The 72,089-nt window shown below is 52.6% G+C and overlaps 2 protein-coding genes; both read right to left on the reverse strand.

Annotated features, from left to right (window-relative positions):
- Positions 1-37,562: 37,562 nt before the first annotated feature.
- CHC_T00009516001 (Animal heme peroxidase homologue) lies at positions 37,563-39,230 on the reverse strand. The gene has a single exon (XM_005713962.1). The coding sequence runs from the start codon at positions 39,228-39,230 to the stop codon at positions 37,563-37,565; it is 1,668 nt and encodes a 555-aa protein (XP_005714019.1).
- Positions 39,231-40,148: 918 nt separating this feature from the next.
- CHC_T00009326001 (5-methyltetrahydropteroyltriglutamate--homocysteine methyltransferase) lies at positions 40,149-42,489 on the reverse strand. XM_005713963.1 is given in 2 exon segments: positions 40,149-40,269; positions 40,270-42,489. 1 exon segment carries the CDS (start codon positions 42,487-42,489, stop codon positions 40,270-40,272), a length of 2,220 nt encoding a protein of 739 aa, XP_005714020.1. The 3' UTR covers positions 40,149-40,269.
- Positions 42,490-72,089: the final 29,600 nt, after the last annotated feature.

Consider the following 72,089-nt stretch of genomic DNA (forward strand, 5'->3'; position numbering starts at 1 on the left):
GAAACAGGTCCATTTGTCCAGCTTCTCACTCTACAGAAATATGTCGGAACGTCTGAAGATCGTAAATATTTGCAAAGAATCAAGGGTATGAAATTAAAGAACTGCATAAACGCATTTGTTTGCACAAATGTTACTGGAGCTCGAAAGCTTGGATTGGCGATTATAGGATCTTCTAAGCAGCCGCGTTGCTTTGAAATTCGCCTCCACGCTGTTCCATATTTCCACCAGAAAAGTGCACGGGTCGATGGTGTAGCATAAACATCCTCAAACGGCTGAGGGTGTATGCGCAGTCCGCCGAGATCCCCGGATCGGCCGGGAGGTAGCACACTTAACCAGAAACAGAACCGGGCACGGGCCCAGTAGCGGTGTGGTGGAGCGGGTTGGGGTAGGACACGCGCACGCACGAGCGGATCTATGCTTCGACGTCCCGGGGCAAAACGGGTTCACGGTGCAGCACTGACGGGCGGCTCGTTCGAGTTTGCGGCGCGTCCCGATCAGTGCCGGTCCTGACTGCACGCGCGCTCTTCGGATTCTCACGGGTTAGAATAAGGTGGAGGTGAGAACGCCGGTGGAGGGTCGTTACCCAGCCTCTTTAGTCCCACCCGCCGTCGGTCCCTCCTACTATTTAGTGTAAAACTGACGTTATCATACTACAGTAGAGTAAGTACTGTTCTGTAGGCAGCTATTGTGGCCCGTTAGGGCCGTCCACAACTGGAGCCCTGACAGTCATCGGGGCTGACAGTACAAGTGGAGTACAAGTGTGGGTGCGCGCTGTGAGGTGTGCGCCCGCTGTAAGGTCCTTGCTTTACAGCGCGGGAAGAAATTCTAAATCTAACGTCCCGCGGTTATACAACAGATGGTGCGACTTTCCGGCGTTGGTTTTAGGAAAACTTCTGCCATTCATTAGAAGGAACGCATCGAGGCATATAGTCGTCTTGATGGACAGCTGCGGCTCTCACGGCAAGGATCTGCTTGATAGCAGGAAACAAGTCACCGTTTTTTATTGCCGGTGAATTGCACCTGTTTTCACCAGCTAATGCACATGGGTGTGATTGCAGAGTGGAAATCACATTATCGTCACAAACTTTTGCCGGGCATTATTATGCAATGGAGGCTCGTGAAGTGTGGAAGCGGATGGCTATTGTAAACAAACTATAAGCTGGCGTGAAGGGACTCAGTGAAGGTCATCATCCGCATATACTTGATGTGTCCTAACTCATTGGCCGTACTTGGGAAACTATTTTTTGGAGGACGATCGCACGTTGCTAAATGAAGGCCAGCATCCTACTTGCCGGTGTTCGAGAATATCTGGTCAATATGCCCGGAAATCTCAGTCGCAGTGTAATCCATATTGAAAAAGCAATTGTTCACGACGTTCTGCTGATGTTCTCTGGCATAAACATTGGTACTGGGTCTCTTTGCCGAGGGATTAAACATTTGAGAGGAGGGGTGTGGAGCAGTGGGTAAATGTTGAATCAGAAGAAGCTGTGGTGGAAGCGTCTGTCAATGACGCCATGGACGTTTTGGAGACGGCCCCGGCCGCCGTAAAGTACGCCTTGCAGTAAGCACGGTCATAAGTATAAGGGGCCGCCCTGCTGGCTGGGCCGGCTGCCGAGCGGAGTACCACCGCGCTGGGCACACGTGTACGATTGAACTGGATGGTAATTTGGAATTAGTGGGACTGGGGTCCGGGCTTCCCTCCGAAGGGCTCAGACCTTTGCACCTGCCGCATTCTAATGCCCGGGGGCAAGCTGGACTCCCTTCCGTTCCAAGCCTAAAGCTACGCTCCGGTCTCAGTCCCGTTTAGCTTTCCGGCTTTTAAACCGTGACCGACAGTCCGGATATATTACAACCGACGGGCTTCCCGTCACAGACCACATGTTCCTGGCTTCTTAATAGTTCATTATGATCGGAATAGGACTGTTCGTCGTAATTCTGCGACGCGTGCTCCCTCACCTCCAAGCCCACCTGTTTCCGAGTGGCCGGGAAGAGGGTAGTTTTTCCAAAATGTATTGCCAGGACTGTTTTGAAAACAAAACACAATTTTCTTAGCCGGCTTTCGCGGAACACGCAATAGTCCACTGTCACCAGGCCTGTATCCCATTTTGCGAAGGCTACTCTCATTGTGGAAGAATACCCGCAGGCAGGGGAGCACCGGTAGCCAACATCAAACTGGAGGTTCAGAAAAAAACTAATGCAGTACTTTTGGAACTGTCGTGCACTACAGCCACGTGTGGCGGCTGTAGGCAGAGCGACGCGCGTTCGGACGCGTAAGGAAATTCGGGAGACCACCCGGTGGATGACCGGAACCGGGATCCGGGCGCGGCTTGCGCGGTAGAAAAGTAGCAAGGTAGTCAGCAATAAAAGGGGGTGGAATTAAGAGAAAGACAGAGCTAGCAGGACGGACAGCACAGTAGTTAACGTAGGTCTCGCGCGGGGGGATCGACGCGCGCGGGGAAGGCAGTTGGGATTCCAAGGGTGTAGATGGCTCGGTCGGTATGGGCGAGCCAGTACCGAGTCGAGGCTACAACCTGGAATCCAGAAACCAAGGTAAAAGACCCAAGGCTTCGTGCCTCTTTACTTTGATTATCGGGTTGACTATATAGTCCCCCGTGGCCGTAATGGCGAAGCTAAATTATACTGTAAATTAGAATAACTAGGAAATAACGGGTGTAGCCCCGAGGGGACCAAGTACAGCCCCCATAGGCCTTATGGGTTGCGGAGGGATTACACGTGTCCACGGAGAGGTCCGGTAGAGCGGCAGGGGAGTCCACGTGTACCCGTGGTACACGTGGTGGCGGCGAGCGCGATTTTGGCGAGATTAGGACAGCTGTGTCGGTGCCGAGTACAGTGCACGACAGGAACTAGAAGTTCCAGTGTTTCTAGCAGTCATCACAGAATTTACGATATCTACACTCGAATTTATTCTGGCGCAAAGAAGGCGAATCGTAGAATTACTCGAAATGGTGCCGCATGACAAAATGAGTATGCGAAAGAACCCAGAACTACGTCAAGCGGAAGAGCTGTAGTTGTTGGTCAACTAAACCACTCCTCGCAAAAAGAGCTCCGTCATCTTGCGTTTCAGGAGGTGCGACCTTCAAGGGATTTGAAAGTATCGTTACTAGGGTGAAAGGTTTCATGTCGACAGAAGTGAGTCTCAATCCATTTTCATTGTGGGATGTGGTACTTGTAAAATGCTACAGCACAAGCCCATAGTGTCTTAACGGGACCAAAGGGAGTGGTCATCGCCAGATACATGAGGAATCGCCTTACGAGTGTTCCATACTATATGGGATGGAATCTGATTCTTCATCAAACGAAGGTATACTGGTGAGCAATTTTAAGGGCGCGGCAAACTGTAGAATATCTACAACTATCGTACTTGTTCAACCTAAACCAATGTGGGATCCCGTGGATGAAAATCAGGTGTAGAACTTCTGACTTTAATGGCGCTAAAATAGAAGGGAATGGTCTGGACTTTCAATCGACAGTCGATAATCCGGTATGTGTGCAGGTGTGGAAAGTCAAGATTGGTTGTACGGTTCATTTCGACAGAGAAGCAAGGCAACGAAGTGCCCAACTTCCAGTTGATACCAAGATGTTTTCTATAGGACGATGATGAAAACGCAAAACTGCAGAAGCATTGCTGAAGCAAACGAAGCTCTGGAATGTGTCAGATCGCCTGACCAGAATTCGGCCGATTGGGTACTCCAGTGACTTATAAAACTTTTCCATTACAGGGGTTTTAAAGCGGCCCATAAAAATCGCCCCACTGGATCTCGGGACACAAACATCATTGAAAGACAGAACAGAAGATGAAATCAGTTCTGTTGAGTACAATAGATTCAGCTGCACGGCTTGTAGACCCCGACAATATTTCAATGGAGGAATCGCTTGGATCGTAGACAGAGTAAATTCAGGGTACAGTGAACCCCTGATACAGTAGACTCTCTCTGTAAAATGAACTTCAGATTCCCGGAGTGGTGCCAAATATGCATGTTTCGGGAACAGTTGCAGATTTTTGTTCTGTAAAACGCACTGGTGCAATACAGTGAACGTTCCGGAGCAGTGAACAGCAATGTACGCCATTTGAATGTACGAAGCCTATTTTTGGGTGCCAAACAGCGAGCCATGGGTGTTTCAATTTGAATTCACGACTCATACTCATTTTATGGGTGAACAGGGCAAAAGAACTAATCTTCGTCTTTTTGGATCGCTTCTGACGTGAAACATTTGTTCCATCAAGTTCAAGTGAACGACATTCAACTAGCAATAACCTAATGATTCTTGTATGGGCACTGGATAATGAAGGAGAATTAAAGAGAACTCTGCCCTGGAACTTTCCCAAGCCTCGTGCAGCTTAGTTACGGAACTATGAGGGCGCGCTGGGAACTCATCCGGTGTATGAAGCACTTAGTATTCATCTAAAATGTCCGTAGACTGAAGTACAGTAGCTTTTCCACCATTGAACTGAACTTCAACCGCTGCAACAGAAGCAGCATTTGTCTCTATAACGGTCTTACTAGTGTACAGTCCATTTTTCGACTGCTAAAACGTTTTGTAGATCACTGTCGGTAAACTCATCTACCAATTTGAGCCGCGAAGTAAACGGACTCCTCAGTCATGAGCGTGCCTTTCATAGCTATCGAATAAGTTTCAAGAATAATCTCAACTTGCCTATCTTTCCAGCACATCTCTCCCACATCAGAATGCAGCCACTCGGCTCCTTTTCTGGGCTGCCAATGACAGCTGCACAGGTATAGCCTTCTCCGTGCTCAATGCGGAGCCATTAAAAGGGGGAGCAGCCGGACTGACAATTTCAAAACTTCTGTCCACCTCAAATGCGCAACACAATTTTTACGTTGCGCATCTGCGGTGGACAGAATATGTCTGTATTTAGACGTGCATTGGACAACACTGCCTTACGAACTATATTCCAAGCCCGCGCCATCATTAAAACAGCCCCGTATGGAGAGAATTTTTCGATTATTTAAAAGGAGGTCGTTCCTCTTCTGATATCCTTAGATATTGACGTACTCTATCAGATCGTCAATTGACAGGCGGCGGAAAGCGCATTTCAGTGGCCTCCCGATAGCGACATCCACAGGCTCCAACGCCGATGCCATATTAGGTAGTAGAAATATAACTTCGTAGTTTCCAAATTGGCTATATTTAAGAGCATGAGCTGAGAAATTATCTATGATAGAAGTTGTCCTGCGGCTCCTAAATTCCGATATCTTATTGACTCTGCTAAATGTACGGATCCATAAGTGAGCACTGTTCGATGCATTATTTCCAATTTGATAAAATATACGGGTATCTTTCATTCAGTAGAAACAACTCGGATACGATCGAGGGTGATGCGCCCTGCGTATGATTGAAGAGGGCACTTTTGCTCCATACACGAATACAGTAAGAACAGCGGTAAGCCTTTCGTTGACCCGTTCATACATCGACGGTTGATCACTTGTTCTTATTGCACGACCACGAAATGATGGGAATAAAACCACTGTTTTATCTGTATTGCAAATATCTTCAATGGAAACCTTGCACGTACCCCTCCCCAATTCGTCACATGAATTTCGAAGTGTTTGTGGACTGATATGCCCGACTAGACACGCTTTCTTGCTGCTTACGGATCTGTCTAGTTTCATAAAGTTACGTGCCCACCCGGAACTTTCATTAAAAGATTTTAGTGACTTGATATCTTTTTGTATATGATTTTTGCAACATTTGATAAAAGAGCTGTTTCCGTAAGTTTCATCTTGAATTGATGAAATATTGAAGAGGGAAGGTGTTGCGCTGCCCTCGGGATAATTCATTCCCTGAACATAAACTCTCCGAGCATATATATATTGTGCCCATGTTTGCACGTCCTCAGAGCACTTTCAATATCTGGGTACTTTCCGTTTTTCATTCGACATAATTTCTTGATCATTCTGCCAGACGTGTCCACTGACATTATCGTAGCAAACTGTTTACACCAAGGTGAGGCTGCAGCTTTAGAAACCTTATATTTGGCAGACATTTGTAGAGAATTCCATGTTTTCTTTGTTGATCGCAGGTTGCCAAATAAACTATATCTCTTTGTGCCAAGGAATCGCAGAGCCTGTTGCTTCTGAGCTAATCTCCGCTGAGTGCGTGTGGCCTGAGATTTCAGTGAGGTGTTAGACCCCGTTGTAAAGTGAATTCTTGATCGGTTAGCTGCACTACAACAGGAACTGGCTGATGGAAGATTTGAAGCAACGTTATAAGAAAAGGAGTGGTACATTCTCACGCGATACCTTCGACGGTTGGGACAGTTTAGTAATTAGTCTAGTGTAGTAGTGGGAATGCGGTTCCACGATTTGGTGTAGGAAGTAAGGATAGTGACGCTGAACATTCCTGACATTCAGGATTCTATCTCCCAAACGGTAATTAACATTCAAAACCGTCCGAAATTCGGATAATATGAATTACTAGAGAGGCATCAGTACGAGATCAGGGCAAATTATTTACTGATACAGGGGCACAAAAGTCTTAAATATTACGAAATAGGTCCTTTTAACGCCTGCCAATAGAAATCTACCCCAAATCATTGGATATAGTGACCTGCGCGATACACTGAGCTTCTGAACCAGAACCTTGTGCCCCGATTGATTCCCTGTACCGCCCATTTTTCTGTAGTGGTACTAGTGCGTACAACCCACTGCGCAAGTAGCAGCGATGTGACTCTTTGGTCTAGATCGAAACGTGCTCAGAAGAAACCGAAGAGGTCCTACACTTCCAGAACAGAGAGCCACTGAGTACCTTGACGTTATCTTCCTTAGACCCGTCTCACGGAGAGATATAACACCAGGCTGTCGTATTTCGGGATAGAACTACGCGTAGAAAGTTCAAAACACCTCGTGTAAGACAGGAATTGCGCCATCACTACCACAATAGCATTTCCTCCTCCACGCCTATGATAAGGTAGCGATTTAAATTATGGTACACACGCAATCGGGCATGGCAAGGCATGCAATCATAAAGGACAGACAAGCGACACTGAAACAAATCGCACTTATGGTGTCATCGATTGAATAACTTAGGCAAATGCCACGGTTTTCGCAGAGAAATTTTAGTTACCCACATTCAGGATTGTATAATCAAGAAATTCTAATGAAAATAAGAGACTCTAGATGTTGGATCGTCCTCGGAAAATAAGAAGTAAAAATTACTTGAACCGTAATTTTTTATATTTATGTCCTGAATTTGGAGCAGTTGATAGGTATATCTGTCTTTGCCGGAACTTGATGCCTCGACATCCTCTCACACATCAAGAGCCAGAAAAGCGTTTTACATCAAAATATGAAAGTGCCTGTCACGCATTCACCGACGACATAGCTGATATTTTGTATTTATAGTGAGGCACCTATATTTTGTCGTAACGAAATAGAATAAATGCAAGCCGATAACTATCATTCTCCAAACCGCTTAAAAGCTCTCAGCGGGTGGCTTCAATGACTGAGGTAGTGACGACTTGGAGCGGTTTCCTTCAATGCTTACGACGTGAAAGGATTGTCGTAATTATGTTTTGTGATCACGCGTAAGTGTGATTTAGTCGAGTGCATCAAGTTAGTATATCGTCCATGCCTTTTTGGTACTGATCGGAATTTTCTTCTTTTCTGCAAGGTTCAAGCGTTTCGAAGACGTCAGGGCGGTGCTCGATCGCTGGGCACGAATTGGTATCCAGGGAGTCCACCACGCCTATGTAGATATCGTGATGCATCGTTCTCTTGCAATGCGATGTGGTGCTGTGAGAGGGGCACCGCATTTTTCTTTTTTCAAATGCGGACAAAGAATGGCAGATCATTATGGATTGGACTTGGCATTCATCTCAAGACAAACTCTTCTGCTGCGCTAAAAGTTTGCGGGCAGAAACATTGGGTGCTGCAATTTTGCTAGCACAGAGCAAGCAGCAACTGTTATTTTTCGAAGATGTCCCAGAAATATTGATGTCTTTGCAAAATTTGGTAGTAATAAATATCAGTGTCAAATCTGTTAGGTATATGAATAAATATAGTCATAATGGTTGTGTAATTATATCAGTTCTCTCCAGATCAGAACCAAAATTTGGGAAATGAAGTATACCGTGAAGAAGCCAGTTATTTGGTAGAATTGCTAGGAATATGGAATGCAATCTGCCAATAGACAATAGACAACTGCTGCACCAGAATATGAAATATATGTCATGAACACTGTAGGTTTCTTACGTCATGTCTCTCGAGATGGGCACTGACACCCGTATGGTACTTCAGTTCCAATGTCAGGAAAAACTGGTCCAATAATGGAATGGCGTGCAGATTTACACAAATTTAAGTTTTTCCATTACCATAAGGGCTCCAATCCACGCGTTATCTGTTGTTTAACATGCCCCCATTATTTATTCATTACACTCGAATGAAGAAGTGTGTATGACAAGCCCCGCCTTGGAAGATCCCATTATTACACAGAATTACTTTTTCGCCCTGTAAGTAGGGTTGCTTATTCCGCGTTCGTGTACGTGCTGTGCCTCAAGCATGCCATCAAATATATCATATTGATCTACGTTGCTGGTGCCAGCGAACATGATTGGTATTACTGCACGTGTAGTCCTTCTGTTTCAGTATTTCATCGCAAGCCCAACGGGGACTAATCCAAATCGGTTACATGAAATGAGCGAAAGATTTGGACTCTTACAGGAAACTTAGGATGGACTGCTATGTCGCCTGATTTGTGCCTAAATATATGGCCTCGTTTCGTGTTTTGTGTACCCTTCGTACATGGCTCGTTACTTTAATTCAGGTATCAATGTCACCACGCACACGTGTACAGTACCACACGTAGAACTGCAGACCACCTCGTCGTCCTTTCCGCCGGCAAAGGCGTATTTTAAGCACAAGATAGTAAAGGCGGCGGGGTCACGCGACTTTCTTCATTACAGGTTATGAGCACCATCGTTTAAAACCCTACCACTGTACCGCAAACACCAGAGCTCAATTTCGGACCCCCTTATCCACCGCCCCAAGTCTCCAGCGTCGAGCTTTGCTCCGCGCTGTGGCAACATGCGCTGCCCCCACGTCGACCAGTGCTCCATGTTTCGCGCGTCTAGTCTGACCCAGCATCCCACAAAGCGGTAAAGCCCTGCTCCTGCAAACACCGAAACTAGTACATCTCGATCTCAGCGTCTTCAAGGCCGCTCTACTGCGGATATTGGGCTTGAGTTCTACAAAAACGCTCGCCTTACCCAGTACGACTTCGATATTCCAGGCGCTCCATTAGAACGCGCCATGGCCGATCTCACCCCATCGGCGTTGGTCCAACCATCGAACATTCAACCCACCAGCAACCTTAGCCAGTTCATCCCCGCTCCCGAATGGAAAATTTCCGATCAGCTTCCGAAATTGGGTTTCCGGAATGATCTCCAATGGGAAGCAGATCTCACCGACACGCGTGACCTCCCTGAAATCATCTCCACAACATTCTCTGTCGGCGAGAAGGAATCTGATAATGATGAACGCTCTAGGAAAGCGTTCGCCAGCTGTCGCCGCATGACTGCACCCAGTCTAGACACCACAATCAACGACCTCCTTCCCGCCTGCATCTGTTCAGATAGCCCATCTCGAATTTTTACCAACATCGACTCCTTGCTGCACGCCACATCCCAATCCGTCCAACATTACCACTCTGACACCCCACACACGCTCTACCGCTGGATGCACCCCAACATCAAACAACCATCCCAACTCCGGGGGCGGAAACAGTCGTGGCTACTAGGTTCATGGGCGTCCACGCAGCTGTGGGCCCAGACGATAGGGTAACGACTCCCGCCAGGACTGAGATTTCCACAGCAACTTCAATCGTTTTCGCAACTTGGGCAGTTGTTTGCCGCTTCCGCCGGCGACAGCAAACCAAATAACTAGTTTCTTGTACGCGCCTGCCGCCGTATCACCGCTGTCCGCGCCGCCCGCCCGCTCACTTCAAGAGCAGCCTGCAGGGCAAACCATCAACGTATCTGCCCTACATGCCCTGCCCGCGGCTACCGCCACCACGACGCAATAGGATACGCACAACGACAATGAAAGTGACACATACGAACTTGGCTCCTGCGCATACCCATCCCACATGAAGTATCTCATCGCCAACATGGCCCCTCTATCCACCACCTGCAAACGCAAACCGTAACTCCATTTCTCATCCGGTGCCGGGCATCTCCGCACCGCACAGATCCGAATGAACACGAGAACGGCCCTACACTGGCTAGAAACCATACATCCCGGTCCTATAGCAAATCTGTTCACCCTCAAGGATATTTCAAATCAAGTGGGATGCGTTGTGTTTAGTACGCGGAAAACATACTTAGTCCACAAAAATCACATAGCCCCTTGCGCCTTACACAACGGCACCTTACGTGTGAGCCATTATGGACTTGCTAAGCTATTCTCTGTTTTACACTCTTCCTGAACCCGAACCACCGCACATTCTCAGGGTTACACTACACGTACTCCAAGACATGCGTCTCGCAACACATCAGCCGCTCTAAAATCGACCTCAAATCCTGTCAAAGTCACACCACGCCCTATCACATCATACGAAATCACCAAGCCACCAAACCCAAGGGCGTATGCGAAATTATCAACACAACCCCCCACACCGACCAACGACTCCAAGTCAGCAGCCATTCATTTCTGGTATCTTATATTCAATCACATTCGACCCCGTACACTGCAACACATGGAACGCGAGCACCTGCTCCCGCTACCCGATATTATCCGTCAAAGAGCACCGCCGTTTTCCTACTGTGGGTATGCGAACGAGAAGACGCGCCCTAAACTGCATCGGTGCACGGCTCCTGTCTACGAGGTCGCAGTATCCCTCTTATCCGACTTCTGGAGGCCCGTAGGACCCAAGTCCATTCAAGGCCATTCCTATTTCATGATAATATTCAACACTGCATCCCGATACGCAACTATCTACAACATGCTTAACCGGCAACCGATTCTCAACCATGCTACTACTGCTGCCCAACTCATGACAACCCAACATGGCACACCAACACGACTCATGACGACCGACCGCGCACGACAGTATATAATCAAAGCTGTCTAAAAACTCTACGCTACCGACGGTATTCAGCTTCGACTATCAATGCCGCACTGTCCTCAGGAGAATGATATCGCCGAATGCATCAACCATATCCTCCTCACCGCTGCACATGTATCACACCATCACGGAAAGCTCTATGACGCGTACTCGGGTGACTTTGCGAGGGACGCAGTTTTCAAGTACAATGTAACTAAGCACCATAAAACTGGACAACTCTCTCACACGCTTTGGTTCGCCACGCCTCCCTCATCGACACAATTATTCCATGTCAGCCATTTACGGCACATTCCTATTTTCTCTCTCAAAAAAACGTTAGAGCTGCGCGCCATCCAACTTCGATATATTTGCAAGACTGGACAAATCCCATATCGGCCTCGTATCTACCGGTGCGGCACGCACAATACGAGTTGTCGACTTCTACACCTACACCCCAGCTCGCGGCCCGGTTGTTACCCAAAGCTACACATTCAAGTCCAACATTCTTCACTGAGACCCTGACCAGCTTACCCCAGCCACCCCCGCCCCAAGGTGGCTACTACAAGCTCAATGTTGCGCAGACGCCGTGAAAGGGGAAATATGGCATGCTTCCGAACTTAACAATTTCAATAAAGCACGTGCCATCCAATGGCTCCAAAACAATAAAATTCCCCGTTAAAACCGCCTCACCCCCCAATAATGACATACCGGTACGGACGGGCATCAGACGGCAACATTCTCGAAAGAAAAGCCAGATGCGCGGTACGCCGTGACTACAACAGAAGACGGTACCCATTTCAGTCCGGCCCACACAGCATCATTCATGACCAACAAGACGACGGTCAGATTATTACTGGCTCTCAAAGTGGCACACGGCTTAGGTTCCGAGCACTTCGTCATTAACGTTCCATACGTCCACGAAAACAGGCACAGCACCAAGTTTACATCAGACAGCACCCTCCATTCCACGGCAAATAAAACTATCCTTTTCACGGTGCCCAACTGGTCCAAACTTATATGGTATTCCATGTAGTGGATGCCACTACATCCACGGAGCTCCAAAGCATCTTCTAAAATATGGCTATTCACAAAGCTAACAAAAACCGTGCTTATTCATCTTCCTAGCACTCAATGCTAATTACTTCCTCATATTCACCACTCATCAGCGACTAATCAAGGACCTATACAACAACCTCACCACCAAATACAACATCAGGTCCCAAGATATACCCACACAGTACCTCGGATGGAAAGTCTCGCATTTCCAAAACGGAGCCGTTCAAATCAGTCAACTGAAATACATCCACAGTATTCTGACGAACACACGCATGGCCATTGCGGGCCCGCGACATAGCCCATACGTCAGAGACTAATCCTACCATGCCCCAGCACCGGAAGATAAGCTCACCCCCGACCTCATTTACCAGTACCAAACGCATCGTTGGCGAGCTACGATATGTGACAGACTGCACTCGCCCCGACATCATTTTAGCTGTCAACAGTGTGACAGACGCAACCCACAACCTCACAGGGTGGTTGCTGGCTTCATATGGAAACACTGGTTCAATAATTCAAGTCACCATGCATTACGGCCTCCTGTACGCAAAAGAAACCAACTGTAGTGCAATAATGGGCTCTACAGGGGCGTGGAAGGAAAGGAATAATTGGATCTGACAAATAGTCCGGGTTGGGGCCACACGTGTGACTATTTGCACGGTTTTAATATTTAATTGTTTTAGTTTATTTAGTTTTGAATAGTTACCATTAATTTAGCTGATAGTAGATTAGATTTAAGATCTAGCGCGGAGAGCTACTGTAGCAGCTCCGGCGGGGCGATATATACCCAAGCCCATTGACCACCAAGTCAGTAAAGGTAACCCGAGTTTCCAGAGTTGAATAACACCTTGGTCGAAGTCCTTTTTGTATAAGACATTCCGGTCTACTCTAGCTTACGTTATCCTTTACGCTCGGGTGTCCCGTTTTTCCTTATCCATTCACCTATTCTCTTCCTTTCTATTTCTATTTCCACCTGTATTTCCATTATCTTGTATTGGTACCATCGGTATTGGTTGCGACCGAACCGATGTTGGTGTCTTTGCCATCTGGCGACACGTTGGTGTAGCGTTGCTACTTTGTCCTAGTTCCGACGACTCTTGCGACGACGTCTCCCTCGAAGGGCTTATCGTGTGTATAAGTCAGTGTTGGTGCCATCGGCTACGGTTCCGAGCGAGTTGGTGTTGGTGCCTTTTCCATCGGGCGACACGTTGGTATAGCACTGTTACTGAGACCTCATCCCGTCGGGTTGCGTTGCGACGCCCCCGTCGAACGTCTCACAACCCAGTGGATCGGGGTAACCTACCTAGACGCCCCCCCACACCCGCTGAGCAACCGTCTTCAAAATTCTCTACCACACCGATCCTGGGCCGGACCCCTTTCTTTTCCCCCTAACACGGATCTGAGCTACCACGAGCAGCAAGCCTGTTTAAAAGGGGAAGGGACATTCGGACACTCTGGAGCGCTGTGGGACTGTGACACTCTGCGGGTGGGCTGTGCGCCTATGAGATCAGTTTTCGTCGGAGCGGGGCGGTTGCGTGGAGGGCTGACAAGTTCCTTGAATGACCTGTACCTATCCAGAGCATTGTCTCAAACTTCCTTATTCTGAGGATCGTCAAACAAGAGATGCATTATGTGGGGAATTATGGTCTTTCCTGCGGTGACAGGGTAGCCCAGAATGCGCATTACGTTGCGGAGACGAAAAAGAGTCGGCTGCAATTGAGTACTTCAGTACGAGTTCACGGTCCTCGTCAGATGCTCCAGTGATGATGTCTTTAGACTTTTCTACACTGTCGGCTTCCAGTGCTTCGATCAAATGTTCACATAAGTCTGTGATCTCAGGTTGTCCCTTTTTAGCTAGATTGGATATCTCGCGAAGAACCTTGGCTGCCATGGGGTGTTCCTTCGGGTTTTCAGTGGCTGGTGCCCACATAGCCGAAACAACTTCATTGTCTCTCAACCTAGCATCAGCCAGTGACCGATGCGAGCGTGTTTCAGGGGGAACCATGTTGATGCTGAGGGCTGCAAGATTCTGACTCTGGGATGCAACCCGCTTGTCGAGAGGGTTTTCAAAGAATACGACGTTTTTCAAAGAAAAATGGAGACACAGCCGTACTTCGAAGTGATGGTGATGTCCGGGGGTTTTGTGCTCCTCAACTTGTAGAACAAAAATGTGTGGTTGACAGGGAGGAGTAAGAAAGGAGGAGAGGGGCGAAGAGGGGAAAGCTGTGAGTCGTTGGGAGCTGATTCGCGCGCATGTGGAACGGTGGCCGGACGAGTCAGGGAACCCTCACTCGCACTGTAGGCGAGTGGCGGCGGCGGAGAGCGAAGTGCGCGTCAGCCCCGGCGACTGCCTGTAGGACAGGGTAGCAGTAGCCTCTGATAGGATACAGAGAGGTATATCTTCGTAACACGGAAGATGAGAGGGTTAAAGGTGCGTTTACGTATTGGTGATGATGTTGATGATGATAATATCTCTCTATTGTTCGAACTCGCAAGGAAGATAGGATAGTGCCCGGTCATCGGCGGAGGTCTCGCTGCGTTGAAGGCGGAGACAGTTTCGTTTCGGCGCAGCGTGTCGGTCCGCTTGACAAGTGACCGTGCGCCAGCAGCGGAGAGAGCGGAAGCGTCAAGGCATCTGGAGTCATGTCCTGATTGGCTGGACAGCAGCCATCGGGCCACAGTATGAGCATACATATGATGTCGTCCCATGTCGGGTGACGATAATCGTCGACCTATGCAACGCGCAAGCGTTGCCAGTATTACATCTTCGGCCGTAAACTTAGGACGTCGACCGAATTTTAGTGTAGAAGGTTGAGGTCTCGCATCAAAGCAGAAGTCCGTTGTCCGTCGTCTGACACGGTTGTGCTGATAAGCGACGGAGAAGCTTGTGCTGCGCAAGGATTCGATGGAGGAGCATCTGAATTGAAAGAAGGGCGGGGAGAACTGGGGGCACAATTTGGCCATCTTGACGGGAAAAGAGTGCTTGGATCGGGAAGCAGCGAGGTCCCGCAACGATCTGCGCGACTTGTGAACAAAAGACGTACTTGTTCTCCTGCCCTTTTTTGTACACGTATGAAAAATGTATTGCAGAAGGTACTTCACTATACAATCACATTTCAGGATATTTTGTCATGGAGTCTGACTGGATTTCACTTGCTGTGAGGAGTTTTCGTCACAACTTCAATTTGAGTTGCAGAAAACCATGGTGCGTAAAGTTTCTATTGTCTGTGAACGGTTTTCACTCAAACGTCGAGTCATTTATCGGCAGAAGCCGAATCAGAATAATATTTGCAATAAAGTTTTCGTTGCAGTGGTGGGTGCTCTGTTCAAAAATGAGGGGCATGTACGGGTACAGTATCTCTTCGTTTGGGGATATAATTTGCCGCGCACGTACAGTGCGTTGCAAAATAATAGTCGAAATACGTTTTTTACAAAAGTCATACAAAAATTGACTACACACCGTTTCGATTCTTCATAAATATCTAACACGTATGTGAAATCTCGGGGGCACACAACTGATCGAATATTGCTTCTCTATGGGCCTGGGCGTAAAATTTATGGCAAACACGCGTTTCAAAAATATAGCGTTTATTCCAACTATCTTAAATTTCTGACAACAAGGCTGTCAAGCGAGGCAACGTGCCTCTCGTTTGCGCATACTGCACCTGCCAAGTGGCCCCAAACGTTCTCAATTGGATTCAGATCCGGAGAGCGAGACGGCCACTGCAGTAAATTGATTTCCAAGTGATTCAATGTCGCAAAAGTAGAAAACAGTAAGTGTTAACGGGCAGGACCGGGCGAGAATGTTCGCGTCAATTTCCTGTGCTGGTTTCGTCCTTTTTGCTTCCTTCAACCAGCTATTCTGCCCGGGCTTCCGACTATTTATACTACTACTCCCGCGCGTCTCATCCTCTCGTTTTACTCTCCTCTTTGCGATTCATTTGTTGATAATTACGAGTTATTGCATTATCAGTAGAGTCGTTGAGAGAGGCACTGTAGGTTGACAGATGAGGTCAATTAAATTCTGTCCATACTTAATGCACCTTTTTCAACGATTCGGATGCACTTGGCTGACAGCAACCGTCACCGTCAGCTGATAATTTCCACACTCCCTCTACTTGTGACGTGACATATCCTGGGTGTGGCTTCTGTCAATCTATTGGTCCACGGGATGATTGATGTTTTGAATATTTCAACTTTTTGACAAGGGCATCGTTACCATTAGACTTCGTCAAGCAATCGGCTATGTTATGCTCAGATCGAATGAATCCGATCTGCTCCATTTCGTTTTGTTGATAGGCCATTTTAACTACTTCAAGGTCTATCATTAACCTTTTTCAGCTGTAGTTGACGCCTTTTTGATAACATCGAATAGAGACAAACTGTCAGTGAACATCATCATGGGTATTTTTATGTTCATCATTTTTTGTATATCGTATCTGATCATGAAGGCCATGTCAAAAGAGTCAGCAAACGCCATTGTTTCGTTGCCGAGAACTGATCTGAAAAATCGCTTAGCCTTGTGAGAGGACCAGTAGAGTGGTTGGCACAAGTCTCTCTTATCACATAAAAATATGATGTATCCGAGTTGAGATGAGCCATCCTAATTGTTCGCGTAGGACGCGTCTGAGTAAACTCGTATGACTAATTGATCATTATAGAGTTTAGGATACCTTAATGGCAAGTACGGTTCTTTCTTCAATCGTTTTATGGTGCGATTAATGTATCGGATTTGAAGTTTCGGATCCGTCTTATATTGTGACTCAGTAACTTGGGCCGCTTGAGCAATGCTGAAACTTATATCTGGCCTCGTTTACGTGATCCAAGCTAATTTTGCTCTTAGTGACCGATATTTCTTGTACGTGGCTGTTGTAGTATAATCACCCCCAACGACGAGGGGGGTGAGTACTGACAGTTCGGAAAGACCCCGATCGGCGGGAAGACAGAAGCACGGCCCACCCACGGTACCGAGCACGGGCTCGAGGTAGCGGTGGTAGAGCGGGATCGGGGAGGACGCGCGCACGCGCGAGCGGTTCTACGCCTCGACGCCCCGGAGCGATACTGGGTGACGATCCAGTACCGACGGGCGGAGGTGGAGCCGGCTCGTGGGCGTGCTACGCGCGTCCTCAACCCGCGCGCGGTGCTACTCCTAGGTAAAACGGACGGAAGTACCTAAAAGTAAGCGGGCGGACCAAGGTGGAGGATCCTTGACAAGTCCGTGCTTGTCGTCCTCCACCGCCGGCGGTCCGCTCATATTTAATGTACATTGTAGTCTATCATAACTCTACAGTAGTGCCGGTCTACCGACACTGTAACGCTGTCAGCCGGCGGGGCTGACAGTCCACGTGTAGTACGCGTCCCGTACACGTGGACGACACGTGTGTGCGCGCATGGCTGTAAGGCTCGTTGCCTTACTGTCCCTGATCCAATTCTAATCTAATTTCCGTTTGGGGTTATACCACAGCTGTGTTAATGAGTTTCTCTATCTTTTGAATGTACGAAGTCTGATGGATTCTGTATTCGGTGTCATGTTTTTTGTGGCATAACGGCGGTTCGCGATTAGATTTGGATCAGATCAATACGAACCACACCAGCGCACACGTGTACCCCCACGTGTACGGAGGACGCGGGACCACACGCGTACATGTGTAGGAGGCGCGCACCACCGCGCGCACAGTACGCGTCTCACACGTGTGCTGTCAGCCCCGACGGCTGACAGCATTACAGCGTTGGACGACCCGCGCTACAGTAAGTTACTACAGCATACCGGTACTGTAGTATTATGATAGACGCATTGTATACATTAAATACGAGCGCGACCGGCGGCGGAGTAGGGGGACAAGCACGGACTTGTCCACGACCTACCGCCTAGGTCCGTCTTCCAGCTTGACTAACGAGCGCGATCCGCCTTCGCGCGCGTTAACCGGGACAAAGCGGGTAGGGGACAGCCGCGTACGCGAGCGAGCCTAGATCCGCCTCCGCCCGTCAGCGCTGGTACGTTACCCAGCGCTGCTCCGGGGCGTCGAGGCGTAGATCGGCCCGCGCGTACGCTCGTCCCCGACCGTCCCGCTCTACCACGCTACCAGGGCCCCCTTCCCTGTCCCGTTAGCTGTGTGTTCTCCCCGTCTTCTCGCCCCTCGTACGGGGTCTACGTCGAGCTAAGTATACACGCCTCTCCGTTGGGGGGTGTTATACTACAGTGGTCTCCCGACCTAGAAGGCCATGCGATTATCGCGAGAAGAATATCGTTCGGATCCTCGTCCGCGCGCGTCGAAAGGGAAGAAGGAACCGCGAACTCGATTCAGACGGGACCGGCGAATATGGAGTCAACCGCGCGCCGCGCCTCCGAGTCAGGCGCGCTGCGCGCCCCCTTCGGCGGCGCCGCCGCAGGTCCTACCGACCGCGAACCGTCGCCTGGGTTTTCAGAAGGACGCGCTCGCGCGATATATGACAGGATCGCGGAATACATCGAGGACGTCCAGACCTCGCTTCTAATTGACGTCTAGGACGCGGTATATTCGCGCTGTATGGAAGAGCTACGCTCGCTTCGCGAAGGAAGGTTTGACCGCGTCTCCCAATCTTTGGAGAACCTCCGAGCACTAGTCGACCAGCTACAGAGTCGGCTAGCGGTCGTCGAGGATTCGCGTCTCGATTCCCCTGTCGAGGACAGGGAAGGCCGCCCTGAGAGGTCGGCCTCATCAAGACCAACTGACGCACAAACCTTCCCGTCCGCGGAGCAAATACGCGCGTTTGCCCATATGGCCGCGGAACTCAACTCGACGCGGAGACGCGCTCGCGGGGTGGAACAGAACCCGACCAACAGGTCGCCCGGAGCCCCTACGAAAGGGCCCGGTGCCACTGTTCCCCCGATCGCGTCAGACGCGCCGGAGTTCCGACCGACTGGTGCGGGATCTAGTCGGTACGCGGATGGCCCAAGACCACCAATGGACGCGAATGTCGCGTCCGAATCCCAAGCCCTCCCGTATGTCGGCGGAGACATACGGGGGATGAGACGCGTACCGTACACGGACGACCAGGACCGTGGAGGAGCCGCCCGCGGATCAAGAGAACCGATTCTCTCTTTCGATCCTCGCTGGGGCGGCTACCAGCCGGTGGACCTCACCGCGCATCCCGGTCCGGTCGATATCCGAACGCTACCCCTCACCCCTTTCGCGACGTTGGGACCCGCCGCACCCGGGGTCGAGCCCGTCCATACCATGATACAGGAGTTCAGCGATGTCGCGAACTACTGCATGTATCGGTTGGACAATACGTCGAGGCTCGTTACCTCGGGAGACGCGGGACGGATCGCGAAGTACGTCCAGCGCTGCCGTGGGATTCGACCCACGATGCGTAGCTTCGACGGCACTGACGCGATTCAGTTACTACCGTTCCTGAAGGATATACGTATCACCTTCAACGCGCAACACCTAACCGAAGGTGTTGCCGTCCGCGTCTTCGCGCATTTTCTTGAACGCGACGCGGAAAGATTGTATACGAGTTATACCATGCGCAGACTACGCGCTGGCCAGCTTCACGAAGACATAAGCTGGCCTGGTCTCGTCAACCAGTTCATCAAACTCTACCTCACGGACGACGTGTTAGGTGAAGCGTATGATACCGTCGCGACCGCGCGACAGCATCCCCACGAGACGGAGAACGCGTACGCGGATCGATTGGAGTCCGCCGCGTTCTCGTGCACCGCGGTGTTCACGGAACAAGCACTCGCGCATTATTTCGTGCGCGGACTAGCCCCGGCGACCCGAGCCGCCGTGGCTGAGACGGTGCAACGACTGCCCGGATCGCAGAAGACAGACCTCTCAAGCATCCGCCGTATAGCGACGGCGGAAGGTACTACCTTCCGCGCGCGTCGCGGCCTACCCCTGCCGAATCCGAAACCGGCAGGGAGAGCGGGTCGACCATCGAGGTCGAACGCGACAAGTTCACCCGCGACAGCCCTCCATATTGAAGAAGATGAGTGGCAGGCCGACCCTGTCCTCATCGCGCGAGGCATGGAGCAAGGGGGAGGTCGACCTCCCACACCGGCGTCAACGGGGTCGACCGGAAGCTTCGCCACCGCGTTCGCGAATACTCCGCGCCTGCCTTGTGGTACGGACCACAAGGTGCAGGAGCTGGACATTTCGCGTCAAGGAGGGGATCGCATATCGGCAAGCGTCCCCAAGTTAACCGAAGAGGAGACGCGTCACGCGGCATCTTTCGCATCCACAGACGGTAGCGCGTACGTCTGTTGGCTATGCCGTACGTACGGACATGCCATGTACGCGTGTCCATTCCTGTCGCCCGAGCAATGGATGTTCACCGCGTACAGGAATTACAAGTACCAGATGGAGACGCGTCCTGGAATGCGCAACCTCCTTCAGCAATCGGCTCGCGAAGACCGCTTTCCGCGTCAAGGGTACCCGAGTCGAGCGGGTGCGGGCGCCCGCTTCGCTCCCCGGGGTGGCGGGTATCGTCGTAACGAACTCGACCAACGCGGGAGACGCGACTTCCGCCAGGCGGACAGGCGATATCCGCGTCATGACGGAAGGGGAGACCGGGACCGTTCCCGACTCCCGCCGGGGGTACAGAACACGATAATGTACCTCCAGGACTGGGCAGAGGATACGCATGCCCTGCCCAGGGGGGGGGGCGCGAAGGAGATCCGGCACCCGCGGCCCCGCAAATTTTGCAACGTCCGGACGTGGTGAATCAAGGCCTCGAAGTATCCGAATACTTCGACCAAGCCGCGAGACCGAGATGGACCACGCCCGCGCCCCCACTCGACGAGGGACGCGGAGGCGCGCCAGCTATCGGTAGCGACGCGCTTAGCTCTGATAGCTCCGGTAGCTCAAAAACGCGTAAAGACGGTTACGTTCGCGCGGTCGCGTGAGCCGTCTTTTCCATATCCCATCGACCCGTCACCGCGAGCCCGACAAGGGCACGGGGGATATTTACCGATAATATCCCCCGCGCCCTCACGCGAAGACGCCGAGACTCGCATGATTCCGGCGCAGGAAATAAGGGACGTCGTGGCTTCCGTATGCCCGACGCCCGAGAAGAAGCTGCCAGGGCCCCCCGTGAGCTGTAAGCTGCGGGAGGACCGCGAACCGCGCCAGGACGCGACTAGTCGTGCGGACGTCAACGAACAACAGACGTCCCGCGACCAAGGAAGAAGGACGCGTAAACGCGGAAAGAGCCGCCGCCGGCGACCCAAGCGAAATGACCTTGCGAATCGGACCGCGCCGAAGGTTGTCGACGGCGTCATCTGCTTGATGACGTCGAAGATATATAATGTCCTCGGCTCGATAGCCACGGAGGGCAACGCGTTCAAGCCCTACACTATCGCCGTTGATACGTGCTCGGGATACAATCTGGTGAGGAAGGCCGACCTTCCTCCCGACTGGACGCTTTACGTAATACGCGACGCGCCTCTGCCACGGCTGGCGGGCGCGAATAGCAACCTGCTCAAGCTTAGCGCGGTTGTCCGGCTGGCCTTCCGGCTCCGGAACACGACGTTCCGGGTTCCGTTCGTCGCGGACCAGCTCGCGGATCCCGTCCTCCTTGGGACCGCGTTCATTGACGCGCACGTGCGTCGTATCGATGTCGACGCGCAGAAGCTCGACCTCCGTCAAGGTGGCTCCATTGCCATTGTCGACGGGAGGGGGAGCCGTCTCCCCCGACCAGACGACAAGGCCGTCAGACGAGCCGAGCTGACGTACGCGAAGAAGCCCCGCAGGCGATCCGTATTGCCCGCTGGGTTACCATCCCCGCGATGTCACAAGCTCGCGTACGCGTAACGATCGCGGGGAAGGGGTTCGTCTTCTTGGAACCAAAGCCGTCGCTTCAGCACCGCCTCGGGGTGAGGTTGACCAACGGCGTAGCCGAGGTCCTACCGCACCAGACCTTCGAGGCCGTCGTCGCGAATTTTTCGCGTTGCACAAGACGGCTACCAAAGCACACCGTCGTTGGCTACGCGAAACGAAACCCCCTCGCGATCCTAACGCCGGAGCGCCGGGTCGCGGAGGAGATCGCGCAGGCGCTACACCTGACCGATTTGACCGATCAAGTCGGGGAGGTAGGAGTTGGCCGATCCAACTCCGATGACCAGACCACCGCGGGTGACGGTCAGGTTGACACGGACGAACGGTCACCTTTATACCACCCGGCGGCGGGGGTACTGTACCCCCACAGAATAAGGATCCCGAAAATCCACCGATGGATTGGGAAAAAGAGGTTGACCTGTCATACATCGAGGATGACAAGCTCCGTGGCCACGTACTCGAAATGCTCCGTAAGCACTCGAGTCTATCGAGCGGTGCGCTCGGAACTATCCGAGCGACGGAGCACCGCATTACCCTCGAACCGGGTACGAAGCCGATACGCTCGATGCCCTACCGTAAGGGGCCCGCGATGCGCGAAATGGTCGCGAAGGAGGTCACCAAGATGTTGAACGCAGGGGTTATCGAACCCGCGAGCACCAAGTGCGCGTCCCCGGTGGTGCTCGTACCGAAGAAAGACGGCTCTCTTCGGTTCTGCGTAGATTATCGGCGTCTCAACGCGAAGACTGCAGCGGATTCGTATCCGCTGCCACGGATGGACGACTGCATCGACTCGTTAGGAGATGCAGCCGTCTTCACCACGTTGGACTGCAATTCCGGTTATTGGCAGACCCCGGTTGCTCCGGAGGACCGGGATAAGACAACCTTTACGACGCACATGGGCACGTTTCGCCACCTGCGAATGCCGTCCGGACTAAAAGGGGCACCGGCCACCTTCCAACGCGCCCTGGATATTATTCTCTCACGCGTTCGCTGGCAAATATGCCTCGTCTATCTCGATGACGTTATAATGTTCTCGCGTACGCACGCGGAACATGAGAAGCATCTCAGCACTGTCTTGAGCTTGCTTGGTAGTGCCGGAATCTCCCTCAAGCTCAAGAAGTGTAGCTTCTTTCAGCCGAAGGTACACTACCTGGGGCACGTCATTTCCCCAGGTAAGTTAATCGTGGCGGACACGGCGGCCGATGCCTTCAAGACGTTCACGTTCCCGAGGACACTTACGCAAGTGCGCTCGTTCCTCGGGGCGTGTAACGTATACCGCCGATTCGTTAAGGGGTTTGCGAAGGTAGCGCGTCCTCTGACCGACATGACGCGCAAGGATGCGGATCCTGACTTCTACAACCCCACGGAGGCCCAATTGAACGCGTTCGAGAACCTCAAGAGGTGTATGATCGCTCCGCCGATCCTCGCGCTACCGCGGTACGGCCGTCCGTACATGATCGACACGGACGCGAGTGCCTACCAGTTTGGCTGCACGCTGCTCCAGGAACACGACCAGCCAAACGATTGGCGCCCCGCAGGCTATTGGTCCTACTGGCTGAACGACAGCGAGCGCAACTACAGCGCCACGGAACGCGAGTACTTCGCCGTAGTGTGGGCCGTCTGCAAACTACGGCCGTACGTAGAAGGAACGAAGTTCACCGTCCGAACGGATCATGACGCCTTGAGGTGGCTCATGTCCCTTACAGAGAGTTCCGGAAGACTCACCCGGTGGCGGCTACGTCTGGCTGAATACGACTTCACCATTCAGTACCGCCCCGGGCGCGTGCATCAGGTGCCCGATGCCCTGTCACGCCTCGTGACGCCTCGTGTCGGCGATGACCCTCGCCCCATCGTCGAGGTGGATGACGACATTCCCACCTTCGACGGGGGTACGACCGTTCGAGACGTATCTAACGAGCTCGCGGACCACGTTTGTACCGCAAGCTGTGACCATCAGGCCGTCCATGTCTTCGTGACGACACGGAACCCAGCCGGGTCAAGGACGAGGTCGCGCGCACGAACGCGCGACGAACCGCGAGGCGACGACGAATCCCCCGCTCTCCAAGGACCCACTTCGTTTTGGGAGGAGAACGACGAGTTCGACGCCGTCGACATCGAGCGCGCCGAAGACCCCGAAGGCGGCGCGCCCGACTCTCCGGTCGTGCCACCGCAGGACGACCTCCCGGCCCCTCTTACGATAGAAGAGATAGCCGAGGAGCAACGCGTGGATGACTTCTGCCAAACCGTCTTGGCACGACAGTCAGAGTCCCGGGACTCCGCGTTCTTCGAGGACCACCAAGGGGTGCTCAAACGGAGACACCCCTTTGATCCTGATATCGTCCAGGTGGTGGTACCTCGGACGCTCCGCGCTAGGCTCCTCCGCCTGTGCCACAACCCGGCCATCGCGGGACACCCGGGCCAGAATCGTATGTACTTCGCCCTTCGACGCGAGTACTACTGGCCCCATCTCGCTGCAGATGTCGCTGCCACGGTGCGAGGGTGTCGGACCTGCGCGATGAACTGGGTCAAGTTGCGGAAACACCTCAACCGTTTGAAGTTGTTCCCCGCCAAGCGGCCACTCGAGAGCCTTGCGATTGACATCTTGGGTCCGCTCCCGAAGACGAAGGCAGGGAAACGTTTCCTCCTCGTTATCACAGACCGCTTCACTAAGTTAGCACAAGTTGTCGCGCTTCGAACAGTGACCGCGTATACTGTCGCGACAGCATTCTGTGACGCGTGGGTCTTCAAATACGGTGTTACGCGTTCGCTGTTGTCGGACAACGGTCCTCAATTTAACGCGAAGTTCTTCCACAGCGTGTGTCGCGTACTGGGGATAACTAACTTATATACGTCCGCGTATCATCCCCAGACGAATGGACAGGTTGAACGTTACAACCGGATTATCGCGTCAATGCTTCGGAACTACGTCAACGAGCATCAGGATGATTGGGACGTGTACGTGGGACCGCTTACGTACGCGTACAACTCCCACGTACACCGAACCACGCGTACGACAACCTTTGAGCTCGTGCTCAGCAGACCCCCCCGGAGTTCTCTCTTCGAAGAGCCGACGGGGACGCGCCCCCTCCGGACAGGGGAACTCAACGCGCAGAGTTTCTCAAGACCTTGGACGAGATCATCCAAAAAGCTTACGAAAGCTTGCATCGTACGCAAGCCCGCTACAAACGCGACTTCGATAAACGCGTACGAAGAATTGACACGCGACTCAAGCCGGGGGACTACGTATACCTCAACCCCACCGATCGGGCGAAGACGTCGAACAAGCTCGCGTCACCTGCCGTTGGACCATACCGCGTACTGGCCAACGACAAACGAACCATCACGATCGACCGTGAAGGGGTGACGGAGCGCGTCTCGGCGGACCGCTGCCTGTACGCGCCCCCTCCGACGGACGCGCCACGAGCAAGTGCAACAACCCCAGGTGACTTTGCCGACAAGGACACCGAGGGCACGCAGTACGTGGTCGAGCGTCTGCTCAAGCATCGCGCAGTAGAAGACGGAACTACGGAGTTCCTCATCAAGTGGGCTGACTACGACGAGCCCACTTGGACTGCACGAACACATGTTCCCGAGGAGCTAGTGTCGCGATACGCGAAACGACTGAGAACGCGTACAGGCAGGGAACTCACCTCCGAAGTGAACGCGGTCGTTCACTCTTGAGGAGGGGGCCCCCAACCGCTTCGTCACCGCGTAATTAACACGTCGCGGTTAGGAACAGATGACGCGTACGAACGGACAAACGTACCCAACCGGGGCTGCCAACGAAAGCGCGAGAAGCCAAAACGAATTGACCATCAAGCTCATCGAACACGACCGACGTCGTCAACAAAGCGCGAAAAGCGAACACAGCACGGACTGTACAACGAAAATGGCAAGCCCTGGAACATCAAGTACAGGAGGGGAGCATGCGATCTCCCAAGATACGCGAGAGCGTCACGATAACACTCGCCGTTCGAGTGCTCGAATCGGAAAACAAGAGCGACGCCAATACGTATGGACAGCCCAAGCTCACTGCGCGACACACAAATACCAAGCAGCTCGAACCGCTGGTAAGGAAGCGTGTCGCGTACTTGCCAACGAGAAGTAGGAGGGCGACTTAACCCTCCTAACCAGGAAATGACGCGAACGGTCGCGACGAGCTCCACGCGTAGGGGGACTCATGATCCCGCGACCGCGCACGACCGAAGGGGTACCGATGAAAAAAGGGCGGGCCTACCAAAATTAGAAAGCCGCGCGGGCCGCCATACCCCTCCAGCCAATCCGTTACCACGTACCCAAAATTATTTTGGGGAACGTACCAAAAATATGGGGAAAATACAGTCCGAATGACACTGTATGCCAAACCGCCGCCGCCTCCGGAAATAATCAAAAAAGAGGGGTGACGTACAGTGGGGCAAGACGCACGTGCGCACGTGCGCATACGACCGACAGGACAAGTGTCGACAGGAACGACACGCAATCGGACAACGAAGGTCAGCGCGCGGAGCAAGCTGCCCTCCGCGGGGGTAAGAGCCACCCAGCACTGAGAGGGCACCGGAGCGGACCCTGACTCCTCCCCCAGGCGAATACGCCGACACAGTCGCGCTCGTGCCGCCCAAGGGGCCTACGACGAAGCTGTCGCAATTTACCATCCACCGGGCGCGCGACCGACTCCGGGTCCCGAAACGCCGGCCGGAATTTCTTCCTCGGAGTCGGAGGGCTCGCGGGCGTCCGCCTCACGCCACGAACACCTCCCCGCACAGTACGGGAACGAATCTTGAGGGCGAAAAAGCGACCGCGACCATGACACCAGCGCGCCAGGGACGCGACTCCTCGCGACGCGCACACAACCCAACCCCCCCCTCTATACTTCTATCTAACGTTTGTTTACCGCGAGCGCATGCACAGAGATCAAGAACATCGCGCGCCGCGCCCAGGTGCTGCGCGGACCAAGGATGCAACGCCGCGGCTCACCGCGAGACGGAGTATGACACCTGCGCGACACTCGAGTCGTGTCGAACGGCGACGCCGTAGAGCGCGCGGATTGACGGAACCGTACCGGAGGGCGGTACGGAAAGGCCCCTCGACGTTCTCACAAACCAAGCAGGCGATGAACCGGCGGATGTCGAACCCGCCGGTAAAAAGATCTTCCGCAAGCTGGCGACGCCTGGGCTCGACTTGATCCCGCGCAACGGTGTGAATTACGCGCTCACAGGACGCAGAGCGTGCACGACGACTATGAAGCACTTCTGTGAGCTCGTCGGCGCGCTCGACGCGATCTTGAGACAGACCTCTACCGGAAGGAAACTATGACGCAGGAAAAAAATCGGTGGGGCTATGCGCAGAGGTGGCCGCGCCGATGCCCCGCTCATCGACAAAGTCGGGCATGGGAATACGAGACGCATACACCGCGCTACGAGATGAGTCAGGGCCGAAAGGGGCGGAAGGGGACAAAACAAAGAGGAGGATAGGAGGTTCCGTGTAAGTCCGGACGGCAGCCGATGTGGCGATACGAGGTGCGGTCGGACAATGTACCGGCCGCCGGCGTGGATAGAAAAAAAATGGAGGGCAGATGCCACTTTTCTCGCGATGACATATCAGAGGAGTCCTACCTCCCCTCGCCGACAAGGAAGAAGGTCAAGAAGATGGAGGAGGGACGTTCGCCCTGCCTCCGACCCAACGAGACACCCGGACGCGCTCGTATGGGGCACGCGAGCGAGACGAGAAGCGAAGTGCACTACTGTCTTCCCTGAACTATCGAGCAATTGCGATGGCTACCATATCTTGTGACAGCCCGCTCGCGTGAAATTTCGAGGAGGCGGCAAAACCGCGGACACGCTGACAGACTCTTTAACGAACGAGAGGGTCCTTTACGACTAAACGTACGGAAGCGGGGTGGTCCGATCACCCAGGAGTCTCCGCGACGCCCTGCCACCATGCCTCGACGACGCGTACGGCAGTCGCGTAGGGAAGACCGCGCGGAAGGAGGAAAATCCCCACGTGGGACGGGGCGCATTTTCGGCAAACGTAAGGGGTCCTCTTCGCACCCTGACGTGTTTTTCGTTTCACACAACAGTTGTGTACTGAAAAACGGGGTGAGGGCCGCGGAGCGTACGTGACGTGAAGGGGACCCTCGATTTCCGACCTCACACCCCTCGCTCGCCCCATCGAACGGGGTGGGGTTCCAAGGCCGTAACGCGAAGGAGAAAAAAAAGGGGGGAGGAAGGAAGAGTCGGACGGTCCGTCGGTGAGCGACATCACGGACCGACGCCAAGTAAGGAAAAAGGATCTATCGATTTTACGGGAAAGCAAGAGTCGAGGAAGGAACCTCGAGGTATAGCAGGGCCGCACGACTAATGGCTCGTGCCATCAGTAGCCCCTGCCGGACCAGAAACGTGGGAAGGCTGGGGACAGTAGCTCGGGTGCCGAGGCACCTCCGACCCGAGCTCCTCCAACGACGGTATGGTGACCTCGCTGTGCCGCGGCCAAACGTGGGCCGACGCGTCATGAGTGAAGCCACCACCCTCGGCACGGAGGGTTTCGTATCCCGGTTGGGCATAAGGATCCCGAACGGCAGGGCGCGATGCGGACGCCCCAGTGTGACGGGGTGTCGCGAACCCTCGTTGTGCCGCGACACGGAGATCGTCTCGTTCGCGGCGGTATCGGTCGCGATCCGCCAGAGCACGCTCGAGAGCCTCCGACTGCCGACGGGACGATTCACGGAAATTGTCTAAGGCTCTTTGAGCTCGGCGGAGGTCCGTCGCGTGGACCTCCCGCTCCGCGTTGATCCGGCGTGCTTCGTCGCTGCGCGTAAGATACCAGCTGGCGAGGGTGCTCAACAACCCGCCAACCTTCCAAACCCGACGAGACGAGGTCCCGAGGGCACGAGCCAGGCCGGGAATGGCCAAGATGTCCCCCGGCGATAAGACGAGCTGTGGCGTCGCGGAAGGGGGAGTAGGGTCTTGACGCGCCAAACTCAGAGGGGGAACAGGCGGAACCCCCGACGCAAATTGAGGAGACACACCGGGTGCCTCCGGCGACTGGAAATTGATCATGCGCGACGGCGCGAAGGCCGGGACATCGCTGTCCACCTCTCGGTGTCGCTTACGTTGAGCCTCGCGACGGGCGGAGCCCACACCGGCCCCTCTCCCCGTGCCAATCGGTGAAGGTTGGGGAGAGGCCGGCTTCGCGACGAACGCGTCGGACCGCAGGTCGTACAGGAGGAAAGCGCTTCGCTCGCCCGTGGTGTAGTCGGTCCACGGGCGATGCGTACGCTCGGAGACTTGACACGCGCGGTGCATAAGGGTTAGCACAGAGGCGAGGTCCCACATCGCGTGTTTGGAGTTCACTTCCAGGCGGTGGAGTGGTACCACGGGGAGGTCGAAAGCAACCCTTCCAAGCAACGCGAGGACCCCAGTGGGCTGAACAAACACGCGACGGTTGATGTGGACCTCGGCCATAAACGCGTTACCCAGGGCCCACGCCCACTCACGTTCGAAGTTGTGTACAAGCTCGGCGTGGGCCGGGTGATCGGGGTCCGCACAAGCGTAACCAAAATTCTTTAAAGCATACGGAAGCAACGCGTGTACTCCGAAAGACGGAAGGGACTCCCGCACAGCTTCCGGTAGCTCGGGGAAGTCCCTCGGAGTGATACCTTGCTCGAAGGACGCCGATCTGAAGACGCGGCCGTCATCTTCCTCGCAGTGGCGGTAGGTCGCCCAATCGTGGGGCGACACCGCGACCGAGTACAGGCGCATGAGGGAGCCCGCCGATTTCTGGAGAGCCACGCGAGCCTTCGAATAGGCATAAGGACGGGGACTCAGGTAGAGCTCCTCAACCTCGGAAAGGATGAACCGTCGCGGGGCGCCCGGCAAACGACCAACCAGGTGCTCGGCCATGCGGTCGACATAGATGACTTCGCCGGAATTGTACGCGAACGTCCTGTCGCAAGGGATCGCGTCGGGGATCTGATATGGAACTCCCCCGCCCTTGCCCGTCAGCCTAGCAAGGACGAGGCCGGCCTCGTCCACGCGACCTGCCTCGTAAATGCGACGCACGCGCATGAGGTCAGGGCGCAAAACGTCACGCGATAACAACTCCGCGAGGGTGATCCGCGTTCTGGCGTAACGACGCCATGAGAACCTGAGCCGCTCCACGGGCAGCGGCATCGAGCGAGCCAGGGCGGTGCCAAACCACTGGGTGGTGTCGTCGGCCAACTCCGCCCCCGCTTCAACATTACCTCGGGTCTTCAGAGGCAGGAGGCCCGGCTGCCGGCAGCTCCCCCATGCCCCATACGACCCGGGGCGCGGCTGGTAAGGCGCGCTCATACGCGGCGCGTCGGACATGTGGTCAGGAGGAACCTCTCCGACCTTCCTGCGTACGACGTCGCCCCCTTGGGGCAGCGCAGCCCCCGACGAGGCGGGACGAAATTCCACACTCCCGGTGGACCCCAAGGGGCCGCGACTCTTCTGGAAGGGCGGCAGCGCGGGCGCCGCGGGAGGGACAAATCCCCCTGCGCAAGAAGGATGCGCGACGGAGTCCCCAGAAGAGCCCGGGGGAGGTACTGCACGCGGGGGCACGGAGGCCCCCGAGAACGGCGGAAGCGCGGGAAGCCCGACGGAAGGGCCCCCAGACGAAGGACGCGCCTCGGGAAGCGACGACATGAGGACGACGACGCGGTGAGCAGCGCGTGAGTGGCAACGACGGGGAACACCCGCGGCGGCGGGTGAGGAGAGGTGGATGAGGATGCAAAACCGGGGGGCACGGAGTACGGCGGGGACGTAAAGGGGGCAAGGTCGATTGGTGGACGGCGCCGAAGACAGCGCCGGATCAAGGGGGAACAGGGCTAAGGCTCTCTCACTCCTCAAGGGTGAACGCGGACGTTCACTCTTGAGGAGGGGGCCGTGTGGCATAACGACGGTTCGCGATTAGATTTAGATCAGATCAATACGAACCACACCGGCGCACACGTGTACCCCCACGTGTACGGAGGACGCGGGACCACACGCGTACACGTGTAGGAGGCGCGTACCACCGCGCGCACAGTACGCGTCTCACACGTGTGCTGTCAGCCCCGACGGCTGACAGCATTACAGCGCGGGACGACCCGCGCTACAGTAAGTTACTACAGCATACCAGTACTGTAGTATTATGATAGACGCATTGTGTACATTAAATACGAGCGCGACCGGCGGCGGCGAAGGGGGGACAAGCACGGACTTGTCCACGACCTACCGCCTAGGTCCGTCTTCCAGCTTAACTAACGAGCGCGATCCGTCTTCGCGCGCGTTAAACGGGACAAAGCGGGTAGGGGACAGCCGCGTACGCGAGCGAGCCTAGATCCGCCTCCGCCCGTCGGCGCTGGTACGTTACCCAGCGCCGCTCCGGGGCGTCGAGGCGTAGATCGGCCCGCGCGTACGCTCGTCCCCGACCGTCCCGCTCTACCACGCTACCAAGGCCCGCTTCCCTGTCCCGTTAGCTGTGTGTTCTCCCCGTCTTCTCGCCCCTCGTACGGGTCTACGTCGAGCTAAGTATACACCCCTCTCCGTTGGGGGGTGTTATACTACAGGGATGTTTTGAGTTTATCCCTATATCTTTGAACTACAAATCGGGCTTTCCATACTTCTTCGTTACTCCCGTCATCCTTTATGGCCAATAAAAATCTACCACCGAGAATCTTTGCGTTCTTGGGCACTTCTGACTTGCAGACAAGTTTCCAAGTTCCTTTTTCAATCAAACCTTTCAGCCCCTTTTTCTTTGCGGCTCTGAATCTTTCATCAGTCGATCTAAGGTCACCAGGTTTGATCAGTTGCGGTCTGTTTACGGACTTTAAAGGCTTCAAAATTGTGGTTAGGAACATGTCCCGTGGGAGCATGTCTGTAGGTTGAGAGTTTTCTCGAACACAAGGCTTCACTTGCATGTTCATTGTTTCATGCTATTGCCCGTCGTTGCTCTTGACATCTACTATTTTGTCCCTGATACCTGTGATGGTTGCTGGTCCAATCAATTCCTTAATCCCTTCTTGGTAAGCAACTATGTTGGTTTGGTCAAGGTTGTAGTCCTGGGCGGCATCAATGTAGTTATTGATGTGTTCCGTCAGGTCCTCACGCAGTTTTCCAGTGATTTTGTCTTGATTCTCGAATCGCAAAGGTATGTTATGTACGGCTTTTGCTTCGAATTCGCGTCTTCCAGGGGAATAAACCTATATTGGTTGACCGACATGACGTTCATTTTCCTTGTTAGTAGGCATAATCACTCGGCTGCTCTTCTTGTGTTCAACAAGCCTTTCATATGCAAAATCGATGTCGTGCGTGTCTGAGTATAACATTTTTACTGATCCCCACGAAATGCGGTCAGTTGCGGGATGTTTGTTAAACTCTACACCTTCCGCTCGTAAAAAGTCGCGGATGATTGTGAAAACGAACATGGTGCCCCTCAATATTTTGAAAGAGTACAGAGTTTCAACAGGGAGGTCTTCACGTAAATTCTCTAACAGTTCTGCGTCCAAATTACTATCAGATCTTTCGCGAGTAATGTATAGCGTAATAACTGATATAATATCATGGTGAACTGAAGATGGTGGTGTATACGATTTAAGTTCCTTGGTAACGCTTGATAGAGCAGACTGATCAACAACGCTCGTCATTTTTAGGCGCGTTACAGTCTTTGAAAAATATTTAGTAAAATTACTTCAGTCTTATATACGAAAGTCGTTCTGCCACCTTAGTATTATCCTTAAAATTTTCCCTTTTATAGCTCACACTATTTTCAGTTGAATACCTGTACGGGTGTCCAGAATTTACAAGTAGTACAATAGTACACACGTGTGCAACTTTCACACCTAGTGTAGTGTGTCACACGTATCGCAGTTTGGTTTGTGTCAACTGTGTAATACGTGTTGTGTACTAGTTAGGGAAAGATGCAAACAATTGAAATTGGTCTCTTGATAGTGGCAAAATAGCTTCTGAAATGTTTCAAAAATTGTTTCGAATTGGAGAATAAATTTGAAAAAGATTCCAAACAATGTTTTGCTACTTTTCTAAATTTGGCGTGAGTTGGCGTTCGCGCAAGAATTGGGCGCGGCGGCGGTGAATAGAGCTGATGAGGTGGTTGTCGAGGTCGTGCGCGGACGGAAAGAAACGGGCACAAATGTCACAGTAGAAGTCCTCGGCCTCGCGCTGAAGGCGAGCCTCGCGTGCGCGGTGTTTCTTCCCACCCCTGTGTTGGCGGAGCTGATGCCTGCCAGTCAACGTGACTTGGCACACCTGGCACGTGAGCAGGGGCGCAGGAGCAGGCTTTTTCCGGATTCGTGAGGTGGCCACGCGATGTAGTGTCCTATTCACGCCTTCCGGTAGAACCGGCAAATTACTTTTTGTTACTGTAGTCTGGGCCTTAATTTGGTGAAGAACCCGTGACGCGCTGTCCACGTGAGCAGAACTATTTGCGTGTAGATTCTGTACACGTGTTGTACACGTGTTGTCTTCTCGTAAACCTTGTCTTCCGGGCGGGGTTGGTCCGCCGGGGTAGCCTCTTCTTCGACGAGGTCCAAAACGGCGATGGAGTCCTCCCCGTCGCTTTCCCCGTTTTCCACAGGCGTGCAGGGTCGAGGCCGTGCGCGTGGCCGAGATATTTCTTCTGACTGCTCTTCGGGGGCTTGCGGTGCCCCAAGGTCCTTGTCTGAATTCGGTTTGAATGCCACTAGAATAGAAATTTGTTCGGCAACTAGGTTCCTATTTTAGAGGTAGCGGAAAAATAAAGAACTTACTCTTTTTATTATTTCCGATGAGAGTTATGCTAAAGAGGAAGGCAGATTTACCCCTTTTTGATAAAACGTACTGCGTTAATATCAAAAAAGAGATAAGAAAACCACTGCTCTCGAAAAGACAAAAAAATCTTGAACTTGAAAGGCTGAGGTTGTCATTTTTCTTCTCGAAGAAACTAGTTGAGTGTAAAGTCTAGACTGTCGCAAAAGTAGAAAAAACAGTAAGTGTTAACCGGCAGGACTGGGCGAGAATGTTCGCGTCAATTTACTGTGCTGGTTGCGTCCTTTCTGCTTCCTTCAACCAGCTATTCTGCCCGGGCTTCCGACTATTTATACTACTACTCCCGCGCGTCTCATCCTCCCGTTTTGCTCTCTTCTTTGCGATTCCTTTGTTGATAATTACGAGTTATTGCATTATCAGTAGAGTCGTTGAGAGAGGCACTGTAGGTTGACAGATGAGGTCAATTGAATTGACCTCATCTGTCAACCTACAGTGCCTGTCCATATTTAATGCACCTTTTTCAACTATTCGGATGCACTTGGCGGGCAGTAACCGTCACTGTCAGCTGATAATTTCCACATTCAATCATGAATATGTTAAATTGGATCAATGAAAAGATGCCCCATCTTCCATGAACACGAATGAATCATCATCATAACAGTACACAAATGACAGGAAATAGTTCTCGAGAGTATTACAGTACGCTGTGGAGTCCTGTATACCATTTTGAAAAGCTAATGAGGACCTTCCTTTCGACGAGAATGCACCTCGAAATCATAACAGATGCACCACCAGCCCGTCGTGAAAAACATTGCTGCTTTTCCGTCATCAAATCCCTCCAATAGTACTGAAATCCGTCAGGTCCATCTAGATTGAACCTTTTCGCACTGAAGAAAATAACGTCGTCCCATTCCTAGGACTAATGAGCATGATTGGTCGCCCAGTTCACACGGGCGGTTGTATGATCATCAGTCAATAGTAGGACGGGATTGCGTTTCTGATACTTGTTCGTCTCTTGCCTCTTGACCTCGCACCATACTGTTTGGCGGGACACCTGTAAATCGAGGTTTCTTTTAACTGAGGGGCAGCTCTGAGATTCTTTAGAAATCTCCATTTTATCTCCCTTTTCTCCCTTGGTGATAGCTTTGACGGCATTCAGGGACTTTTATTAGTCCCATACGACGCGGGGTCTCTTAAAACGTTAGCCATAAATTTTCCAGAGCGATTTAGACGCCTCCCTATCTCAGTCGAGATTAAGCCTTCTTCTTTAAACGCGAGGATCTTTCCTTGCTCGACAAGTGTGAGCTTTGTTCCTCTCGGAAATTTAGGTGGTGTAAAGCGGTTGTTCGGTGGTATCAGTTGCTTTCGGAATGCTGAAGATCAATTATAAACCGTGTTGAAGTGGTAATCGAGTATAATAATTAGGTTTTTATTTGGCACAGAGTGTATAAAGATACTTATGTTACTAACGGATACAAACGATGCTGCCGTTGTATTTTTAACGTCCTCAGAGTGTTTTGGCTTCGTCTTGGAGTAATAAGCGCAAATCGTTCTCTGTGCAAGGCCTTGCAGACTGCAGTACGACATTTTTCCGGAAACGGCTATATTTTTGTAACGCACTGTACAGTGTCTTCTAGTCGGGTGTGGTACATGTAAGCAGTACTTCGTCAGATGCAACCGCGCGAAGCGGAAGAGTAAACAATTGTCCAGTTTCGTTTCATATTTCTGTCTGTCGACTTGTTGAGCGACACTGAGTGCGAAATTTCCGCACCAGGATTTCTTCTGCGGCAAGTAAGCCGTACGAGATTTTACCGCAATGTACCCCAGGGGTACAGTGCGTACTGAAAGTATAAGGACACCATTGAAACCTTGACCTTACACAAAAATACGAAAGATATGATCATGAAAAGCAGCTCAAACGAAAGAGAAGAGAAAGAGTGTACAGAAGCTGCAATCGTTTTTATACTATGATACTTGTACGGTGACTTATCTTAAAAAACCTAATTACAGCCGCACTGTAATTGTAAGGACAAACAAAAAGTGCAATCAAAACCCTCCTTTATTTCGATCTCAATAAGACGTGCGGTCGCCATTCTTCTGCAAAACAGCAATGCAACGCCCCTGCATCGATCCAACGAGATTCTCAAGAATACTGTGGTCGATATTCTGCCAGCAATCGACAATAGCCTCAAACAGCTCTACAGTATCCTGGTACTGTCTCCCATTTCCATACACACTCCTCGCTAAGATCCCCCATATATTTTCGATGGGATTGAGGTCTGGTGAACGCGAAGGCCACGGTAAAACAGCAACGCCATTGTCCGTAAACCATTTCTTGGTATAAAAAAAACGATGTATAGAGGCGTTATCTTGGTGATACGTTCAATTCTAACCATGCGTCACTGCCGCAAACGGTAACAAATCGTCATTAAGTAGTTCACAGTACTTTGCAGAATCCGGTTTCCCATACATTATTACTAAATTGTTCCGTCCGTAATAAGAGAAGCAAACCCAAATCATTAAAGAATCACCTCCTTGGTGACGTCTGCTTAAAACTTTTTCTCCCTTCTTAAGTCATGCCAATAATAATGAAAACCATCGGGGCCATCCAAATTGAACTTCTTCTCGTCAGAAAAATAATTTTGTTCCATTTCTCATCATCCCAAGTAACATGATTTTTAGCCCAATGTAGCCTTCGTTGCATATGCATTGGAGTGAGGACTGGAGCACTTACAAACTTGGTGTACTTTAGATTAGTATCTTTCCTCAAAAGAGCTTGTACGCGCGACCGGTGGACCGGTAAATCGAGTGCCTTGCGGATCTGATTGGCCGACTTTTCTCCTTTAGAAGCCTCCCTTATTACTCTGCGCTTTAAAGCGGGCGTTAGTTTAGGAGGCCTTCCACTCCTCTTTTCAGATCAATATGCTTGCGGATTCATAATAAAGTTGTGCACGGCGGTCTTCGATCTGTTGATGGACTCTGCGATCTCTAGGACTAACAAGCATTCGTTGTGGAGAACGAGAATTTGACCTTTTTCCACGTCTGTCAACTGCTTCCCTTTCGGCATGTTGAGTAGCTAGATGGTGGGCATCGGTTGGCGGGGATGGCCGGGCGTGTTCGAGAAGATAGTACTGTAGCGTTTTGGTTGCGCGAAAAATGGTTTACTCTGCTACGTTATCGGTAATCGTGAATTGTCCTTATAATTACAGCGCGGTGGTATTTAGTTTTTTAAAGATAAGTCACCGTAGAAGGATCATAGTATAAAAACGATTGCAGCTTCTGTACACTCTTTCTCTTCCCTTTCGTTTGAGCTGCTTTTCATGATCATATCTTTCGTATTTTTGTGTAAGGTCAAGGTTTCAATGGTGTCCTTATACTTTCAGTGCGCACTGTACCACACGAAGGGTACCGCGGGCGACACAGATTATTTCAAGTCATTGTTCTGCCATCACAGATCGTTATTCCAGGTCCTTTTGCAATGAGAAGGGGGGGTGCTGTGATATTTTTCAACAAATTCGATGCCCTTGCTGTGGCCCGCTGTAATTCAATTTATTGAGAATTGTATTTAAAAATGAGGGTGCATATCGCGTATGATAAAAAAGTTTACATACATCCAAGGAGAACCCATTCGCGGTCGTGGAATAGTGTCCACGTGTACACAACGGTTTCATTTCGATCATAACTTTTGCTTTACAGTTAGAACTCGCTTCGGTTCTTCACACGTTTTGCCCCAGCCGGACCACGTGTCCACTTACGACACATGTGAAGAGCCCCGACTCGGCCGCCCTCAGATCCACAACTGCGCGGCACCAAGTCGTCCCGCAATTCGCCCTCCTCCCCGCTACTCAACAAAGAACACCCTCCCCGGCCGCGGCCGCACCTCAGAGTTGCGTCTCAGCACCGCCGCCATCCCGCCGCCGCCCTCAAACAGCTCCGTCACCCTCCCCACCTTCCCGCGCATCGCCATGAGCCCCTCATCCCCTCTCCAATAAAACGCGTCCCCATCCCGCAGCCTCTCGAACTGCATCTCCCACACCTTTCCCATCGTCTCCCCCATCCCGCCCTCCTTGCTCTCCGCGACCATCCCGACCCACGCGTCCACGCTCTCCACCTTCCCGTACACGCCCATCAGCGCCGCGCGCACCGCCGTCGCCGCAGGCATGTCCGCGAACCCCCGCACCGTCCCCAGCCCCACCAGCTCGCGCACCCGCGCGTACCCCGGGATCGCGTGGTCGCGCCCGCGCTGGATGTTCAGCGCGATCAGGTCCACCCCGCTCTCCTCCGCCACCCCCGTGAACAGGAAGTCCCGCACGCTGTCGTGCACCAGCAGGTCCACCTCCTGCGCCGCCGTGCCCGCCGCCGCCCGCAGGAAGTCGTCGATCCCGTCCGCCAGCGCGTCCGCCCCGCGGAAGAACGTCTCGGACATGCGCAACGCCGACTTGCTAACCCCGTCGCGCCCGACCCGCCGCACCACGTTGCCCACCATCGTGTGCCCCACACGGAACGCCGCCGTCGAGAACACGTCCAGGATGCTCACGTCCACGTCGGGCCGGAACCCCCTGTACGCCGGCAGAGCCCGCCCCGTCATCGCCGGGTAGAATTCCTCGAATACGATCTTGGCAAACTGCGCCCCGTTGATCTTGCGCGCCGTTTGGTACAGCTGCTCGTCGTTGTAGTCCGGGTACGCTTGCGCAAGCTCGTCGCAGATCGAGTTGTGCTCGCGCATGAACAGCGTGTGGAGGCACGTCAGCATGGGGTGCTCGTTGACGCGCGTCTCGCCGGCGACGAAGAAGCCGGGCGAGTTGTTAGGCGAGTTGGAGAGGCCCCTGTCGTTGAGCGGGAGCAGGTTGCCGGAGCTATTTTTCAGCTTTCCGTCGCGGAAGGAGCGCAGCGCGTCGGCGCGGACCTTGGAGTCGCCGTACACCGTCGACAGGTCAAGCGCGGCGGGGAGCGCGTTAGTCGGGCGCTCGGCGCCCGTGCGCTGGCCGCGCACCTCGACGCCGCTACGCGCGGACCGCGTGAACTTGAGCTTGCCCGTGACGTTGGCGAAGATCGGGTCGTCGTTTGGCACCGCGATGGGAAACGCGTCGCCGCCGCTCGGCGTCGAGACGATGGTGTGGTCGATGAATTGCCCGAAGAAGACGGCGAGTTCGTTTACCCCCCGCTTGTTGTACGCGTCCATGGACTGCCTGCAGAGAGCGTTGGACACGAAGCGCGCCGAGGGCCGATCGGCCCCCGTCGGCACGACAGAGGAGGCGGCATCTTCGAGCGAGGCGTGCGCGCGTCCCTTCGAGCCGAGAAGCCGGTGTTGGGGGTTGGTGCACGTGCCGTCGAAGGAACGGAAGTTTGGGTTGCAGACCGTGTCAAAGCTGGGCGCTCCACTTGGCGCGTCACGGTTGACTTGCCGTGTGGTTTCTAGACCGTCGGTGGCGTCGAGTTGCGGATGATGAGCGAGGGCAGAGAGGAAGAGAGTGAAGGAGAGGATGAGATATTTGGCGGCTCTTGCCATGGTAGCTATGCGAAGGAAGGCAGGACGCGATTGGAAAGAAGGAAGGGGAGCGGAAGGGAATGACGTCTCTTTATACCGGAGCTGGAGACTGCACGACGGGCCCGTTATGCTCGACGGCGCGGGTATGCTCGACTGTATCGTGAGCGAGTAGCCGATAGACGCGCTGTTTTAATCACCGGGGGGAAGCGATGCAGGCAGGCTGTTGTCGGGGGAGCCGGCGGGGGTGCACGCGGCAGGGAAGGAGAATGTTTGTAACTCTTGCGCGGAAGGAGCGCAGCAAGGGCTGGAAGGGAGTGCATCAGCATCGTGAGAATTGCGAGAGAAGAGACTTGCGCTTTGAATATTGGACCAACTGACATGTAAGGAGCAGTTCGAGCGGTATCGAACACCTCACACATAGTGTGTGGAGAATTCGGGGTTGGGTACGGTGTGCACATGTGTGTGGAGGCGAGGAGCAAAGCCGGGGGAAGACGAGTTGTTGCAAAAGTTTGTTCGGGTTGCCGATATGGAACCGGTCGGTAGGTCGCGCACAGAAGCGGGTGAGAAGAACAAGATGACACGTTTGCGAGACGAGAGGTGGTTCTTGTGCGTGCGTTTTGTCATGGAAGTGGGCTAGTGGAGGGTAGTGGGATGAGTGTGTGCTGTGCGAGTGTGCAACGGGCGTGCTGTACAGGATTAAAGAGAAGATGAGGAGTAAGAGCGGGGGGTGATTCGGACGGGTCTCGCGACGGGCAAGGGCGAATCCTCCCGGTCATGTCTTTCTGCTCCCTATCCATACTGCGTAAAGTTTAACATAACAACGGACATGTCTCGTGTCTTGCTGAGCAGTATGATCCTCCGATAGCGACTCTCCCTGACGTATCGACTACCGCCATCACTGTCTGGGAGATGACCCGACATGTAAGATCAGGAAAGCAATTAAAGTAACAACCTACAAAACGTCTTTACGGGCTTCAGTCAAAAAGGAAAAAACCCCTACCCTTGGGTGGGGGTGGGAATATGACTTGCTCTCCCGCGAAACTTTACATCCTAACCGACCCTACTTGGCACGCGCCTTTTCGGCCGCGGCCACCATGTTCTTGAGAGCCGGGATCACTTGCTCCCATTTGCGCGTCTTGAGCCCGCAATCCGGGTTGACCCACACCCTCTCCCTCGCGAGCCCCACCTTGCCGAACAAAGCAACACGCTCAGCGACCGCGTCCACGCCCGGTACAACCGGCGAGTGAATATCGTACACGCCGGGGCCGATGTCGCGTGCGTAGCCAAACTCGGCCAGCACGCGCAGCATCTCATCACCCGAGCGCGAGTTTTCAATCGTCAGCACATCGGCCTGCATGTCGTCAATCGCCTGCAGGATGTCTTCAAAGTCGGCATAGCACAGATGCGTCACAATCTGCGTGGCCGCCTGCACGCCCGAGGTGCTGAGCCGGAACGCGCGCACGGCCCAGCGCAGGTACTCGGCCCAGTCCTTGTGCTTGAGCGGCAGTCCCTCGCGAAGCGCGGGGTCGTCGACCTGGATGATCTTGCAGCCGGCGGCCTCAAGGTCGGCCACCTCGTCGCGAAGAGCCAGCCCGATCTGGTAGGCCTGCTTCTCATGTGAGATGTCCTTGCGCGGGAACGACCAGTTGAGAATCGTGGTCGCCCCCGTGAGCATGCCCTTGACGGGCTTCTCAGTCATTCCTTGCGCAATCTTGAACTCGCGCACGGTCATGGGGCCCGTGCGGGACACGTCACCCGTGATAATGGGCGGGCGGACGTACCGCGAACCAAAGCTCTGGACCCATCCATTCTTGGTAAACGCAAAGCCCGTAAGCTTGACGCCAAAGTACTCGACCATGTCCGAGCGTTCGCACTCGCCGTGCACAAAGACGTCCAAGCCCAAGGCCTCTTGCACGCCAATGCAAAAGCCGATCTGCTTGTCGATCATGCTGTGGTACTCAACCTCGGAGAGATTGCCCTTCTTGAACTGGGTGCGGACGCGGCGGATCTCCTTGGTTTGCGGGAACGAACCGATGGTGGTGGTGCCAAACCCGCCGGGGACGGAAAACTGTTGTGGGCGCCGCCTCTCAAATTTGGGCTCGCGAACAAACAACTCCTCATCGAGCGCATCCGTGATGGCATCCTGGACGATCTGGTCCATCTGGGCGCCCTTGGCACCGCTACCCGCAGGCTGCTTGGCCAAAGCGACGACGGTATCGAGCTTTTGGACGGCAAAACTGAGCCTGCTCCTGATCTCCTTGGGGATGTCGGTCTCGCATTCGACATCGATAGGCACATAATGCAACGAGCAGCTCGGCTGTACCGAGATCTCGACGCCATCCCCCACGGCCTCTCGAATGGCGGCGAGCATGGGCGGGGCAGTATCGGCATCGGTCCACACGGAGCGTCCATCGACGACGCCAGCGCCCAACCTAAGGCTGTTCGGCCACGTCATCTCCTTGAGCGCAGCCAAGTTGTTGCCTCGAGTGAAGTCGAGTGAGAGGCCATTGATGCCCGGAAGCGCGACTACCCAGGACAGGACGGCAGGGTCAACCGAGTCGAAGAAGGTGACGACGTGCAGAGGCAGGCGCGGCTCGGCGAGGGCCTTGTACGCGGTCTGGTACAGGTCCTTCATCTCGGCGGCCTCCGTGAGAACGAGGGCCGGCTCCTGCATCATGACTTCCTTGACGCCCATGGCCTTGAGCTCGGCGAGCAGCTGGGCGTAGACAGGGAGCAGCTTGGCCAAGACGTCCTTCGCTTCGACGCCCTCCAGCTTAGCCAGGTGGACGTACGTGACAGGCCCGAGGACGAGCGGGACGACGGGGTGGTTCCCGACGGTGTCCTGTGCGAGGCGGATCATGTCGAGAAAATCAGCAAAATCCGGGCGGGGAGCCGCAGCCGCGTCGATCTCGGGGACGAGGTAGTGGTAGTTGGTGCCGAAGAACTTGGAGAGGTCGAGCGCGGGGGCGTCGTCGACGCCGCGGGCCATGGCGAAGTAGCGGTCGAGGGCGGGGAGGTGGGCGAAGCGCGGCGGGACGCAGCCCAGGCGGCGGGTCCAGTCCAGCACGGGGTCGTACAGGGTGTGGTCGCCGACGGCGATGCGAGCGACGCCGGCCGCGTGCTGCGCGCGCAGCGAGTCGACGAGGACGGCTTCCGAGACGGCGTGCAGGTCCGCGGCCGTGGACTGGGCGCCCCAGTGCGACTCGAGGGCCTTCTTCATCTCGCGGTTGCGCCCCACGCGCGGGTAGCCCAGCGTGGCGGACGAGAGGGCGGCGGGCATGGTTGCGGGGGGGGGGGGGGGGGGTTGACGGATGCGTGGGGGACGGGGCGGTGCGGTGCGCAAGGGGCGATTTTGGGCGGCGAGGTGTGGCGCGGGTCGGCGGTGGGAAGGGGGGGACGTATTTATAGGGCGGCGGGCGGTCGGTGTCGGGGGAAGGGTCGGCGGCGGAGCGGAGCGCGGATGCGGATGATGCACCTCGGGCAATCGGGTGTGAGGGCGACAGAGGAGATGTTGCAATCAAGGGCCTGGAGGGAGGCGGGTCGGGGCGGCGGCGGCCAATGCGGGTGGCGCGAGGGCCGGTGAGACGCTGTGCCTCTGCGACAAGTGGCGCGGCCTCCGCAAATCAGGGCCTTTCTTAACCTCCGTGCGTGGGCGTGTGTGCACGCCTCCCTGTTCTCTCATTGGCCCCACGCCAGTTCAATAAATTCGATCGGCGGCCTTTACAGCTCTCTATCTTCGATAAGGGCACGTTGGAAAAGCTGGAGGAGGTATGATCACTAGGCTCGGCCCAACGCAGGCACTTCCTATAAAGATAATCGAACAGCAGAACGATTTGCTGATTCGCAATGTCTGGAGGTCCCAGCGGAATAGTCCTTCTTTGAAGGTACATATTCTCACACAATATGAGCGATTTCTTAAAGTATGGAGGACCCATTGAAGAAGCTTTTCTGGACCCCCAAAATCCCGCATATATTCATTCAGATCGACGATTCGGGAAATTTGCCTCACGGGGTCATTTTCCCAGGTTACTTTGCCGGCCGGGATGGGCCTTCAGGAACTGCGTGACCTTAGCAAGCGGGGCTGTTGCAGAGCGATAGTAACGCTGTAATGAAAAGGGAACTGTCTCGAAAATGTGCATGCTTTGTCAAAAAGCATTGAAAAGTATTCCGAAGGTGAGCTATAATTTCAAGCGTTGCGGACATTCGAATCTATACAGGAAATATCTGCCCAGATACACTCACAAATAGCAGCTACCGGTTATCTAGTTATCATCCCGTAGCCGTAACAGCAATCAGCAACAAAGCGAGTGCGTGCGAGATTCCCGTTTACAAGCTCAACACATGCCTGCGAAGGAGGGCTACATGGTCCGAATTGAGCTCCTACATCGAAGAGGTCTACCAGGAGTGCTACAGGCGGTGCATATATGATTAGGAGCGATAATGAGCTTTTTATTGCCTATATGCAACGCAGAAGGGATTTTGAGTACACAGAACTGTGCAGCAAAAGTGCTCATAGATTCGATGAGCCATCTGTTTTACACGAGTTCCATTGGGTTTTGACCTAGCCTTCCCTCCTTGTCTTCGTTTAACCACTCAAAAACAGGGCAGTCGCATGTTATAATATTGGACAAGAAAGTAGTCAGATCTACATCTTCCATATCTGCTACGTTATTATTCCTTTGGCACTCAGCAGCAAGATTGAGAAATGCAAACCGAATTCTCAGAAACGGAATAAGATTCTGTCCCTTAAGGTAACGCATATGGTGGATGACTCTATCGATGCGTGCATTAAAGGACTCTGCTGTTGTGGTACGATGGGTGTCGAGTTCTGCGTAGCTGTCCGCGTCAAAAAAGGAACAGCACTTGTGCGATTTGTAATGAAAACGGTCCACCACCAGGCGGCTCCAGTGAAGTAGCCAGGGGGTTCTCAGAATAGTGGATGAGAACATATTACATGCATTATCATAGTATATGACTCGAGGTGGGATTTGAAAGTGGCTTAATGCTGTTCACAACGCAAGTGACGTGGACTCAGCTCTTGTCATGACCACAAACCCGATTAGTTTCGGATTTTCACAAGCGCACTGTGCAGTCAGAAGTCCAGGAGAATGTGTATCCGAAAGAGGATATTTTTTGGTGCAGTGATGTGTCTCCGCTCCCTCGAAAACAATTCCATGGCGACACTGACGTCTTCCAGGGAAACAAATTCCGCTTACTTCCTGATCTTTACGCAGTAAGTCTGTATCAGTATCCACCCCGCTTCTCGAATCATTCATTTCTCCACGATGTTGATTAATTAATCCAGATCTCGTTCCGTCTCTGATCTGGGTCTCTGTGACAGATGCATACAACTCCCAGAACTTAACAGATTCCGGGGAGATTATATTGTCCAACGTTCGAAAATATTCCTCCGCCTTCTCGATGTGACGTGTCATGCATTGGGAGACAACGTCAGCCATATTTCTTGCCTGAGACATGTGAGTTCTTGAGCTTAGAGGCTCGAATAGAAATCTCGAAACGACAGGGTTGACCCTTCGGACATTCATAAGTTCATTGCAGACATTCTCACAGCATTGCAGGCATGGATATTCAAACAACGAAAATTTTGTATTATGGTTGCAATGAGCAAAGTCGTTGAGATTGTCCGTCAGTCTTCTATGCATGCAAAAAGATGGTTCTGCCATTGCCCGGCAGCTCCTTCTAAGGACTCCTGGACGAGTAAAGCGGTTCCAGGACACCTTCAAATCATCACGTTCACTTGGGTTGAATGGCATGATGTACACCAAACCCACATGTTCAGTTAGGAGGAACTCGACCAAATCCAGAAGGGATTCCAAAATTTGAGTCATTTTTTTTGGGACCAACACCAGCACACTACCAACCCAAACGCCTTTTCTGCAACGAGGGCCGAGCTCGCCGTCCTCATCACATGACTCGCTGTCCACTTCCTCCCTGTCGGGAAGTTCTCCCAACTCATTCTCAGATTCGTCACTCATCTGTTGTTCGATTTCAGTATACTTCTCTTGGATGCCAAAAGTCATCCTGAGCAGTTGTAGAACTTCGACCGCATCGTCGGATTTTTCGAACTTTTGCCATTTCCTAATGCATTTTTCGTCGTGTTCCACATCACGAAGCCATGATCTCCCACAAAAGCAAGTGTTTGGCTCCAAGTACTGTCTCATCAGTTCTACGTGAAGGGGTTTCATTGACGGCTTTTTTGTCGATTTCATGCCTGTAAGATGGAAATGGATTTCGTTTCCCACATTCAAGGATGAACTCCTTATTTTTCGACGTGCAAATTTGCACATTTGCTTGATTGCCTTGCGGTGCTCGATTGCTTTTACCATCCGCTGATTTCTCCTTATTGCAGCTGGAGCTGATAGCTTGTGAGCATCTCTTCGGAAAGGTGGGAGCTTCCCCAGGATACCTGCAGCGGTGCCATCTATTACGATAGCTTTGAATCGCTTCATTCCATCGCTTTCTGTCAACCCCAATTCCATTTTGTCTGACTGAGAAAGCGGTACCTCACATTCATCGCATGAAAATAGTTTCCAGGTCACCTTTTCGCTCTGCACGTCAACTGTGTCAAGAAAGTACCTTAGAGCTTCATTGGCTCTCCTCCTGCTCCGTTCAGCTTCCCCTGATATGCTCCCAAAGAAATCTCTGCCTTTGAATCTGTTTTGAGTGCTCACCGCCGTCGAGAAAAGCTTCGCTGCAAAGTAGGAATTTCTCATTGATAGGCCTCGGTAGCAAACGCTCTGCAAATACGCGTTAAGGATCTCAACAGTGAAAGCAGAGCCCTTCCTGACCGGAAATATACCTAGCCACTGCCCTGAGAAGAAGACGATTTGACTACAGTGACCACACTTCCAGTCTGTGACTGTTACCGATGGGGCGCCGTGCGAAAGCGTAAATAGCCGGATTGAACGGAACCAGAAATGCATATGATTTCCTTGTTGGTTACCACAATTTGGACACCTTGCCAGGCTAGCATCGTTTAAATGCAGACGGGTGCCGGGTTCGGAAGACTCAAGCATCCTTGACAATACACTAGTGGCGTTGACGTCTCCAGGACACATCATCAAGCTCCTCAAGTGGTCGTTGCGAAGGTATTTCCCATCTTCGGATCCATTTTCTCCGCCAAACCCTTCGTTGAAATCGATACCTTCTGCAACCTCATCTAATTCGCGCTCGCCATCAACGCTGAGAATCTCAACGCTTGAATCATTTCTGCTTGCCAGCGCGCAGGACGTTTCGTGGACACAGATCCCTCTTTTGTAGGTAGAAGAACGGCAATTTTGACATTGAAATGGCTTCCTTTCGCACCACAATACCGGTGTGAATACTCTGCGATGCGAATCAAAAACTACCCAAAACGACCATCCTCGTAAGGCTTGCCGGGTTCGAGAAGTTATCCTATTTCCTGCATCCCGTCGCAACTGTGCCACTGGGAACTGCTCCATATCTCCTGGGATGTGAGCCCCGAAATGGCTTTCGCCATCCCTCAGAATTGTATTAATCTGTTCCATGAAATCTCTCTCCGTGGAAACGATTTTGACATGTTCACAGCTCGAAGTTTGAGTATTCGATACAAATGAATCGCATGTACAGCCCATTGAAACTGTTGCTCTTGTGCACCAGAAGTTGACACAAATACATTTAGGTGGCCTGGTCATGGTCTGCCATAACAGGCCAACCGTACAGGTGACAGAATCCTTGGAATGTTGCAAGCGGGCTGACATCATAGCAATCTCTCTTCTTTCGACAAGAGCATGCTCCAGTCTTATTTTCCTGCCGTCTCCCGGATCATCCGAGAGAAAATCAATAGTATGCTGACAACTTCGGACCATCTTCTTGAACAGCTCCTCCTCCGATAGCCTCACCTCTCCCCCATCAGTTCTCTTTCTTCTAACGCTCCCAAGTGAGCCCAATCTTAGAGGGAATGCGGAGTGTTTCGTCGCTTTTCCTACCGGCTCTTCTTGATAATCCAGTAAGTCAATCATCTCGTAATCAGATGAGCCCTCGTTGCTGCCTTCAGACTGGTCTTTGTGGCTGTCGTGTACATTGCACTGAACTATATCTTCATCGATAAGCTGAAGATCATTCAAAGTTGTGTTTTCTGTCCTGATTTGCGATATCGTGCGAATTCGCGTAGAAAAGAATGGCTCAGATCCTTCAGCGTCTCTAAATACCGCGGAGAGTACATGTGTCTCCTCGGTTTCGTCATCGTGAATGGTCGTGATTCCGGAATCGTTTGTTTTCGCGTTCATTTCCCACAACAATTGAAAAATCGGTCACCCGCACGCACACGCATTTCAGATGTTTCGCAATGACATGAAAGCTTTTGACGATCCGGGACCATCTGCCAGAGGCAGAGTTCTTCGAGTCACCTGGGTTGCGGGGCACTGGGCAGCATCACCAGATCGGTACAGAGAATGAGGAGAGATCATGGCTGTACATCTGGTGACCCGGATCATTTTTCTACAACTATTGGCCATTTACACTAAAATTTGGCAGGGGCCCCTTGGCTTTCTGAAAGCTGGCTGGCAGATTTCGACTATTTCCCGCCAATGTCACCATTAACCATTTCCGTCGGTTGTCTCACCAATGCTCGACAATTCAGAGAACCACCAACATCTATGCAACAAGCCGTTCAACTCATTCTCGTGAAGATGGAGGCAATTGCACCAATTGATTTTCAGAACCACCTGGATGCAATTATCCAGCAACTCGTCGACATACAGAGTAAGTCTTCGGATTGTCGGTTTCACCTCTTTCTGGAGAAAGACATTGAGAGTTCTGCAAGTATCCGACGTGGTGAGACGAGGGTATTGTTTTCGCCGACGATATCGTTTGGGGCATCATCTCCGGAAGCATTGTCAAAGGCTGAGGATTTTGTTTGTGCTCTTCGTTCATTATCCTTCATGGCAAGTACGGGCATAGTTTCTACGCCGCGACATCCAGTGACCGCTCCTCTTACAGGTCCCACACTCTCGGTACCAAGTTGGTTCCCTGGAAAGACATATAGGAGGGAAAACTCTGCCAATGATAAAGTATGGAAGTGCATGCAGCAAGAAGGGCTTATTATCAGTCCCGAAATCGCCGACCGTTTCTACTCCTACACGCAACAAGATGTGCGCGATTTGTACCAGAAGTTTTTCACCTTGTTGCATCAAAAAATACGAGCAATTGACAGCTCTCTTGTCGTCAACAAGCTCGAATATGCCCGATTCACTCCGCCATGGATTAGAAAGCACTTGTCGGTTTCGGGACAGCCAATCTGCTATTTAGGAAAATTAGAGAGTCCTGAAGTGTCTCTGCCTGACCTCAGAGCGCAAAGAAGTGTCATAGAGCATCGTAGAATGTCCTGGATTCTTGCGTCGTTTTATGAGAACGAGGCGCAGATGTCCCAAACTTTGTTGGATAGATTGACGCAAAACATGACTCCTACATCCGTCCCAGTACGATCCAAGCGCAAGGCTCCGTATTCTAGATTCACTCTTCAACGAAAAAGGTCTAAAAACAGGCGTGAAGTCAGTCTCCCACCGATTTCGAGACGTCCCGACTCATGCTCGCCGGAACGGAATCCCACAATAAATGGAGAAAACTGGGAGGGAACGGACGACGTTGTATTCAATGGCAACGTCGTAGTTTGCGCTTTCGGTTTGTGATGCCATTTTCGAGACTATCCGCAAGAAGAAAGTGGTATCAGTGCTGAATGCAGAAAATGCGGTAAGAAGATGCACGATATTTGTGGTGGAGGGGAAGAAGGGGACCGAATCTGTCCGCGCTGTAACTTAGAATCATCACCTTAAGCTGACGTCTCAGTCGCGAGTCATGGCATGTGTAGGTAGTGGTAAGGACGATGAATCTTCTTGTGTTTAGGACGCCGATTTCTGACACCCTTCTCGACATAAATCAAACAGTACTCCCGCACGCACTTGCTTTCCCCACGTAGTGTGAGATTAATAGTGTCACTGATGACACTGGGCATTTTTTGATGAATCTTAAGGACCGCTGACGCACCTGATATTAGGGTCTGAATTGCGTTCGGGGTAGATGGTCGTCGCAGGAAGGTTGCTACTCTATGGGGAACCATCGGCAGCAACTGATTGTGTGTGATGACACACTGCTTTTCGGGGGACAAGTCTCCTCATGCCAAAACTCACTGTACCTACTTTTCTGCCAATAAAATTGCACCATTTGCAAAATTTTCAAATGTTCTAAGCCTCGGGGAATATTAGAATTCCTGACATGTCTGAATGGAGTCTCTATAAGAGGAACTTCCCTATTTATCAAATTCAGCTCCCTAGTGCTCTGTCTCCTTTAAGATGAATGAAACCTGAGCCTTTGGGAGACCGTTTCTGCAGCACTGAAATTTCTCCAGAATCTAACGAATGTTTCTGAACGACTACTTTCTATGCACACTTTAAACATTGTATTACTTTTTAGTCTTCATGAATGGAAATCACTGCATATTGTTTTGACTAGCGATTGAAAAACTGGATGCAATAGCTTCCAGAAGATCCAAGACGATATCTACTCTTGTTTTTTCAATGTAATACGATTTTTGAAGCTGTGGTACGTCATGTAAGGGTATAGAAATAACGTCGATGTCTATCCAGGTTTAGTTAACAATATCTCATCGTATAGTAAACGAGACGCCTCAAATCTCAGTTCATAACCGTCTAGACTCCAATGCTAGAAGTTCAGGCTGATACTGTCTTGTCCAAGAGTTCGATACGTCATATACATTCAAAAGCAAGACAATCCCATTGAACAGGTCGAACCTGTAGGTCGGGGCTGACGAATACATCCTTATGCGCGTTTCTTGGCTTCCCGGTGAGTCAGGAGTGTGTCAGAAATACAATTCGAATTTCTGCCAAGGACGCGTTGAATGGGAATTACAGTTTCTCAAACACGCTCAGAGACGCAATGCGGCTGACCGAATGTAAGTTTTTAAAAATGTTAAACGTGTCGAGCGTGTACTGTAATGAACATCATCCAAAGTGTACGCGTACACTTTGGATGAGGTGTAAGTTTTTGAGATGTTAAACGTGTCGAGCGTGTACTGTAATAAACTTCATCCAAAGTGTACGCGTACACTTTGGATGAGGCAGATCTGTAATTATCTCGTTTTTAGGCACTGGCGGCTGGCAGGTTAGACATGTCGGTACAGTAAGTGACACGGACCCTTTACAGTTACGATAACGACCCTTTACAGTACACGTTTCACAATCCAAAGTGTACATGTACACTGTAATGAAAGTTGCTCGTAAGTCACAAGTTGTCAAAAATGCATCGTAAGCGCAATTATGCCCAGTTCGATCATTCACATCTGGTCCTAGCTTTGGTCGCTATGAGGGTCTGGGGGAAGCTTCACGGGCATTTTTGATCCGCTTCAGCTACTACAATTTCTGCTGATACGCGCTCAACAGCAGAGATACACTCGGGGGGACTTCAGGGCGGCGTGCGGGGACCATCACTGTTTACTTATCCACGGGTTGACCGATCAAACGTGTTCATGGCATTCACGAGGCTTCGACAGAGGTGTGTGAGGGACGTTCTTGACCTGGCCGTTTTTCTCTCAGAATCAGGAAAGTTGGGGAAGCTGAGTGGCGATCGAAATGAATACAGCGATGAATCTGCTCGAGAACTAGCCGTCTTCGCATCCATTTCTGCAAACGGCGGTAGAAGGGTACTTTACCTTCTGTCCCTAATTCCGAATCAGGGACTACTGGATTTCTTTCAATCCCATGCTCTCCTTCGAGTATTCTCTCCAGAGGTTTGGTTTGAAAATGGAGTTTCATATAGCGCTTTGGATTTTATGAGTCCGAAGATACCAAGCTTAATCAAATCTGCATCGAACGATTCGCGATGCATTTTCTCTAAGTCGTTCAGTGATGTCGGTTCACCGACTAGAGATAAGCTTGTCATATGTTTTTTTCAAATCACAGCCGTATTAGCAACACTTTCCGGATGGTTCCGTTCACAGTCAGGAACTGCGCATTTGCAGGACGTCATGAGAAGATACCTATGTCCATCATGGAACACCTCCGGTATGAGTTCACAGCTGGAAGAACATTTTAGTTATGAAAACATGCATGCTGGGTGGAAGTCCGTCAACGTCGCATTCTTTCACCTCACAAAAAGTTCATGGAGGAGAGAGGATGCATATAATGAGAATGTCTTAAAGCTCATTGTCAAGGCTTTTTGTGAGTTTTTGAGTTGGTCTTTTTTCATGATGGGGAACGGCGACGCGGAAGGCTTTCAGACATCCTTGGAAGAACTGGGAGTATTGGTATTACAAAAGATCAGCGATGAAATCTTGGAGGGGACGTATGGCCGGAATTTGCTTCGTTCGCTGTATGAAATGTCTTTGCGAGAACGATTACGTGATGCTGATGAGCGAGATGTTTCCGCGGAACTGCCTCCAGAGCTTGCGCATATATTGCCGAAAATATTCTGTAGCGATCCCGCTCAGTGTAGAACTCGCAAAAGGACGGTACATGAGACCAACGCAGCGCATTCACTGTCGAAGCGCAAACGTGTTGAGAATGACTATCGAACATCTGAGCTGGCTTCGCATGATTTAATAGCAAACCGCACGCGTTGTGCAGTAGTCCCACGTACACCATCCTCTCGGAGGGAACCTCGTCGGCCAGTTGTACGCCACAATATGACCGCGACTTTCGTCCAGGAAACACCACCCGGTGTCCCAGATATGACCGCAAATTTCGTTCCGGAAACACCACCCTGTGACCCGGAATTAGAGAGGAAGCGGAGATTAATTTCCCTCGGAAGAGCAGCTAGCAGGGCGCTCCAAGCCATTCCAACAAGAGAATTTTCAACGATCACTGATTTGCAAAAGTGTGTACCGATTCGTAGTCGCAATTGGCGCGTCTCTTTCCGAGAGACGGGGGATGGCGATGAGAGAATGGCGCGAACCACAGTGAATAGAGCCCCTACGGAGAGGGATTACTTCGAGAGCAGACTCAGAAACCATCAAGAACACGGTGGAAATGCTATCACAGATCCTGAGTTTGAGAATCTCGTCGACGAAATCCGGCAACCGGAACTCATCAAACTCGTTCTGGGTCATGACGCAGTCGAAGAGAGAGATGAATTATCACCAGGCCTGCATAAACTCAACAGTGATCTCGATGCCTTTCAGGCTGAGATGCCTCGGTGGACGGTTTCACCAAGTGATGCGGAATCTGGATCAAAAGAAGATCTCATTGAGGGGAATGACGCTTGGTATCAATGGTATACGAAGCATAACAGCACTGCTATCCTTGAAGACGTCACGAATAGCGAAGATGCAATTCGATATGCAAATCATTGGAAGTGTTTTTTGACGTTGGAGCTCCGGGGCCAGTTGGCTGACGCGCTTTCGGAAAAATGGCCTTCTGCCAAGGGGAATCAGCAAGAGTTTCTCGAAAACGTACACCGAATTGCATATGAGTCACCATTCATTAATGTGCACATCAACAGAGTCACCAAATCTGGAACGTTGATAAACATGAAATGTGAAAGCGTAGACATCAGGATGAACCAAAGGATAGCCAAGGAAATGTCGGGGATGACTGTTGCGGTTGGATATCTGCAGAGATGTGACACAGATGAGAGATCACCTCTCATTTTGGTCATGATTCGAAGAGTTCATGTGAATGCTGACGACTATGATGTGTTAGATCTTGCAGGAAGGATAGACAAAGTATTTCTTTCTGCTGCAATTGATCGCAAGGTAGGTAATAGGTTCATTGTTGGACCTGGGGATTTGGTACGGCTGCAAAGCTTTTACAGCTATGCCTCACTCTGCAGGATGTTTGTAGCTGCACACATGATCTACGTCCTGCCGACTGGATTGCAAAAAGTTATGTTCGGAGTCAGTCCTCCGATATTGCGAAAAGAGCATGTGAAGCAGCGAGAAGAGCATGACGTCCGTCCTTTGTTCGATGCAGTCGATGAGCACTGCTTGAAATACTTATTCGGCTTGAGGAGGTCCCAGTTAATTGACAAACACCAGTTTGAGGCACTCATCATGTCAATGAGCCACATTGCCAAAGCCAATCCCAGGTCCTTGAGTTTTTCTATGATACAGGGTCCTCCTGGGACTGGGAAGACAATGTGTATCGTGAACTTGGTGGGAGCCCTAATTCACCACGGAAATGTGGGTCATCTCGGCTGTTTTCAGCGACACAATCTCTTGATGCGCAAAGATGGCATTTTGAGGTGTGCGAAAAAGGAAGACGGGACAGGAGCGGTGAAAATCCTGATCACTGCCAGTTCTAACCAAGCGGTTGATAATGTCGTCAGAGCCCTTGAGAGAGGTATACCAGATGGAAACGGAGGACGAATTTTTGTCCAACTAGCTCGAATTGCTCGGACAAGGTACGACTTGAAGGAACTGAAGAAACACTCAATTGACCAAAAAGGTTTGGTATTCGACGAAGAGTATTTTGACCGCAGGAATCCATCTACTGAAAAGAAGCCCGTCTGGACATCATTGGCGGCTCGTCGCGCGGCTGCAGATGAGTCGATTGTGCTTCTTGCCACTAACAACTTGGTCGGTGGGAAGCAATTCGCATACCTGCGGCAGGAAATAGACGTAATAATCAACGATGAAGTGTCAACCAGTATCGAACCAGAGAGCCTCATTCCCATGACAGTAACCAGGAAGCGAACAAGGTTTGGTCGCCTTCACTATATCGGTGTGGGTGATTTTAAACAACTTTCTCCATTATCGAAGACCCTGCATCAAATCCGAGGTCTCCAATTGCCGGTCCGTCTCACCTACGAGAATCAAACAATCTCTCAATTCGAGAGATTGTTTCGGGCAAGGAGAGTACCAGTGGCGCTATTAATGATCCAGTATCGAATGCATCCGGTCATTTCTACTCCCCACAGCGAGTTTTTTTATGGATCAGCAATTCGAAACGGAAATTCTGCGACGGTATTCATGACAGATTACAACCAGAGAAGACTGCAATCAACAGGATTCTTCCCTTTCACCTTTCTTGATACATCGTTCTGCCGGAGTCGTATGGAAAGCGATGATGGAGAGGGGAATATATGCAATCTCCTGGAAGCTCGGAAGGTACGCTGGGTTATATTGAGGCTCATTTCTCATGTTTCCAAATCAGATGGATCTTCTGTGCTCACAAGTTCCGGACTGAAAGGTAGAATTGCGGTCATCGCGCCTTACCGCTACCAGGTCCAACTGATCCGCGAAATCGTCTCAAAAGAACTCATAGGGGGCCTGGATATCATAATTGACACTGTAGACTCCATGCAAGGTGGACAGCGAGACATTGTGATATTTTCATGCACCAGAAGCAACGATAACGGCACATACGGATTTCTCACGAATCGCAGAAGGTTGAATGTAGCTTTTAGCCGAGCTAAGAACCTGCTCGTGGTGATTGGAGATTCTGAGCATCTATTCAGAGATACCTGTTTTCGATTTTTCATAAGCTGTTGCAGAGACTCGCGTGATGGAGCCGGTATGATGACTGCACGGCCTAGCAAGGGTGATAAAATTGCAAAGCCAGTCACAAGAGGGGGTTCAATGCATCTGCTTCGTCGTCGAAGTGGGTACGATCTACGCCCGAAAGAGACGCCGGGATGGTTGAAAGATGATGCGAAAGGTTCAAAAAGCGGAAGAATGAATGAATCACAGCTTGGGGTGCCCAGGATTCTGTCAATGATTCGCCAGCCAAGTCAAATAAGGAAACACGGTGATGACTACTTCATTTGCAAGCGCGTGCAGACTGCCCCTCTCTCAAATTTAGTTCAGTAGATGAAACAAAAATCGACTTTCCGCGTCTTTTGCACAAAGAAAAGGATCAATAGGTCACCCTGAAAGACCTTTAAAATATCAAATACGACGCTTCTTTGACTTCGAGGCACTCTGAGAGCCATTATGAGGCCTCTTGATATTATCGCAGACCAAGACAACGTCTTTCGTTATTTGTTGCATGCGTACAGTACTCAATTTTTTGCTATGAATTGTTTAATGGCACGCTGGACAAGGAGCCGTAACATAGACGCTCTCGTCAACTAACATTGCACTGTTTGTGAGCTCAAAGAGTGGTGTTAGACATTTTGAGTGAAACATGTGTTCACATGTCAATGGCTTTTTCACTTCATATCCAGCGCGATCTTTCTCCGCATCTTCTTTTTCCTTTCTGGTTCCATGCATCCATACAAAGAGTGGCACAAGGCAAACAAGGCAAACATCATCAGGAAAATCCCTGGCCTCTGGTTGCAGCGCTTTCATCTGAAGTATGCCTTCGAGATGACAATTAATTCCCGAAACAAGGCGTCCTGATCGTTTACGTTTTATAAAAGCAGTAAAAATCTCATTATTGCAGTCACGTTCTCCACAAGACACCATAAAGTCATTTGTGCGCACCGCGCTTGTGTCGAACACATCTTCAAGCCTGTCCTTGAAATAAAGTGATAAAGAGCATGAAAGGGTTACTGACATTGAGCTGCATCTTCTCCACCCCGCGGGGCACCCATTAGCGACCTCCTGTACATCTGAGAGCTCATCGCAGCCCGGAATTTCCGCTTTCTTAGCCATCTGTTGAGCCAATAAATGGGAATCTCGCACGCACTCGCTTTGTTGCTGATCGCCGCTATGCTCATAGGATGATTACCAAACTAGTGGCCGTTGTTGCAAAGAGTATCTAGGCAGATATTCTCGATGCCCAGATTTGAGTGTCCGCGATCCGGTGCCCCAGATTTTGTGAATAGCTGGTCACGATAGAATCATATAGCCATCCGATTTTTTGTACGCCAGATTTTGCGAATAGCTGGACACGATAGAATCGAATAGCAATCCGATGGAGGTTTTGAAAATGTTCGGTAATTTTCAAAGCCTCGTTTTAGTGGCCAGCAGGAAGCCCTCCTTTTAATCCAAATCAGCCTTTACAGCTGCTGGACGCAAATCAGGTGCCCTAGAATCGGTGTCACGGATCATCACGCCTCCGTGACCTGACCCCTTCCTTCGCCTCCCTAGGGGGGGCCTTCTGAATGGCCTTTTCACAAAACCTGGAGGCCTCCATAGTATTCAAACCAATGAGCCAATCACGGATTCGACGAATAAGTGCGATTTTAGTTTGGTTGGTGTAAATACATATCATGGAGGACTCACGGCGCTTTCTTCGAGTCCTCCACGGTGCGAACGTGCCCTAACCCCTATCTTTTACAACGAGACGCCAGGCACACAGCAAGGCACTCTTTCAAGCACTTTCCATTGGCCCCCATTTCGCTCTTCCAAATTCAAAAAATGGCGGAAGACACGCACCAAAAGCAAAATGCTCGCAGCTAAGGCAAAATTCGAAAACAAGATCTGGATGCGCACTATCCCACCCCGCCCTTGCAAAAGCCCACCCCGCCACCGCAAAAGCCCCCCATCCACCACAATTCCCAACTCCCTGAACAATCGCAACCACCCTTTTCCCTCCCTCCATGGTCGTATCGATCCATCCCCGCCGCAGCCCGCGAAATCATCCCGGATCTGCGGCTCGTCTCCCCAATCTTCCACCTACCCTCTGCGACGCGGGGTCCCTTTCGCGATCCTTGGACGCCGCGTTTGCCGCCGATATTGCAAGCTAACCGTTACCTCCGCTCACACCATTCCCAGTATCAACACCTTCTGCTACTGTAACCCCCCGCGCAGCACCGAGATTCAGTGACATGAACTCGCAAGAGACTCCAGCTGGCGCAGTGCGACTCGCGCCAGCTCCGAGCTCAGGGCAAAATGAACACGTTGAGGACAGGATAGACCCAGGTAACCCTCGTGGGGAGGTATACCCACAGTATTCGGACGAAAACGGCACACATTTAGCTCTGTCTGCAAGCGAATCCTTGCAATTTGGGTACAACTTTTTGTTATCTCATACTGATATCGTCCTTCGAAAGCTGTTGAGAATATGGAGGCGGAAGGTGGGTGGTACAAAGACGGAGCGAGTGGCTCGCGCATTTCTTTATTTTCGCCTATGTTTACGCGGGGGAAAAACGGCTGCAGATGTGTTTTCCCAAGTCGAAGGCGCAAGCAGGCCTTTGTTCAAGAATTTCTCATCTTGGGTGCGGGATAAACGGGTAGCGATTGATGCATTGAGGCCAGTGCCCTCGGATGTGGAATTAATGTCCACTTTCAGACCGGCCGAGAGGGACCATTGGCGTGAATGTGAGGCCGAGGCGGAAACAAGACGCCAAATGATGGTAGATGGGGAGCTAGTGCCAGGAGATGGTGAGGATGGTGGTGATTCGGGGTACGGAGGGATAGGAAATGGGAACGGCACGGCGGACTTCACAATGTCAATGTTCGCCAGGCTGTGCCTCATATTGCGAGATGACGATCAAGCTCGACTGGCGCATGCCGGAACAGGTCAGCCGTTGACTAAGGAACAACAGCAAAACCGAGTCAGCCGGGAGGACTACTGGCAGACAGTCGCTGAGCGCTTTAACGACACGAGCGTCACGCCCCATGCGGACATGAGAGGGGCACCGGTTGGCGACATTGACCCTTCTGTGGCTCCTACAATCTCTGTCCTGGGCGGAAAGCTAAAAAAAGTGTGGTACGACATGCGTGGGCCATGCACTATTGCGCACAATAACTTTGAAAAATCTGGACAGCATAACGGTACTCTATCTCGCTTTCTAGACTTCGTGCAGGGGAATGGGCACGGGGATTTGTATGCAGGGTCGAAGAGGTCTGTGATAATGTTTATAGTAATGCGGGTGGGGACAGATATTCCGGGAGCGCGTATCGACGGGATTTTGGGCCTCACACTGAGAATAATTCCCCACGGCGCTGGATTTCATGAGGCCGGAGGTGGGGTGGATCGGGTCCCAGGAGCTCAGCAGTCTCCCGGGAGTTCTAGCCGGGAGGACGGAAGTGGTACAGGGGCAAAGAGGCGAAAGAAGATCGTTTGCGAAGACACTAGGTTTCTTTGCGACCATATCAAGGGCCTAACTGATTGTATCAGTGGCCATGGGGACAATGATCGCCAAAAACATTCGGAGGGGCAGGTGGGTGGTTATGGAACTGTAAGCGTGGAGGATGGGGAGGCTCGTCAGAGCAATGGGAACTCAGAGTTCCATGCGTTGGAATATATGGAAACGAGAATAAAAGCTGTTGACCTCCTTAAGAGGTCATATGCACAGGTAGTAGATGCTGAGAGTGAAACGGGTGGCCGTGATAACTCTGTTTATCTCAGGACAAAGCAGCAATACGACAACATCTCGCAAGAATTCGAACGCGCCTTCGGATCTGTGTAGGAAGGGTTGACATGATACTGTAGAAGTATCTAGTAAACATCATAAAGCGCGGTTGAATATGGGTCGGATACGACAAGCACGCGCACAGTAATTGAAACAACGCTCTTTGAAGCCGGAGAAGACCTCCATGGGGTTGGTGGTATTGAGCCTTTGGATACATTTGATCCAAGCATGGCGACTGTAGATGGGACTGTTCCAGGAATTGAACTCACTAGAGGGGCGGGCTAAAGCTTTCAAAAGGGCAACTTTTGTAGCCATGTCACCGTTCTCGTGGGGCGACACGATATAAGCCGCAATATTCGTGGCTACCCCACCTGTACTCTTCCTGTTCTCTCTTGTTACTGCGTCCAGTTTCGTGTGGAGCTCTGTGATGGCTATGTGGTAATGTCTGGCCATGGCATTGTCCACATCACCCCCGCTGCCCCACTCTTGCCTGCCGCGCTGCCTTGTCCAGCCTTTCCGTTGACCCGGCATGCCTCCCCTTCTTCTGCCTCCTCTTCTCCCACTACCCCGTTTTGCCTCGCCCTCTTCCGCCCCCGCCGCGGCCGCGTTCCCCTCCCCCCCGCGCCCCCCCTCTTCGCCGCCATCTCCGACCCTGCGTCTCTTCGCGGGCCTCACCCTAATCCCCCTCCTGCCGCCCTCTCTCCCCTCTCTATCGTCCCTTTCCCTCATCTGCACAATCCTCGCAATTGCGTCGCGAGCCTCCATAACGCCCTTCTTCCTCATGGCGTAAAACCTCCGCACGTGTTCTTGCTCCTCGTCCCCCTCCGCGCCCTCCTCCTCCTCCTCTTCCAGCACTATCTCCTCCTCTTCCGCCTCAATAGATCTGGGTTCTTCATTGGCCCTCTTGCATCCGGCTTAACCATCGAGTTGGAAATTAAGGTTACAGCATCAAACGGCATTTCTGAATGTCGACCAAATAATCATTCTCCGTAAGCCGCGGAAAGGTCTCGAAGGAATAGTCTGACATTTCTTTCCATGTCCTTCGTAGCGAATGCTGCATATCCGATATTTTCCGCCCACTGTAGGGTTCGAGCCCAGTCTTTTCCCGTAGAGGAAGAACGCCGCTCGGGGTCTCGGTCCAATCCTTGCTGTGACCAACGAACACCGGGGGTCGCTCCAAGGCAGAGACAGAATAATTGCCCCCAAATACGTCGTTCACTGATAGGGGGCGGCGTATCTCCATGGCCCGTACTTCATTGCGTAGGCTGCTGAGTTCAGCCGAGCAGCTTCCGAGAGCTCGGCTGGTATTCAGTATGCAGGGTAGGCCGTGGACGACGCATCTCGCAGTGGCTGACGACACGGTATTTGATTCCCTTCTCTTGGTGCTGGGTCTTGCAGGCTTTCCACGGCGAAAGCCTTCCTTTTCTGGGAAACTTTTTCGTCTTGGAAAAGGTCAAGTTCGCTCATGGAGAAAGCCTGCATTTTCAGAATTGTCAAAAGCGCGAGCATTTCTCTCTCGCGCTTCGCAACGGCAACAGATAAGCTGACAGGAGAGACCACTTGAGTAATTTGCTGTGACCTCGAAGCCGCAGAGTTCGGGGGCTTTATGTCCCCATCGTGCGATTCTGTTGATTTGGCATCCGTATGCCCAGTTGCACGAGCGCTGTGCTTTCGACTTTCTTCCACAATGCTTTCGGTCTTGCCGTTCGCATTCCTTCCTACTCCACTGTAGATGTTGCTGTTGGTGGGGAGAGTGTCTTCGTCTTCGCAATCAGAAGAGTCGTCGTCTTCACTGCCCGAAAGTGGTAATGTAGATTCTCGAGTGCGTGGTTTCCTGGTCTTTCGCAGCCGCATAAAAGCCTTCAGTTTTCTTCGCAGGATGTATATATCCATGAGACTCAGTTGGCTCGGCTCTGAATACACCTTGCATGGCTTTTGCCAAGCCTTTGTTGTGGGAGGTAAATGCTACATCGAGAGGGGCGGCCGCGCCGCCCTGGACGAAGCGCGCCGCACGCGCCGCGGCGCCACAATTCTGTTGACATCTGCGCAAGCAAAGGACAGTTTTGCATAGGTGAGATTGTGCACAACACTCCGCTGTGGCGCGTGTAGTTCGTGATTCGATGAGGTTCGTTCGATGGGGAACGTGACTGGCACACGTGTGCTTCGGGGAGGGGGAGAGGGGAGGATGGACAGCTCAAAGGGAGCGTCGATCAACGTCGGTCAACGGTCGTGTGAAGTGAGAGAGACAAGTTTGCATTTGTGCATGAGGACAGAAGGAAAAGGGGGAGGCGTACAAGGGGAGGCGTCTAAGAGAGGCGTATAACGGGAAGGCGTACACGAGGCGTCTAAGAGAGGCGTATAAGGGGAAGGCGTACAAGGGGGAGGCGTCTACGGGGGGAGCGTCGATCGACGGTTGTGTGAAGTGAGAGAGTTTGCATTTGTGCATGAGGACAGAAGGGAAAGGGGAAGGCGTATAGCGGAGGCGTCTAAGGGAAAGGCGTACAAGGGAAAGGCGTACAAGGGAAAGGCGTACAAGGGGGAGGCGTTTAAGGGGGGAGCGTCGGTCGACGGTTGTGTGAAGTGAGAGGGACAAGTTTGCGTTTGCACATGAGGACAGAAGGAAAAGGGGGAGGTGTCTAGGAGAGGCGTATAAGGGGAAGGCGTACAAAGGGGAGGCGTCTAAGGGGGGAGCGTTTGTCGACAGTGGCGTGAAGGGAGAGGGACGAGGTTGCGTTATTGTGCATGAGAAAAGAAGTAAAAGGGGGAGGCATAAAAAGGGGGAGGCGTCTGAGAGAGGCGTATAAGGGGGAGGGGGGGCGTATGAAGGGGAGGCGTGTAGGGGAGGCGTGTAGGGGAGGCGTGCAGGGGAGGCGTATAAGGAGAGCGTATAAGGAGGGCGTACAAGGGTGGCGTACAAAGGGAAGCGTACAACGCAGGCGTACGAAGGGGGGCGTGCAACGCGCGGGCGTACTAAGGGAGGTGTGCAACGCGCGGGCGTACCAAGGGAGGTGTAGTGCTTTCGGATAAACCGAGCAAGAGCATAGAGGGCAAGAGGATAGAGGGATAACTGTTTGTTTAGTTTTGCGATCGATGCGTTTATGTGATGATGAACAGAGAGCAGCAGATACAGTACTGTAAAAAGAAAACAACCGAGCAAGAGCACAGAGGGATAACTGTTTCTTTGGTTTTGCGATCGATGCGTTTATGGGATGATGAACAGAGAACAGCAGATACAGTACTGTAGAAAGGTCTATGTTGCATAATGTTTGCGACGGGCATGGACATGGCGTTTAGCCCGGGCAGCGGAGCGGCACAGGAGCCGGCACAGGAGCGGCACAAGAGCGGGGCAGGGGCGAGGCAGGGGCGAGGCAGGGGCGGGGCAGGAGCGGGAAAGGAGTCCCCCATTCTCTGCATAAAGAGTCGCATATTGTCAGCAGAAGTGTAGCCGTTTTGTAGTCAGCATTGTTTCGCAAAGAGTACAATCAGTGCATTTATTCGTTCTGTCTCTTGCTACAGACAGATGAAAGGTGACCCGTTTTCTCCTCCTTCACATGCATTCCACGTAGTGCAGTACGCTAGTGTCGGTAGCAACGGAACCGGAGGGCGAGCAGGGCGAGCCCAGGGGTGCCCATACAATGCGGTCGGGTTGGAAACGGTTGTAGATGGTGTGTAGCGAGTGGAATAAATGTCAGCTTCGCCCGGTACAAGCAATTTTCTCGCAATCAGCTTTGACGTGGTATTCCTCTTGCCGATTGTTCCAACCGGGCGCAGGCACCCAAGCCGTCGCTCAACCAAGTCATCCTCAAAAATGCCGCTGAGTTCAGAATTCAAAGCCTTGTTGACGGGTCTTGACACCATTACGCGCTGTTTGGGGAGAACGGAAAGGGCTACAGCCATCACGTCCTCAGAAAAGGCTGAGCGGGTGGGTGACTTGGACATGCGGAGACGCGCGACAACGTTGTCATACCGTACGGTATGCTCGGCAGGGGACAGGACCGACAGCGAGAACGAGTAGGCTAGGCCTGCTGAGGGGTGGATGTGGCGGTCACCGAGCACACGAACGCCCTCAGAGCGCAGAGCGATGCGGATGGAGCGACGCAGCGCAGCGAGAAAGGCCTCGGTCGGAGCGGGGGGAGAAGAGGGGTGCCATATGCCGGTGTCGGCGATGGCAAAAACGGGAGTGAGAAGATCCTTAGAGCGGGCGAGAAGCGTGGCACGAGCGAATACCCAGAGAGTTGCTTGGACAGGGGCGGTGGGGGAGGGGGAGCGGTGGTGTTTGGCGGAGGGGGCCGTATATTTTGGGGGCGGGGTGGGAACAAGTAGGGCTGCAAGAATGCCTGGAAGGGAGTCCTCCTATGTCCCGGCGCGCACCTTCTTCGCTGCCGTCGTACTTCTCCCGCCCGCAAGGCAGGCGCACGCGCTGCACAAGCCAGCGCCCGAGCTCTACGAGTATGAGGCGGCGCTCCCGATATCGGCGCAGTGTTCATGAGTTCTTAAAGCAAGCGTCACAGAATTTACAAATCCCACCACCACCCCTCACCTCCATTCCGAGAAGGTGAGGCAACTTGAGACACGGAGCTTTCTAGCAAACTAATTATGGTGCAGTATAAGCAGGCCGGACCAGACCTTTGTCTTTCACAATGGCTTTCAAAACTTCCCTTCTTCGAGATCGAATAGAACTACGAGTGTTACGAGCAACGGCCTGATTCGTGTCCCTCATTCTTTCGAGCGCTGCGCGATGGTCGGCTCGCATTTCTTCGACATATCGACCTTGGTCGATCTCCACCTCTGTACGTTCTTGAGGCGAGAGCGTCTCATTGAGTACATCCCACCCCCTCCTTCCCCGCACGCTATCCTCCTCAATACAGTAGTTGTGCAATTTCATTGCTACCGACATGATCGCCGTACAATACTCTAACGCAAAATCAAGGCGATCCCTGAGTATACGCCACCTCGCGACTAGAATCCCAAAAGCCTGCTCGATATGAATTCGCAAAGATGACAAATAAAAGTTGAAGTTGTCTTGTTCTTCTGTTAGTGTAGACGAGGGGAATGGAACTATAATGTACTCTGAAACGGGGTATGCCTCGTCACCCACAACCCAAAAATACTCACCAAGTAGGCCATCCTCTACCTCCATCATAAATCCAGAAACAGCATTCGCGAGCGCGTCATGAGTGGCACCACCACACCTTCCAGAAGCATAGAGAAATACGTAGTTAGAGTCACAGAGAGCTTGCACCGGAATTGCATAATAGCCCTTACGGCAAAAGAAAGATGCAGGGTTACTCTCCCTCGGTGGTTGCCGCATCTTGATGCATATCCCATCCAAGGCCCCGACACAGACATCTAAAGGGTTTACTTGAGCTCGTGAGGGCTTAAATCCCCTCGCAACGGTCTCTAATTCCTGTTTCGATCGTGAAAGCTTGGGGAATTGAAGTACTTTGTCCAGTACTCCAACTGTATCATGTAAAACGTTGTAAACAGTCCCACACGCGATTCTACATATTAACGCGACATCTAGAACTTCAGCACCTGCCAGTATTCGCAATGCCATAGCCAATCGAACGTCCGTGGGAAGCGTTGCGATTCGATAATCCGTTTCTGCCTGCTGCTGCCTTCTCATATGCGGAGAAAGCTTCATAACGAGCTTGAGAAATGCTGCACGAGTCATACGGAACAGTCGCTTGAAAGCCTGATTTCCCAGTTGGCGGGAGATGTGTCTGAACTGCGCTGAAAACTTGTCTTCAAAAGCTCCTTCGTGTCCCTTTACGACAGCTTTACGGCGTCGTCGTCGGCGTCGGATAGGGCGGAGGCGTTTTCGGAGATGGTGTTGCGCAATCGCAGCGGTAGTGATCGCTGCAGCCCTGGCGAGAACATGAAATGGGGGCATAAGAGATGATAGTTAGATGGGATTTAGGACACGGGATGCCATGGAGAGCTACGATGGATGGTCTGCATGCGGGGATGGTCTTGGGCTTGCCATGAACGACGGAGATCGGCACATAATAGCTCCCCACGATAGTCGATCCGTCAATAGGGCACACGGCGCTTGGCTTGGCCCGACACGGCGCACGGATTTGGGCATTAATTTTTTCAGACGTTAAGTTTTAGTAAAAGGAGGGCACGCTCACGCACGCACGCCCACGCGCAAAGGTTAAGAAAGGCCCTCACTCTGTGCAGCGTGAAGTTCACCCGGTCAATGCGTGAACGAACGTCTTGTTGCAGAATCACGCTGATCACGAAATTGATCACTCTTTTCACGCTCATCACCCCAAACATCTACTTAGTCGCTCAACTCGAGTCAACCGTACGAAGGCTAGCTAATTGCAGATCGGGCCGTGTGAACAAAACTGACAGTTGTGTTGCATACGCAGTGCTCCTCTCGACTTCGATAAACACTATGCGCAAGATTTCTGCGTTTCGGCCGTCCCCAATCCGATCTCAGAGATCGTCGCCATCTGACCACTGCGAAGCACGGCAGAGTTCAACGTTAGCACATAGACCTGATGGCCGAGTCAGTTTATCTGCTGAACGAGTACTAAGAACGGCGTCACACCAAAATATTATCAGGGATGTTAACACGTCCGATGGTGAAACAATATGTCGTCAGTTGCAATTTGACACTCCATCGGATGTACAGCGTGACAGCTCAACTGATGACAGCGATGCCCGGGATCCAGACTGGTCCTTCACACCGATAATGGAACAAAATGGAAATAAGGGTGTCGGGGAGGCCTTTTGCAGTTCCTCAGAATAATCGGCTTCCTCAGTAGCTGCTTCAGATACAGTTACAAACGCAGAAGTAGTGCACTTGTTTCAAGACCTAGGAACTCCTAGCCACTCCTCGCTTCCGACGTGCACAGTTCCAAACGAACTTGATGAACGAACAGTTGCTACTGAGGATCATTGGTCATCTATTTTTGTGAGAATGCCGTGCAGTTCTATGGTTCCTCCGAGATGCATTCGATGCAGTCTGAGGCTGTTGAGAATATTCGAAACGAAAGCTCGCTGGAAAGGACCGCAGCGCAAAGAAATGGAGGCCTGTCTTCGTGGAATTATAGCTCAGCATTTGAAAAGGTTGAATTAGGTGTGGATTGTATGAACAAATCTTTTGCCGAGCGGTTTGTATCTGAAAACAATATGGTTCTGGACAATACTCTTAACGAAGTGCGTGTGATATGCGGTATTAGAGGGAAAACGTCGTTGACTTCAATAACACGACTTCCACTTTTTGAAATGTTTTTACCCGAGTGCGTACTTCAAAAACTAATTGCACCCGTGAACAGAGTGCTAAGAACGGCTAAGAAAAAAATCAGCAACTCTAGCTGTGTTAAAGTGTGCCATTATAACTCATGTATTGGCCGCTTCGTATGGTAGCAGTGTTGGGGTCATCACTGCTCCTGCAAACGGGGATTTCTTCTACCAGACGAGAATAACTGGTGACCCGTATATGCAAATATGGTCTGCACTAAGTTGCACATCCAGAAAACGGCAGCGCGTGCAGACATACGGCGAGGGTTGGTCAAATAAGCCTCTTCTTAGAAACTCTTTAATAACTGAACTAGAACAAGAATTTGCAGCAGTCAATAGGCGTCTTGTCTATATTCCTGGAAAGACAATATTTAGTCTGGACGATGATCACCAGCGACTCCGTTCGAGATCAGTAACAGAGCTAACAAATCTTTCGCAAATCAACAATCCCCAGAAAGCTCTTGGCCCAGTCAACAATGCCGTGTGTTCCGCTCTAACGTCAACATTTATTGCAGGTCATTACTCGAGACCCGGTGAAAACATCATCCACGTTTGGCAGCGCCTCGACCAACCTATTCAAGGTGCTGCTACGCCTGGATCTATATCCCCGATGTGTGACGCCATATTTGCTTCAGATCGCGTCTATAACTCGCGAGAGACAATCTCTTTTATTAACGAACGGCTTGGTGCCACTGGCACTGGCACACACAAACGATCTCTTGACTATCCATTCGTCTTCGGGGACGGACCCGTAAGAAAGAGGCACAAAGGAATGGTAATAAGCGAACGTGGATGCCGGGCTGTATACTCGGGCACTAGGAAGCCCTCATCAAGTCAGAGAAAGCCCGTGCAAGCAGTTGTATACCTTGAGAGCTGCAGTGGAAGAATTGCCGCAGTTTACCATAACAACTCCCGCTTGTTTGGTGCTCATTTGTTCACCCTCATTCCTAAAGCTGGGTACCAAAACTTTAACACCCCCCAAAATATTCGCAACCTTCACGAGGTATACAGCGTGGCAGGTACTGAGAACATCGCGGGAAGGATCCTGATTCCAACGCGCTCGTCTTCTGGAGACAGGTTTCTTCCTTTTCTGAAAGTGTCCCTGGAACTTCAGGAAGTTAATCACTTCACTTTACTACAGGCAGAAGACCCAGGCTGGTTTCTTGCAAGAGCTTTTCAGTTCACGTCAAGAACAACGCACACGTTCATATCGTGTATTGCGTCTGGCTTGGAGAAAAATATCGCCGCTCTTTCCTCTGTTATTAGTGGAATGGTCGTGATGGTTGGTGCGACTGCATTACCGCAAGACAATTCAGAAACTGAATTACTGATAAAAGAGAAGTGAGATGCCGTTATGGATGGATTGCGAATGCAAAAAAGAGCACAACCAAGCGCCACTGCCCAGCAAGCTTCGGTGGATCGAGTCATGACCTGAACTTCTGCGTCCTTGTCAGCGCTTCGAAAGGACGAACTGCTTACTGTACTGGAAAATGTAGGACACCGGCAACCTGTCTCAAATAGAAAGCAATAGCTAATTGATAAGATTATTCAGTTGCAGAGGAATGTGGCAAATGGAACAGAAACTTTAAATATCCAAGAGGCAAGCAGTGAAACACAGTCCGAACAGGAAAAGAAAAGGCTTTGTAACTCTCTCCTTGAAACTTCGTTAAACACATGGTTCATGAAGCCACTTATGAGCACTGCGGGTATGAAGGAGGGATCATTTAATGAACACCAGGTTCTCAAGTCCCTAAAGATGTTCATTGACAAAAACAAAGTACAGGATGTGACACGAGTCTGTATTGCGGGCGAGCCAAACATTCTAAGTGCATTTGCGTACGATTACAAGATTGAATACTTGCAAACTGTTGGTCTAATTGGCTCCAAGAGGGTGAAGATAGTTGCTGGGAGCCCTGACGATGTTGTGGCCATTTCAGATAATAAAAGGGACGTTTTTGTCGCAGCGGTGGAGATAAAGACGATGACTGCCGTTAATATGATCGAGAAAGCAATAGAACTTAGGAGCAAGTACAGTTCTTTGACTGTGCTCCCAAACATTGGTAGTAACCCGACATCTATGAAATTTTTTCATGACTTAGTGACGACTTCAAGCTACCGGCTGCAGTGCCTTCATCATAGTGCATTGCTTGGTAAGGGAACTGTACTTTTTATTGTAGCAAAGGGAAGCAATATGGGCGTAGGTTCTATTATTTATGGGACACTGTTGCAGTTTAACAACTCGTTTATTGCCGACTATTTGTACTGCATTTCAATCGTTCGTATATATATACGATATATATTGTTTTGAATGGATTGGTAATGATGCAGAAAGTATACCCCTACACATAGATGAAATTTTGCTCAAGAGCCATGCAACAGATCTGTTTGTGGTATAACTACCTTCGTCCCGACCACTTGGAAACGAGGGGGGTTAGAGGTAAGGGAGCGCGCGCCGCCTGGTAACCCACGCGCGAACGCAGACCGTACGGATGGACTCCAAAAGAGGGAAGGCTCACGTGGCTGGTGACGCGCAGCCGGTCGGTATTGTTAGATCTGGACGGCCGGTCACGGGTTAGAAGCCTGAGACTAAAAGGGAAACCGGAACGGAATAGCAATTAGCCGTAAAGGGAGGGGGGGCGAGTCTGCCTCCCGTTTACTGGAACGGGGCAGGTGCCCCCCGGTCTTAACCCCTAAGTGGGACGCCAGGACACCTGTCCCGCTACAGTAGCTGTCACTTACTGTATACCAGCTACTGTGCTAAATTGGCTAATTTGTGCCATTAACTACTAATTACTAGTTAGCCCCCGTACGGATTATATACGTGTGCCCGTGGCCACGATCCCGGCTAACGGTTACCCGTGGCCACGCCCGCTGTTACCGGCTGTCCGACGTCGGACCCTTGGGGTACTACTGTGCACGGCGGCGGGCGCGTGTACGCCTGCTCGCTACAGTAGCACCCGCCCTCCCGCGCGGTTATCATCTCGCCGGGGAGTTGTGGTGCGGAATTGTACTACAGACCCCCTTCCTTACTTCGCGACACGTCCCCGTCGCGGCCGATGTCTGCAATGACCGGCTTGCAGGGGGCGCCCACCGTACGGAAAATCCCACGCCGACCGCGGGAACGCGGTCGGACTGCGGTCGACTCCATAGGGGAGGCTATGGAGTTTTTGGTATTCAACCGTGGCGGTTTCTCCGGTGCGGTGGCGGGTCTCCTCACGCTTCCCTTGTCCCCCACTACGAACCCCCCGACTCACCCCACAGCACACCCCACGACTCACTCCACAACCATCACTATCCACGCCCTTCTTCGAGCTTCTTCCCTTCTCTTTCCTCCTACCAACCCGATGGCGGATCACCGCACGGAACGGGGACAGCCCCCACGCGAGCGGCCTCCCTCGGCGGCACCCGCGCGGGCGCCTTCGTTTCATCCGGCGCGGTCTTCGCGCGCAGGGGACCAACCCGCTACGGGTCCCTCTGACCGTCCGGCGCGGCTCGCGGGTACCGGCGGCCTCCCGTCTCGGGGCCCTTCTCCCGACGAGCACGGGCCCTTGCCGCGCCCCCAAAGATCAGACCCGGCTCCCCAGGTCGGAAAGTTGACCGTACTGAGGCGGTCGCCCGACTGGGTCGCAGCTGCGGGACGCCCCGCAACTGAAGGGGGAACTCAGCCGGCCCGGCCTGATCAGTACGCGGTGACGCCCCCGGCGGCGGCGACGACGCCGACAGGCTGGCTCCACGCTGGGGTGCGTTCCGTCCGGTCCCTGTTGCCAGGGGGCGATTTGGACCACCGGGCGTCACGGGGTGGTCGGAACCCCTCGCAGGGGCAACCGCCGATGACCGTCGATGCCTACATCGGTACGGCCTTCCCCGATTCCGCCCGGTTTCAAGCCATCCCGAGGCGGAGGGGCATCCGCACGCCCTCCCCTCGCGGACGAGTTCGGCAAGAACACCGCTCGGCTGCGTGGAGGACCCGTTGGCTCCATGCACCGCATCGAGTGATGGCCGACTCCCGTTCGGATCTCCTGTACGTCCGCTGCGCGGGCGAGGAGCAGTATCACGCGCAGTTGTTCGGTCTCTTCGAACGGTTCGGCGGGGATGTGGATCCCAGGCCCCGCGTCCAAGTGGTGGCCTTCCCCCGCCCGTTCGACCGGTGGTACAGTGTTGCCAACCGCGCCCGGTGGGGTGAGAATTCCGCCAAGGAGAGCCGACTGCGGTGGCGCCGCGTGGATGCCAATTTCCACATGTGGCACACCACGGAATTCTTCGCGGTCCCCCTGTCGGCCCGGGGTCAGTTATACCCCGCCTTACCGGACGGATGGTGTAGCCTCGAGGCCCCGGAGTACCTCTGTGTCCCCACGCCCAGCGTGCTGGCGTATGTCGCCGCACGTTGGATGCCGGTGGGTCCGTTCGGTCGGGAAGCCTCGGCGGGGACGCGCCGGCTGATCGATGCGATCATTCTTTCGGAATGGGCCGTCCTGGCCTTGCTGTGTTTTCTACACGCCGCACGGGACGGCCTTCCGTTTTTCACAAGGTGCCCGGACCCCCGCTTTGCAAGCCGGAATGCGAATGACCGCGGCGAGCGGGGCTCACTCTTTCGGTTATCTCCGGGGCTTTTGCAGCTCATCTGGTCTGTCGGGGTGGCGGCCATCCTCGAGGGTACGTCCTTCGACCCGACTGGCGCCGAGGCCATCCTCGACTTCTCTGAGCGGTTGGACTGGTCCCTCCCCGAGCGGGGCGACTTCGTCTGGTACAGTTGGCCCCGCGGGTGCTCCCTACGGATGCCGCATTGGGATGGCACCTCGGCGGAGGCCGCCAACGCGTAGGAGCCCCTGCCGGACGCGGACACCGCGTTATACGGCGCCGTCACTGGCTCGGGCGACGGATGGGGCGCGGCGGTCACCACCGCCAGGGCCCCCGTCAAGCCCTCAACCGAGTCGTTGCCGGTCACGGCGGTTCCGCTCTCGCCAATGCCCGGTACAACCGGCACCACGGAGGGTGTTCCAGTCGGCCCGTCGACGCCGCCCGAATTGGCCGTGCCGGTGGCTGCGGACTCCCCGCGAGCCATGGAGGAGAGAGAGCCCGTGGCGGCATCTGCCCCGGTGGCGGCCCCTCACGTCGGCCCTACTGTAGAGCCGGCGGCGGTAAATCTGCCTGAGGTGACACCCGCGCCGGCACCAGACTCCGCCGCTTTCCCCGTCAGCGATATGACCAGGACGGGGACTCAGACCCCTTCGGTGGTCGCTGATGAAGCCTCTAAGGGCGCACCGAATGGAGGGGCTCCCGCTGCGGTTCCGGACGCGCAGGCTGCCCTGCGCGCTCTGCAAGTGGAGTGCGGATATGCGGGTGTACCCGCGCCGCCCACCCTTGTAGCGGGTTTGACGTCCGCGCGAGCTTGGCTGGTTGAGGTGACCCAGCTCAAGGCGCGGGTGGCGGGCCTCCAGTTCGCCATCCGCCAGCGTGACACCGGCGAGGACCTTCTGCGGGGTGAGACGATGGCGCGTATCCGCGCCGCTCAGGACCACCTCGCAGTATTGAGCGAGCAGGTGGCTCCCAAGAGACCGTACGGTTCGGTCGATGTCGACCCCGCGGGCACGACGCAGGGGACGGAGCCCTCCGCCAAGCGCCAACGTCGCGACTAAGGCCAGTACCGGAGGCGGGGAGAGTAACGAACCGCCTCCTGGGACCAAGTCCCTTCCTTTCAGTAAATGCGTCCTTCTTCTCCTAGCTCCCTCCTTGGCCTTGTCGCTCTACTTCGCGTCCTTCTTCTCCTGGCCCCTACGGGTTTCCCCGAATTTCATCCCTTCCAGCCGATATCGGTAGTCCGTCGGCTCCGCGGGTCGGGATAGGTGGACCCGCGGTTTTCCCGACGTGGTCCCTACGACGGCCGTTGCCCGTCCGCGGTCACCGCGGGGCGTCATCTCCGCGCAGAGGTTCGGTACCTCCCGGCGTGGGTGGAAGGTACCCCTTCCCACGCATTTAAAAACGGGGCCCTCCCTCTGGAAACGGGGGGTTTCCAAAGAACGGTGGTACTGTATCCCGCTCTGTTCGAGGTAGAGCGAGGCCGTCCCCGTCCCCAAACCTCCCTGGCGGTCCATATGGGCGGTTTTCTCAACTTGGCACCCCCAGACGCGGGCGGACCCGGGGAGTGCAATGCCATCAACGGGAGGGGGCTACGATTTTTTTCCACCCTTCTACGGAGGAAAACGTAGCCCCCCTTTGGGCTTAATTACAAGCCGGCGATCGGAGTCACCTTCTTGCCATCCAGGGTCCTTTCGCGCCGGGTCAATCCGGCGCAGGGCAGCGGTAGCGCGCGGTTGCTCTCGCGCTCTTGCGGTGGCGGGTTACCGCAACGGGTGCGGCCTGTGGCCTGCCCCCGGGGTCGCCCGTTGATGT

This window comes from Chondrus crispus, genomic scaffold, assembly GCF_000350225.1.
Source record: "Chondrus crispus Stackhouse genomic scaffold, scaffold_157, whole genome shotgun sequence".
NCBI classification, from domain to species: Eukaryota; Rhodophyta; class Florideophyceae; order Gigartinales; family Gigartinaceae; genus Chondrus; species Chondrus crispus.

Bases quoted from the DNA above. Each gene is read 5' to 3' on its own strand.
- CHC_T00009516001 (XM_005713962.1), bottom strand. From the start codon at position 39,230: ATGGCAAGAGCCGCCAAATATCTCATCCTCTCCTTCACTCTCTTCCTC.
- CHC_T00009326001 (XM_005713963.1), bottom strand. From the start codon at position 42,489: ATGCCCGCCGCCCTCTCGTCCGCCACGCTGGGCTACCCGCGCGTGGGG.